This window comes from Anas platyrhynchos, chromosome 11, assembly GCF_047663525.1.
Source record: "Anas platyrhynchos isolate ZD024472 breed Pekin duck chromosome 11, IASCAAS_PekinDuck_T2T, whole genome shotgun sequence".
Classification (NCBI taxonomy): domain Eukaryota; kingdom Metazoa; phylum Chordata; class Aves; order Anseriformes; family Anatidae; genus Anas; species Anas platyrhynchos.
In genome coordinates, this window is record NC_092597.1 from 24109378 (window position 1) to 24178542 (window position 69165).

The 69165-nt window shown below is 58.0% G+C and overlaps 1 protein-coding gene across 7 annotated transcripts; it reads right to left on the minus strand.

Annotated features, from left to right (window-relative positions):
• Positions 1 to 11184: 11184 nt before the first annotated feature.
• On the minus strand, positions 11185 to 34297 carry TLE3 (TLE family member 3, transcriptional corepressor). Of its 7 annotated transcripts, none has more exons than XM_072043254.1 (21): positions 34018 to 34297; positions 33399 to 33517; positions 33193 to 33293; positions 32940 to 33003; positions 32240 to 32284; positions 25499 to 25561; positions 25024 to 25098; positions 20139 to 20340; positions 19074 to 19090; positions 16991 to 17110; positions 16743 to 16793; positions 16496 to 16651; positions 16225 to 16357; positions 15878 to 16059; positions 15101 to 15177; positions 14680 to 14929; positions 14326 to 14573; positions 13959 to 14106; positions 12876 to 13026; positions 12369 to 12445; positions 11185 to 12246 (listed from the first exon to the last, which is right to left on the minus strand). In XM_072043254.1, the coding sequence occupies exons 2-21, from the start codon at positions 33420 to 33422 to the stop codon at positions 12139 to 12141; spliced, it is 2292 nt and encodes a 763-aa protein (XP_071899355.1). In that variant the 5' UTR covers positions 33423 to 33517; positions 34018 to 34297; the 3' UTR covers positions 11185 to 12138. The 7 variants fall into 7 exon arrangements, with proteins under 7 accessions (XP_071899355.1, XP_071899354.1, XP_071899351.1 ...); XM_072043253.1 differs by having other exon boundaries at positions 20139 to 20343; XM_072043250.1 differs by having other exon boundaries at positions 15863 to 16059; positions 24994 to 25098.
• Positions 34298 to 69165: the final 34868 nt, after the last annotated feature.

The window sequence follows — 69165 nt, forward strand, 5'->3', positions numbered from 1 at the left end:
CTATTTATCAGCCCGGCAAAAGCTTACTCAGTGTAATGCTCCGCAGCAATTCATTTAAGGACTCTGTTTGTTTCTGCTGATGAGGACTGTTAATTTGCACAGCAGTCTCATTAGGCCTAAACCACCAATTAATTTCTTTTGTTCTCATTAAATGCCTGATTCCGAAACATTTCGGCGCCGACAAGGGGCGGCCGGGCACCGCCACGCAGCCACCCTGGCGGAGATGCTCGGGGTGCCTGGACCCACCTTGCCTGGCCCCTGATGGGCACCCCAAAACCTGCTGAGCACCCCAAAACCCTGCTGAGCACCCCAAAACCTGCTGAGCACACCCTGGCACTGAGGGCACCCCACTGCCTACCAGGCACCCCGGCACCGCGGGCAACCCACCACCTACCCAGCACCCTGGCACTTTGGGCACCCCAACACCCAGCACCTGCTGAGCACCCCAACACCTCCGGGCACCCCAACACCTCTGGACACCCCAACACCTCCGGGCACCCCACCTCAGCCCAGCAGCAAGCCGTGGAAGCCAGCCCATGGGCCAAGCCGGGCGTTTCGGCAGGCGTTTCACCACGCTGGAAAGGAGGGACTGGTGTCTGCGCACCATTATGGTTTCATCTGATTATGGGTGCGCACAGGCCAAGAATATCTTGTGGCTTGTGTTTTTCCAGCTTGGTCACACAATTTGCAGCCGCATTGAAGAGTCCTTGACTGTCTCTTAGCAATTTAATGCCAGAAAGTGTCGGCTTTTGTCTGACGGTGATGCTAGGGCAACTACTTAGCCTCGTTTGACATTCCTGCAGTTCAAGCTTTCTTTGGAGAATAAAACACCCAAGGTGAGTTTACAAAATGGCTCGCCTTTTACCACAAAAAATAAAAATAAAAATAAAAAAATAAATAAAACCCCACAGGGAGGAGATAACCTCTTTGCGGCAGCCTTGCATCAAGCCCTGCTGCAATCCAGCTGCTTTCAGGAATAATGGGCTCGGGCTCCAAGTATTGCTGGAATCCATTTTCACGTGGCCGTGGACGCGCATTCAGGGCCCTGCTGCTCCTTTCACGCCTCTGCTCTGGGAGGGAGCTCGGGGGATGCCAGCCCCATCCCAGCACCATTGGTGCGGTGCTGTAAGCACACGAGGCTGAGCCCTGCACGGCAGCACACTCACATTTTTCCTTCCCCTTCTTCCTCCCAGCAGCGGTGATGCTGCGCTTGGCTGCATAAATATTTTCTTTCCTTTGCTGTGCACACTTTTGTTCTTTTCCCAGCAGTTAGAAGAGCTGGTGCGCAGAGATAAAATGCGAGCGGGGAGAACACAGCCCTCGTCTGTCAGCTCGGGAGCCCAACAGATTGCCCTTTGTCTCGCCTTGGGCGCAAACATTGATTTGTCCCTCGGTTTCAGTGACACATCTGGTTGTTGAGATGCTGGTTACTCCGCGGTGGTGGACAGGGGCCGGCTATGCCAACACCTTCAGACCCCATCAGCCTGGGCATTGCCCATCAGAGACTTCTGTGCTGGGGACAAGGTGGTGCGAGAGCTGCAGTGTCCCTTTTAAAACTATGGTGGGTGAGGCTTGGGTTGGAGGCTCCTGGCACCATCCCTCCCTGGGGACTTCCCTCTCCAGGGAAGCTGGAAGAGGTCCCGTGTTGGTAACAGCTCCCCACGCCCTGGCTTTTGGTGCTTTCCTGGTGCCTTTTTGTTTGTTTGGTTGGTGCTTTTCCAAATATTCTCCCAAAAAAGCCATCCCTGCTCCATGCAAAGCCAGGAGCACCTGGCATGGCATCCTCTGCCCATGGCTCGGTGGCCAGGAGCTGCGGGTGAGCGCTGCGCCCCCGGGGTGCTGGTGCCATCCCTCAGCAGCAAGAAGAACACCCTGGGTGAATTCCCCCTTTACCAAACACATTTTCATCAGGCTCACATCAAAGGGCACAGATTTATTTTATTTTAATGAATTTGGGAAGGGTAAGTGGGGAAGCCTAGAGAAACAAGTCCCAGTGAGGTGTGGGCACACATGGGCCAGGTGAATCCCTCAGTGCTCTGCACCCCCCAAAGTGGGTGCCTGGCCCAACCCAATTAACCTTCTTAATACAACGCTGTCCTCAGGTGGCTAGCCATTAGCAGTCAATTAAGAAGAGGTATAATTACCACCAGACTGGGCTGTAGGAAGGTGATGTCCCTGGAAGGGGATGTGGCACAGCCCCAGCCTCCTGCTGGGGCAGGTTGGGTGATGGTTCAAACGCCGTCAGTGCTCTTAAATAACAATTGCTCATTGTGTTTGCTGGGTTGGCTGGAATTTATGGGGTCACCATGGCCTGGTGGCATGAGCAAACATCTGCTGAGGAGTGTACAGCGAGCCCAGCAGTGCCAGGGTGGAGCTCAGCACCCATCCTGTGCGCTGGGTGCCAATGAAACCCTGCGGGGCGCTGCCCATACTCACCCCTGGGTGCTCTCCTGGTGGAAAGGAGTTGGGAAGTGTGGCGGGGATGACTTACAGGCATTAAGGGCGATTTGCATTCATCTCCATTACCTGCAGGAAGGGCACAATGATCCTTGAAAAGGGCCCGTGTTGGGCCGCGCCGCTGCTCCTGCTCCTTCCCCGTGCTTCCTGCACCTAATGAAGACGGATGAGTGTTATCGGGTGGATGTTATCACAGCGTGGTGGAGAAATTCCCCCTCCCCAGGCTCTGGGTGTTTGGAGGATGGGCAGTAACCCTTCCCTTGCTGTGCTACCCTCACTGCTGTGCTGGGTGTCCCCGAGAGGGTGCTGGTGGCATCTGGACATAGCCAGGGCTGGCTGCTCTCCACGTTGTGCACAGGGCTCATCCTTTATTCCCTGTGAGCTGCTCTCTCATTCCCACTTCTGGCATTGCTGCAAGCTCTTGTGAATCACTGCTGCAAGTGTCTGCAGGTGTAGGAGAGCAACTTGGTCCTTGCCCAGAGGACAGCAGCCCAGGGCTGCTCTCAGACAGCACCGGGAGCTGGGGAAGGAGCCGGGGAACCCAAACTGGAGGAATAGTGGAGGCTGGCAGAGGTAAGGCTGAGGAGAGCTGTTTGGAGCAGGGCGTCGTGGTGATGTGTTCCTGCTCTGTGGTGATGGGGAAACGAGGGCTGGGAGCAGTGGTTGGTGATGAAAGAGCCCCTGCTCGCACGGGCGTTGGGCACTTGCTGCCCGCGGGTGTTTGGAAATCAGCGGGTCTGGTTAAGCTGCTCCGAGGAGCTTTAAAACATCTGGTCAAGGAGAACGGTCGGGCCGTTAATGTTGATTTTTCAATAAGTCTTTGAACACCGGGGTGGTTCCAGAGGGCTGGGAGAAAGCTAATGTTGTGCTGGTATTTTAAAAGGGCAAACAAGATGACCCAGGTAATTACAGGCCTGTCAGCCTGACATCGATCCCGGGAAAAATAATGGAGCAGCTGATACGGGACTCAATTAATAGAGAATCAGAAGAGGACAGTGCAATTAATGCCAATCAGCGTGGATTTATGGGAAGCAGCCCCTGTCAAGCTCTTGTGATATCTCTTTGATGAGATTACGAGTTTGGTGACTAATCATAACCGTGGAGGCTGCGTGGTCCTCAATGTCACCCAAGGCGAGGGCGCAGAGCAGCACAAAGCCCAGCGGCACGTGGAGGGGCTGCTGCAGGGCTGCTCCCCCCGGGGAACACCGGGGTTTCCAGCGGGACCCCCACGTGTGGGTGCTGGGGATTTGGGACACGGCCACCAAGGAGCTGGAGGAAGGATGGGAATCGCTCCTGGGGTCGGCGGGTGATGCGCAGGACGAAGGGGATGGCACATGGGGAGGAAGGGGTGGGCGAGTCCCGGTGCAGACCGTGTGTATTTCCACCAAAAAACTTAAAATAATAATTAAAAAAAAATCCTAACTGAAGGACCAGGGCAGGTCAAAACCCCTCTCCAGGAGGCTGGCCTGTTTGAACAGCACGGCTGGGCTGCGGAGCGCAGTGCCAGCTAGGAGGAAGCAAGCACAGTGCTTTATTTAGCCCTCCCATTAACCTTTGGAATCTCATACAGTTTTTAATTTTAAAAATTTGGGGGAAAAATGTAAATGCAAAGGCTAAATTTCGTTTTGAAACTGCCATGTCCAGAAATGAAACACGTGAGCATCTTCAAAAGAAAATCCCTGCTCGTGTTCTTATTTCCAGGTGGGCTTTGTACAAGATCCTTGGGGTTTCTGATACCCTTCCCATCCCGGGCACGGAGCTGGGCTGCTCCTGGCACAGGTGGGGGCTTGGAAATGTGGATTTGGGGTCTGTGGGGCTGGGCTCTGTGGCAGGACCATGGACGCAGGGCCCCCGGTGCTCGGCACGTTTGTCCCCGCAGATCGCCCTCACCAGCTCCAGCCACGCACTTCTGGGGAACCTTTTATTTAAGGTATTAGGCAGGTTATAAAAACGTCACCGATGATTTGCTCATGTTTTCTAAACTGTCGTTAAAAAATTTACAGTCAGGACAAAACGCGAAGGACGGAGGAGGGGGGGGGGGCGGAAATCCTCGCGTTTTGAAGCCGAGTCTCTCCATAAATTAAAGAGATTTGCTTTTGAGGGTGGTCCGCGGAGCTGCGTGCCAAAATTGTGTGTGCTCAAAGAGAGAGGATCACGAGGTTAAGTGCTGGGAAAGGGGAGGAGGAAAGTAACTTAGTTCAGAGAGCGGCAGGCGAAGCAGGGAGAGGTCCTCGCAACGACCTGGGGGTCCCTGGGGTCCCCGGGGCAGGGTTGGGATAACCCCGGTGCCAGTGTGCGGGGCCGTGCTCCTGCACTGGGGAATTTTTGTGGGATTACTGGGGCCTTGGGCTGCTCCTGCATTGGCTCCCCACCCTCGGAAAGCAGCAGGCAGGGTTTTTACGGCTCAGGAGAGCTCCGGAGCGGTTTATTAGCTGGGATGATTGCTTTTCGGTTCAGATGGCTCCTGCTCCCTGCGAGTTATTTATCACAGGAGGGAGAAATCTCCCCGCAGCTCGGTGCCGGGGTGCGGGCAGCGAGGGGCTCTGGGGAGGAGCAGGGACCCCCAGCCTGGGGTGGAGGTTCTCCAGATTTGGGAAAGGCAGCTCTGCCCCCACCTCCAGGCAAGGTCAGTGGGTTACTGACTGCACCTCCAAAACCCCAGATTTGCAGTTTTCTGCCTCTTTTATGCTCCACAGAGGGTGGCCACCCTCCTGCTGTGGCAGAAGCCGAGCTGGGAGCTGCCGGCGTGCTCTGTGCGCCTCTCCGGGGGGAGGTTTTGCATTTTGTGCTTTGCCCCTTCTGGCTCCCGCTGCCCCCCCCAGGGCCAGGCAGGGCTCACAGCCCTGGAGCTGCCTGTTCCATGATTGAAGAAGGTGCACTCAGGCTAGCCTTGAAGTTTTGCACCTTTACTTGGGTTTTTAATATCCAAACCATCAGGGAAATGTAACATGCGTAAATTTAGTGGCATCAATGGAAGGTGCCATCCCTTTCATGAGCTTGGGTGGCCAACACAAGACCAGCTTTCCATCCCTGAGCCATATCCACCCATCTCCTCACCCCCCTGATGGGAGGCTGAGCCCTCACAAGGACGAGCAGCCTCCCGTGGAGGCCAGACCCACTGCCAGCACCCACTGTGGGGCACCCCACAACCACCTCGGTCCTTGCTTGGCACCAGAGATGGAGGCACGAGCCCCTTCCAAGGACGCGTCCCTGCCAGGAGCAATGAGCATCCATAAATACCACATCTGTCAGCGGGCTGGAGCCCGCTGCCTCCCCCAGATAGGCTGCCCAGGGGGATAATATATTTATCTGCCAGTAAGGTATAAGGCCACGAGTCCAGAGCTACAAATCCTCACAAGTGAGTATTAATGGATTATGCCTCGGCAATCCGTTGCATGTTCTAGTTACACAACAAAAATTGGGATAATAAAACAGCTCTTAGTGTCAAAATGTAATTAAACCGCTTCAATATGCCTGGAGAACAGCACAGCTGCTCCGCGCTGCCATAAAGCACGGGGAAACGGCGGGGTCCTCTGCTTGGGTGCCTCGCCGAGAGCTCCTGGACCCGGTGGGGGCTGCCTGGGGAGTGACAGCGGGGGATGCCTGGGGATGCTCTGGGGCTGTGCCCACCCCACAAGGTGTGGACAGGGGGCTGAGCCCCTAAGGGATGCGATGGGGGGACCCCCACCAGCAGCAGGGGTCCTGGTCCCCGCTGTGAGCAATGCTGGGGGGTCCCAGGTTCTCCTGCTGGGAGGGGAAAGGTGAGCACCAAGTGAGCAAGGCCCTTCAGTGCCCTCCCGTTTAGTGCCTCTCATGGCTAAATGAACCATTAATTAACCTCTCAGCAGAAGCTATCAGACCTGCACACACGAAATACCAATTAGCAGCCGGGCGCAGCGGTTCTCCTCATCAACCTCGTTAGCATCCCAGGTGTGCCCGTGCCCCCCATCCCCGTGGTGCTGTGGTGTGGGGGCAGCGTGGCCGAGCTCAGCCCTTTGGGGTGACCACACCAGGTGCCACACGGTGTTTTTGGCACGGATTTTGGCACCGGTACACGGCTCCTTCAGGTGCGTGCGTGCGTGCACGTGCACCCTGCCCGCTGCCGGCGTTATCATCTCGCCCATCTTCTCCCCCCCCACAGGGTGCTGGGGGGGTCGGCTTTTATGTGTAACAATCCAAACTTTCATTGTAGCAAAACATCGGCTGGTCAAAATTAGCCTAGTTAATTCCAGAGAATTGTTTCATCTCGGCTCAACGGTAATAATGAATCTTTTTTTTTTTACAAGGCGAGTTGGTGAGCAGCCAGCTTCCTCCGGGGCAATTCCTGTGCAGTGTTGATCCTGCTGGAATTTACCTTGGGAAAAAAAAAAAAAGAAAAAAAAAAAAAAGAAATAAAAAAGGGTTTAAAACTCCCAAATGCTACTATTCATAACACCGTGCTGTTTAGCTCAGCCGTTTACTGACAGTGTGCAGATGGGGCCAAGTCTTTTACAAAAGCGCTCACACAACACTTTTTCTCCGAAGCCAGCCGCAGCCTGGGAGCACCCGAGGTGCACACGAGCCAGTTCTCATCCTCTGGGAGGCCAAAAAGCGCGATGGGCGCTCTCAGGACACAGCCCTGCCTTTAAAAATTGATATCAGCCTGGCCTCTGCCTCAAAGATTAAAAGGGTCCCTGCTCCAGTGCTTGGTGTTGAACCTGTGAGATTCTCCTGTGCCCACTGATTGTGGGTTCATCCCCAAAATCCATCGAGGTGGTGGTCATGGGCACGGGGCTGGGTGCCTGGGCACAGCCAGCACAGGGCAGCCGAGCCCTTGGCAAGCCCCCCAGGGGAGCCCCCACCCCTGGTGCCAACCCGTGCCAATGGCTTTTTCAGTGGGCCAAAGCCCTGCAGGGTTTTTGTTGTGGTGCTTTGCTTGCTTTTTTTTTTTTTTTCCCCCTTTATTTATTTATTTTTTTAAAGAGGGATTAAGCCAAATTAGTTTTTATCTGTTTCTGCAGTTTTCCACCGGGATTCAGTGAAGCACCAGTGCCTGAGAACAGAAAAACGATAAACATCTAAACGCAGCCACTCTGAGCAGTGTTTTATCTGTGCCATTTGAAGTGATGACACCCTTCAACCAGATAAACAAAGCAACGAGGAGGGGCATGTTGTTAGATGGAGTGTGTAACGAACAGAATACTCCCTGCCACATTACAGACAATGGTAATGCACAATCATTCATTATAACTCAATTACAGTAATTAAAACTGGTGGGATGCAGAGGCAGAACAGACGAAGGGAGTAGTGCCAACAGAATTTACACTCCGTGTCATCAGCTAGCGATAACAACAGCTGACGGTGTCCCAGAGCCTCCTCCTGCCATCTGTTCGGAGAGCCGCCGCCGAGGGATGGCACGAGGTGCCGCAGCAGCGCACGGGGGTGCAGGGGGGGGGGACGGGGCTCTCGGCCCTGCCCGGCACCGCATGCGCAACGCACGGCACCCGACGGCTGCAGGCGCAAAGTGTGCTCGCTACGGGCACCCCGCTTCGTCCCCAGAGCTTCAGATGTGGTTGTGGGGAGAACGGAGGGGGCACCCCATAACCTGGGGGGCGGAGAGGGTGGCTGCCCTCCTGGGGAGCCCAGCCTGAGGGTGGCTTCTTGGTGCCCAAGGTGGGCACGGTGTGGCACGGCGCAGTTTGGCACAGTTCGTCACCGCACGGCTTCCCTACACCGACAGCAACGCCTGGCGCTGCCCTGTAGGGACCAGAGGCACAGCATGGGAAAAGCCACGTGGCCAAAAAGCTCCTTGGGGACAGCGTTCCCATGGGGTGGCACAAGGGTCACCACCAGCGGGCTCTGCACCCTGGAGCCAGGGGGTGCGATAGGGCGGCGGCGTGAGCAGCCACCCACCCCGCTTATTTCCTTTATGATATTTTTCAAGGCAAGCTAACGACCTCTGCCCCAGCGCCTGGGCCCGAACGCTGTAATTTGCTAATTAGCGGTTACTCAAAGCGTAATTTCACCTGCTGGCCGCCCCAGAAAACCGGGCTGGGGAGGAGGAGCGGTGCGGGCGCGATGCGTGGGCTACCTCCAGAGGGTAGCGGCTGGGCTCAGCAGCTGAGGGACCAAACACCCCACGTGCCTCCGGTGTGGGAACCCATCCTTGGGTGAGAGAGCTGCTGCGGTGCTCACAGAAGGCAATGGAAATGCCTTAATGAAAAGCAGGTAACACAACCCAACGGGTGCTGCGGGCTGGGGATGGATGCAGCGCACCCACAGCACGGCGCAGGCAGCTCCGGGTGCCCCACTACGATGCCCATGGGATCCAGGAGCACGACAGCCGAGTTTTGCACCAGGGTCACAGCAGCCTCGGCCACTGAAAGCATTAAACGCCAAAAAAAAAAAGGTCTTAAGAATGTATAATAATGGGAAAAAAAAAAATAGTGCGCAGGGCTCAGAATACTTCAACTTCAAAGTCCACACAGCCGGCGCCTGGCTGATAACGTAAATGGAAATCGGAGAGACTGTGCCTGGCTTCAACACCTTCTCCGTCAGCACTTTTGGAAAGGTTGCAGTCAAACCAAATTAACTGCAAAGGGCAACAGTTTGCTGGGAACTGCTGAGAGCCGCCCGAAGGGGCAGCACCGGGTGCCCCCAGGCCGGGGCAAACCCTTCCAGTGCCGTGCGCCGGGCTCTCCAAAACCTTCCGACAAAGGAGTTCTTGCAATTTTTATCTTTTAATGGTCCCCTGTGCCAGCCCCTCATTCCATCCAGCTTAAAATCAGCTTTAAATGCACTCATCACCATTTAGCGGCGTACATTATCGGAAGCCCGGGCAGTTAGAGTGCTGCTCCTGCTTTTTATTTCTCCCTCGCAGCAGGCTCTGTCATGTTCAATACATCACGGGGCAGAGCCCTGCAGGACGCTGCGTGTGTCCTTGCTCAAGGAAAGCGCTTCGGCTGCCGGGGCGCCCGGGCTGGCAGCAGAGGAATGCGGGACGTTGGCATCGGGCAATTTCGGAGCACAGAGGAGCCCCCAGCCCCACGCAGCAGCGGTGGCATCGTCCCCAGGTGTCACCGACGGAGAATCCCCATCAGGCTGCAGGCTCATGAAGGCAAAAACAAAGCAGCAGGTGATGGCTTCAGGCTCATTTTGAGAAGAAAAAAGCGAGGATTGGATCAGGGGAGCCTCATGTCCCTCCAAGGAGGTGGGGATGCCCACGCAGGAGGCAGCAGAGCCCCGCGGGGCACGGCAACCCCACGCAGCATCCTTGGGGCACGGCGGCAACCAAAAGCATCCGCAGCAGGACGAGAGGAGTCGAGCAGCAGGGCCGGAGTCCAGCAGCTCCCACGCAGCACGGTTCGTGGTCCCAGCCCACTTCCACGGGTGGTCGCATCCCGCAGCACCCCGAGGATGCCGAGAGGGGTAGGACCCTCCTGGCAAGGGGGGGGGGTTCTGCACCCCAGCCCCCCCATGCAGGAACAGCCTCTCACTGTGCTTGCTCACATTTAACATCAACTCAGTGCAGGTTTCCAGAGGTCAAATCGTTTATGGACATTTTCCCTTCATTTGAGCCTCGTTACATTTATTTTTTTACTTTTTTTCTCCCCCCGTTTTTTCTTTTTTTACAAAAAAAAATGTAATAATTGTAGTTGTTCCCAGCTGTACACATCCTGCTACATCCTTTGGCGTGAAGTTGAGCAGTCTGACTCGGCCGCCCTCCACCACGTGCAGTTCCTCGCTGGCGGGGGGCTCGCGCGGGAAACGAAGCGCCGATGGCACGGGGCGAGCAGGCAGGGGGGGAGCCGGCGGTGCCCTCAGGGCAGGGGGCAGCTGCCAGCCAGGTTTTCCAGAGCCATCGACCCTTTTCCTGATGTTGCAGACATGGGGATGATCCCAGAGGCTGTACCAGGGCTGGGGGGACGCAGCTGCCCCCGCTGGGACCGTCCCCGCTGGTGCCCCACAGCATCACCGAGCCCAGGAGCGCAGGGGGCTGGTGGGAACGGGATTTTCCAGGCTTTTCCAGTCCTTTTTCTCAGCCAAACCACCCTCAGAGCCGCCTTCCTTAAATGCAGTTTTAAAGAGCTTTTTTTTCCTCCGTTCCTTGCCGGGTAATTAGCGCACAAGAGCAATCCAATCCCATCTCCTCCGGCCGCTAATGAGCCGCGCTCTGCCTGGGACATCTCCCTCGGTTTGGAAAAAGAAAAGGGCAAAAAATCTCAGAAACGCCATCCTGAAGGGGAAAAGACACGTTTTCCAGGAAATCTCCTTTCCACCCCAAATCCTCTCCCCCCGAAGCGGCCGCGATGGCCGGAGGGAGGCGATGCTGGAGGCACACATCCGAAGCTCACAGCCCGCCCGTCCCCAGCGGGCAGCTCTCACCTCGACCCTACGTGGGCTTTGCCCAGGTTAAAATCAAAAAAATTAGAAGATAATCCATTAAAAACGTAGTATAAAAATTCTCTTCCATATGCTACAATACAGGGTGAGCACTTCTGCTACACAAATACTTTTATTTCCCGTTATTTCTTTTTTTTTTTTCCTTTTTTTTTCTTTTTTTTTTTTTTTTTTCTTTTTTTTTTTTTTTACCCTTTAGTACAAAATGCTGAAATGCAGGCCTGTGCGGGGATGGGTTTTGCTTCATCGGAACCTATATACCAGAAGACACAAGACCATATAGCCACAGGACCCTACCAAAGCCAGCCCCTTCCCCCCACCACACACAAACCCTACTTGTTAGTAAACTTTGCTTTAAAAAACTGTATTTTAAAGGTTATCAATTCTAATTCTTTACTTTCATTTGAATACAAAACACATAAGTTGCTATTATCTTTCGTGGCTCCCTGAGCTGAATTTACTATGCTTTCTTTGAAATCACTCCTCATTGCTTATGTCCGAAGACCAAGAAGGGCTCGAGCAGATGATTCCCGGATTCGCGGGCTTCCCCTTTTCTTCAAACATACGAGCACAAAAATCCATATAAAAACGTGATTGTTTTTGCTGATGTCCCGTCAGTAGCTGAGGATCCGACCGACTTCACCGCAGTCCGTACAGCGTCCGAACACGACTAACACACCGAACAACGCACGTGTACGACAGTAGGAACAACTTTCACCAGTGGACATCTTTGCTCAGTCTGGTTACACGCTGCATGTCCAGGTCGCGTCCCAAACGGACGCTTTGGGGCGGGGAGGGGGGGGGGGGAAGGAAAAAAAAAAAAAAAAAAAAATTGCCACCACCAAAACCATCAGTGGAATACAATTACAGCAGACGAAAAATACACACCTAGTGTACCGGGAGGGGTCCCCCACCCTTCCAAATGCTATTTACTAGTCCGGTATTTACATTTTTCACAAGTCTTATGCAGGATGCACCAAAAAAAAAAAAAAAAAAAAAAAAAAAGTCACAATAAAAAATAAGTCCTGTATAGTGCCACCAAAGCGCAGACGGAAAGAACCAGGAAACCAAAAAAAAAAGGAAAAAAAAAAAAAGAAAAAAAAAAACCCTAAAACCAAAACCAAAAGTCGTTTAGGGCTTCAATGTGTGCCATATTTGCAGACCTCCAAATAAATCCGTGTGTAATCCCGGGCCGCCCGTCGGTGGCCGAGCCCCCGGCCGCTGCCTCCGTGCGCCGAGCCCTGCCACCGCCCGGCTGCAGCACGGCGCGCGCGGCGCCGCCAGCCCCGCTCCGCTCCGTGGTTAGTAGATGACCTCGTAGACCGTGGCCTTCTTGTCACCAGAGCCCGTTACGATGTACTTGTCATCCGCTGAAATGTCGCAACTTAAGACAGACGAGGATTCCTTGGACTGGAAGGAGGGGAAAAAAAAACAGGAATCGGGTCAGCGTGGTGGCATTGAACCTAAAAGCCCCTGGGATGGTCCAGGAGCTGCCCACCCCCCCGTGCCCTCCCCAAAAAGCAGCCACGCACCTGGAAGATGCTCGCTCCGTAGGGCGTCCTCCAGGCGTTGAGCAGGTTGTCCTTCCCCGTGCTCACGAACCATTTCCCTGCGGCCGGAGCAGACGGCGTCAGCAGGAGCCAAGCTGCCCCCCCCCCGGCACCAGAGCTGGGTGGACACCCCTCTCCCAGCCCCAACGGGTCACACTCGGGAAAGGGTTTGGGAAAAATTGGGAAGTGGGAAAAATTGGGAAATGGGGAGTTTTTGGACACCCACCCCAGCACCGCCACCGCCTGCGCACGCAGCCGGCCCGCGGCTCGCCCTCCCCACGTTGTGGGGGCTCAGATTTTGGGGGCTCAGAACCACGACCAGGTGGAGCAGCAGGATTGTTTCATGGCAAAAACCCCACCAGGACCCTCCCCGGGACAAATCCTGCCCGCAGCCTCCGTGCTCAGCCCTCCCAGCACCAAATCCTCGTGCGCAACCCCAGGGCTCCCCGGGGTACCCATGGGAGCGCAGCGCGCGCCGCCCCCACTCACCGCAGTAGGCGAACTTGAGGGAGAGGACGCAGCTCTCGTGGAGGTGCAGCTGGTACTTGTCGGGCTTGGTGTGGTGCAGCACTTCCACGTTGCTGCTCTCCATGCCCACCGCCAGCCACTCGCCCGTGGGGCAGTACCCCAGCGAGAAGATCTGCGGGGCAGAGGGGGGCTCTCAGCGGGGTTTGCGTCTCTCCAGATTTTGCAGGAGATGCCGGGGGGACAGCACCAGACAGCTCCTCCAGTTCCGCCCACCCCACTCTGTTCTTTCTTTTTCTCTGGTTGATTTTAACCTGGTTTTGCTCACAGAGCTGACTGCAAGGCCAGAGATTCAGAAGGGAAAGGACCTGGGAAGCTGGAAGGGACGGAGCCCTGTCCTAAATCATCACCCATCCCAGAGCTGGAACGGGGCTTGGCAGAGCCGGGAGCTGCAGGAGGGGCCCTGCTGGGGGTCTGCACGAGGCACCCAGCAGCATCCCGCAGGGACAGTGCTCCCAGTGCTGACATTTAGGACAAAAAGTGTCTGTCTGGCATGTCTAGAACAGAAAGGCTCAGCGTGGATGGCAGCACGGCTACATGAGCTGCGAGTCCTGGCTCCTAGGGTTTGGAGAAGCACAGACACATCAGGGGACTGCAGCCATGCAAAGCTCTGGGGGGGTGCCAGCCTCACGGGATGGACACATTTGCTAAGGGCATGTGAGGTCCCAGATGTTGGTTTTTTTTTTTTGGAAGAGGGCTCTGGGAGGTCTCCAGGGGCACACAGCTGCCCGTGCCCTGCTCCCACATCACGCACCGGGCTCCTCCAGCATCCTGGTGTGAGCACTGCTCTCCTTATGGCAGCCCGGTCTTGCACCAGGTGAAAAAGCAACAAAAGAGGGGCTAAAAATGAGAGCCAGGGGGGTCCCACAGCTCCCACTGCCTCAAATGCTCCTGCGTTACACCCAGGACACGCAGGCACCAGCAGGAAGAGCTTCCCTCCATCACCATGGAGGCACCAGCCACTTTTGGGGCCATCCTGAGCAGGCAGGCCCAGTTTTTATGGACAGAAAACCCCTGCACGAGGGCTCCACGAGCCCAAGGGCTCACCTGGGAGGTGAAGTCGTGCTGCTGGAGCTGCCGCCCTTCCCGCAGGTCCCAGGAGCGCACGGTGTTGTCCAGCCCCCCCGTCCACAGCTTCGTACCGTCATGCGAGATGTCTATGCAGCTGGCACCGTCCGTGTGGCCTTGGAATTGCCTGGGAGAAAACATAAAAAAAAAAAATAAATAATAATAATCTTGAAGGGGGAAGGCACGGCACAACCCACGGAGGGAGCTGGGGAAGCTGCGGGATGGGGGATTGCTCGGGGCAGGAGGGCATCACCATGCGCACCAGCGCTGCACCTCCAGGGCTGTCCCCGCACCGAGCAAGTGGGAAACCCACGCGGGGAGCCCAGGGAAGGTGCCGGCTGCTCACCTGACGAGCGTCTGGTTGTGCAGGTCCCACACGGCGATGTTGCCGTCGCTGCAGCAGGAGAAGCAGACTTTGGCGTCGGGGCTGATGGCCAGCGCGTAGCAGGCGGGGGCGGAGGAGGTGAGCTCGGCTTTGATGCGGGGCGTGGGGGAGGCCAGGTCCCAGATGGTGAGCGTGCTGGCCTCCCCCCCCACGATCAGCGTGCGGCCGTCGGGGAGCAGCTTGCAGGAGCGGATGTAATTATCCCTGTTCTGGGGAGGGGGAGGCAGGGGCACGGGGTCACCGTGAGCACCAGGCTGGGGGGGACCGCGCAGCGCGCCGGCGGCACGGGGACGGACCCCCCCCCAGACCCCTTACCAGGCAGTCGAGCTGGGAAATGGGGCTTTTGCTGCCCGGCTGGCTGATATCCCAAATTTTTACGCAGCCCTTGCCGCCGGTGTAGACGTGCCGGGTGGGGTTGCTGATGGTGACGGCGCACACCACCTCCCCGTGGCTCAGCGTGTTGATCTGCCGGGCGTGCCGCGGGATGCCGGGGCCGGCCAGGGCGTCGTGGGGAAAGGGGACCGGCTGCATCTGCCCGTCGGCGCTGACGTGGAACGAGTAGGCTCTGCAAAAAGGGGGGGGACACACGGGGGTCAGCCCCGGGAAATGGGAGTGCTGAAACGCAGCACGGCCTCGCCGGGGGCACCACAAAATTGGGGGTCACCCAGACTTGACCGCGGTCCCCCCCGTGGAGAAACCCCACACCCAACCCCGCAGAAAACCCTAAGGTGCTTACGGCTTCCCTCCGGGGATGGACGCCAGGCTGGTGGGCAGGCCGGGGGCTCGCATGGGTGGGTGAGGATCGAAGCCGACCTGCCGGGAGACAACGTGGTGAGGGGGGCACGAGCCGGGCACGGCGCACGTCAGCCCCCCAAGCCCCAGCCCCGCGGCTCCCCGTTTGCCCACAATTGCTCAATAGCTGATGGCGATTTTACCCCCCCACGCCACCAGAAAGGGGAAGGATTGGGGAGATAACCAAAGATTTCAGGCCCTCCAGGAGCAGCGTGGGACTTGCTCACCCTCCCCACACCGTTCCCAAGTCCCAAGTGGGAAGCTGCGCCCCAGTGCTGCAGAAACCCCAAACTCTGCAGCAATGGCAGTGCTTTAGTTCCCATTCTGACTGTGTTTGGGCTTTAAAACACACAATGAGGCATTTAGCAGTACTAAAAATGGAATCATAGAATATCCCCAGGTGGAAGGGACCCATAAGGATCATCGAGCCCAACTCCTGGTCTACCCACGAGGGTCTGAACGAAGGGGGAGCTGCCTGTGCAGTGCTTTTCCCATGAACCCAGGCCAGGATACCCCAACGCAGAGCGATACCCAAAGGTGCACACCCCAAACCCCATGCGCAGCCCCCCTCACCAGCAGCCAAATCAAACCACGGCCGGCCAGGAGCACCCCCACTCCCTGACCCAACACAGGGGAACCCCCCGACATCCCCAAACCCCTCCCGCCCCCACCGTGAGCGAAAAAAGGAGCTAAAAGTGCTACGTACAGCTCCAAAGCTCACCATTGGCGACCGGCCGTAGGCGGCGGCGGCGGCGGCAGCGGCGCTCATCTGCGGGGGGATGTTGTGCAGGCCGGCGTAGGCTCCGGGGCTGGTGAGCGAGCCGTTCATCTCGTGGTGCCCCATCATGGCAAAGGGGGCCGCGTACGAACCCGCGATGGAGATGGGCGTCCGCAGGGCTGAGGCTGGGGGGGGGTCAGGGATGCGCTCAGGGGGACCGTGGCGCGATGGTTGTGCCACCCCCTGATCGTCCCCGTCCCCATGCAAAGCGCTCGGGGCTCGTGCCGAGCTGGGGTGGGTCCCCAAAACCTGCCCCCCCCCAAGCCCTGGGGAGCCCCGGGGGTACCCACCCAGAGGGTCCATGCCGCTCGGCTTGCCAGGCATCGGTCGCAGCCCCGGGGTGCTGCTTGTGCCCGGGGTGGGGGCGTCGTTCCTCGGCGTCGGAGTGTTCGACTTGAGGCCGGGCGTTGACGATTTATCGTTCTGGATGGAGAAAGAACCCAAAAAAAGAAAAAAAACACATATAAAGGATGAGGTTCAACCACCAGCACCCATGGGAGGGCAGCCCCTGCTCGGGATGCTGCAGGGAGGGCAGGGCAGGGGACAGGGCACGGCACGTACGTGGCCCAGGTCCTTGGTTTTGGAGGAGGGAGTGCTGCTGGAGGAGGCGACCGAGGCCGGGCTGTTCGGTGCGTCCCCCTTCTTCAGCCCGCGGGCTTTGTCGATGCCGTTCTCCGGGGGGGAGTGGGCCGGGCTGACCCGGGGGGTGGCGGGGTCCTGTAGGATGGGAGAAAGCGCTCGCACCCCGGTATCATCCCCTGGACCCCCACCCCAGCACGCAGAGCTCCCGAAATGCTGCTCGGCTCACCTCGTTGGAGACGTCGACGACCAGGTCGTCGCTCTTGTCACCATCGCTGTCCTGGAACACAGCAGGAGTCAGCACCCCAAAACCCCACAGAAGCCCCCGCAGAGCCAAACCCCCCTGGCAGCACCAGGCAGGGCGCATCCACCCCGCGTTCGCCACGTTTTGCCCAAACCCAGCTTTCTTTTACCCAAAGCCCTGCCCGAACAAGCAGTGCCCGCCCCTGCTGGCGCTTCCCGTGCCGTGCCACTCACATATCGGCTCATGCTGTCCTTCTCCTCCGCTTTCCGCTTCTTGGAGTCGATGCTGTAATCTGTGGAGCTCCGGTGCTTCTCGCTGGCTCTCAGGCTTTCCGAGGGCGACACGGAGTTATTCTGCAAAAATAAAATAAAACAACAGGCACGGCTGAGTTACGAGCACAAAGACTCAGGGGCTTGGAGAGCAGCAGCCTGAAGGGCACAGCACCAAGCCCAGAACCCAGCCCCAGAGCCCAAAACCCCAGGGGCAGGCGAGCCCCCGGCATCGCCTCCAGCCCCACGCGGCTGCTTGTAGGCACCCGAGCCCGTTTGCCCCAAAAGCAGGGAGAAGGGAGGAGCTGCCTGGTGTTCCGAATGGAAAACCCTGCGAGGAAGCTGGGGAGGCTGCTGGTAAATAGGGACACCAAACCCCAGCCCCAAGCTCGGCACAAGGGCAGGCGTTCTCCTCGGTGGCAGCAGAGCCGGGACCTCGTCCCCGGGTTTTATTAGGGGAGCAAAGGGCACAGCGGGGCCCGGTGGCCAGGGAGCTGCTTTATCTCAGCCCTGGCTAAGCCGCAGCAGCAGCCGAGCTCCGCCAAGCCAAAGGGCGTTCAAAAAACATTTAGAAAAACACCCAGCAAAGGAGCCTGGCGGCACAGCCGAGCTCGCTGGGGTTTTGCGCAGGAGCCCCGGGCACATCCGAAGCCGTGGCCCCACCAGGGACCCCCCTCGCCCACCAGCTCTGGGCTGGGAGCGAAAAACGGGAACAGGGAAGCGGTGCCGGGGCTGGCAAAACCCCGCCAGCCCGGCCCCGGGGCGATGGGATTCAATTAGGTTCTGGGAGCCGCAGGAGCAATCGCCGTCACCGCGCGTCTGGTCGCGGAGCTCGCCGCCCCTGCTAAGCAGAGCTGTTTCTAAGCCCCTCTGCCTGCCTTTCTTTTCCTTCTGAAAGGGAGAACTAAAGCAGTTCATGTTTCTCCTCGGTACCCAATAAGCAGCTTTGGATAACACCGGGGTCTTTCTTCTCAGGCAGTCATGCTGAAAAACCTCGGAGCTACCAGAGAATCATGTCAAGCATTTAGAGGCATCGATCCATTCAGCCTTCTGCTGGCGCGCCGCCAAGAAACTAAATATTTTTTATTGCTCAGGCAAGGCTAGGAAAATATGAATGACTAACTCTGATTATCGTGCGCATTAAACCTCCCCGGGGAATGCCCCGTGTTTTATTTTATAGATCGGGAACATTCCCATCTTTCACGGCCCCCTCCCCGCCCCTGCGAGCAGGCAGGTTAATGATGCCCGATTCCCCTCTCCCCCCCCCCCCTTTAAATAGCACTTTTCTTCCCATCCGCCCTCGGCTCTCCAAGGGCCCCTCCGCAGCGAGGGGCCGGGGCCGTGCACGGATGGCAGGAAATCGCTGCAAAGCCGCGGCTCAGCCGGGCTTTGTGCCGGCAGCTCGGCTGCAGGACGCGGGCAGCAGGCACCCGGGGCGGGGGGCGAGGGTTGAACCCCCCCCCACAACCTATTCGAGCCCCCACCGTGCCACAAAGCAGCGCCTGGCCGTAGCGAGAGCCACGCCGCTGCCATTAAGGCAGGGCCAAAAAAAAAAAAAAATTAAAAATAAATGAAATCAGTGCTGGAGGTGGCAGTTGCCCTCGAGCACGGTTCTTGAGCTGGTTAGTTAACTGCTTGACCTTCCGAGTCCTACTTAACACGGCGTAATAGCCCCAACCGGCCCGGCAGATTAGATGACCCAAGATAATAGGAGAGTGATCGGGAATAAAATAGCTTTCCTAATCGCTGAAGGATTTTTTTTTTTTTATCCGCGCTCGCTCGCGGAGCTCCAGCAGCGGGGGGCGCGCCGCAGCCCCGGGGGGGTCCGAGCCCAGCACAGTGATCACATCCCATAACGGGGTGGGGATTTCGCCTGGTTTTTTTTCCATTTTCTCTTTCATAAGACCCATCGGAAAGGCATCCCCCCCCGAGGTGACACCCAGGAGGCTGCTTTTTAATGTGGTAACTGGAGCAAAACCGCGCAGCCATCGGCACCGAGATGGAGAGGGAAGGGGGCACGGGGAGGAAAAGGGGGCACGGGACTCACCGCGCTCGAGTCGCGCTCTTTTAGAGGCAGCCAGTGGCAGAGGCGAGGTCGCAGCCAAACAAAAAGAAGACACAAAAACAACAGCGGTTAGAATAAGGCTTAGAACAGAAACAACAAACCCAGGGGCTCCCCGCTGCAGTGCCCTACCCGAGCTCAGCCCATGCCGGGCTCCGCTCGGCTTCGCTCGCAAACCCATCTCCCTCCCTCGTGCCACCTCCTCCCCCTCTGCCCGTTCTCATTTAGATGGCAAAATGCACAAAGCATCGAGGAAAGGCATCGAAAGGCACAGGGAAGGGCATGGGGACGGGGTCCTGAGAGCCAAGGTGACAAGCCCAGAAGGGTCCGTGCGCGTTTACACGGCCCCGTTTCCCCTGGCACCTCCTGGTAACTGGGATCTCTGCAGGAAAATGAAGGGAACTGGGTGATTGCTGCCAGGATCTGTCTCCTGCTGGTGTTCACGGGGAGACAAACACGTGTGGGAACCTCACAGCTACGGGAGCGATGGGGGAAAGATCACAGGTCCTGCGTGCTAACACGGGGCTGCAGGGAAAACCTGCACCACTTTTGGTGCGCAGCTGAACCCGTGCCTTGTTTTTTCCTCCCCAAAAGAATGATTTATGGCTAATAAGAAAAAAACGTGCACAATAGTGAACGTCACTGGTTTCCAGGCCATCAAAGCCTCTGAGCAGAGCTGTGATGGTGATGGAGGAGGAAGAGGAGGAGGAGGAAGGGTGCTTTGCCATCACCGCACAGCTCCATGCCTGCAGGGCTCAGCCTCGAGGGCGAGCTCAGGGCCACAGGAGCGAATTAACCCAACAGGGCTCAACCCAATGGTGTCACCTCCTGGGTCATTTGCCTTCCCTGTCCTAAACGGGCACAGAAAGGAGCAATCTGGAGCCAACCCCCCCACCCCACAACACCCCTCAAACCCCAGCAGGCTCTGCCCCACCGGGTGCCCCTGGGTGACCTGGAGGCAGCGACGCCGCGCACCGGGGGGGCTCCGGCACCGCTTTGGGACCACCCCACAACCCCAAGCAGCAGAGGGACGAGGGGTAGGGCTCTCACCTCTGTGGTCCAGGTCGTGGTGGTTCTTCTCGTCCTTTACAGCCAGGTGTGCCTGGCTGCCCAGGGCGCCGAGCGCCAGCAGCCCCGAGCTGCTGCCGGTGACGGGCGGGATGCCGGGAGGCTGCAAGCCCGAGGGGTGCGGCGGCAGCTGGACCGGGGGCCCGTGGGCGGCGTGGGAGAGGTGCTGAGCCTGGAGCTGCTGCTGCTGCAATGAGACCACCAGTGAGCCGGGGAGGGAGGGGGCAGCGGGATGGGGGAGGCTTGGAGCCACCCCGGAGGAGCCCCGAGGCGTGCGGCGCCGGGAGGTGAGGCCGGCTGCAAGGAGAAGCCCCGTTAGCAGGAGGGACCCCAAAACAGGGGGGGGGAACCCAGGGGTGGTCCCAACCACAGCACGGGATGCGTCCTCGATGCGAGGTGAGCTGCATCGTCGCTGCAGGCCTGGTTTTGCTCTCCCCGACAGACAGAAGCAAAAGCATCAGCGCTACCTGTGCCGCAGGGAACGGCTCTGGCCGGAGCAGCGGCCGCTCAGCGAGACCACAGGGACAAAAGCAGAGCGCCCAGGGGGTGCCCGAGCTGCAGGTGACCCTTTTGCCACTCTGCAACCCTGCCGGCACCCCCTGGCTCAGCCATCCCGTGGTGTGCCCGCGGAGAGCTGAGCTGAGGCTCTGGGGAGAGGAAGGGACAGGAGGAGCCGCATCCCTCGCGCCCCTGGGTCAGATCCGAACTCTTTTTTTTTTGGAGAAAGCGGGCAGAGATTTGAGTTAGGGGGTTACTGCTCCAAGCCTGGCTCAGAGCGCTCATTCCCAAGCACCACGTTTCATCTCCACAGCTCCTGCTCCACCTCCCCACACCGTGGACAGCAGCAGGCTGCCCAGGAGGCTCCCCGGCACCAGCATCTCCACCCCTCCTGCTGCACCAACCCCAGGAACGAGGGGCTGGGGGGGACCAGCAGAGCCCCCTCGCCTCTCCCCTGCCAGCCTGTGCTGGCACCAGCCACATCTTCTCCCTCCCCAGTGCCACCAAACGTGGCACAAATGGTCGCTGAGGGGGCAAGCAGGGGGTGAGGGTCCTGTGGCACGGTGAGCAGACGCACCGCCAGCCTGCGCACTGCATGGGCACCCTGATGGGGGCACAGAGTGGGCAGGGGTCCTCTGAGAAAGCACGGGGCTGCTGCCAGCACCATCACGGCCCCGTTTGGTTTAATCCACGGGAACAAAGCACAAACACCACCCAGCAGCCCTCACAGCCCCATATTTTGGGGCACAGCCCCAAGAATTCCTGGGGGAAGCAGCGCAGGGGCCGGGCAGAGCTCGGGGTGGGCAGCCCACGCCTGCCCGCTGCTCGCAGCCGGGCTGGGTTTCTAAACCCCGAGCGAGGCGAGAGGGAAATCCCCACCCCGCAGCGACCCGGGGTCAGATTGGAAAGTAAGCAGTCGCAGTTTCGGGCCGAGGAGACGCATTATCTCCAAATGCAGCTTCTTCCGGGCAGTGCAAAGGTCTCGGCTGTGGCAGGAGCCAAATCCAGAAGGCAATTATTAGGCACCCGCAGCACCGGCAGGGAAAAGGCATGAATCGTTTTATCCTCAAAAGCAGGAGCTCCAGACTTCTGCTGGGCTGCTCCATCCATGGTGCGGGGAGGGGGCGGCATCTTCAGGCCCTCCAAAATCTCACAGACGTCCTCAGTCCAGCACGCACGAGGCAGCAGCACAAGGAGCCCACGCTGGCGGGACCAGGGGGCACCACGGCTCACAAGGGGGTCCCCAGCCCCACAGCTCTGCCAGCACCCCGTTATCGATCCTTCCCATCTCCAAGTGAGCGGCACAGCGCCTGACCTCGTAGGGAAATCAAGGAGCCCTTTCCAGTCCCAGCCCTGCATGATTTCCACCCGTTTCGGGCTGTGGGACCGCAGCGTTCCCCGGATGCTTTCCAGCCCCCAAATCCAACGCTTTCTCCTCGTCTCTCCACGGCGGGCAGAAGGGTGGTCTCGGGATGCTCCTCCAGCCACCTCCACGGGGCAGCAGCAGCCCTGGAGGCAGGGCAGGGAGCCCTGGGCACCCCGCTGCACGGGCAGACCCCGCACGGGGCTGAGGGCACAGCCCAGGGACACGGCACAGCCCCTCCGAGCACCCAGGTGGGGCAGAGCGAGGCAGGCAGGACGGCTCAGCCCCCTGAGCCTCTCCCTCCAGTGGAGCAGAAAAACGCTGTTTTCTTCCTTTTTTTCTCTTTTTCTTTTTTTTTTCTCAAGCTGCTGGCAAACACGTCCAGCCAACGCTTCGCTGAGCTGCGTGGGACCGGCCCCATGGGGTATGAACCACCCAGCAAAGGGGTAGAAATAAGCACCAAGCCACGACGTCCCACCTCAGCTTAAAATAATGTTTAAGAGTCATTTTTTTTTCCCTTTGGCAAGCAGGAACCGGTGAGCAGGAGGCACCTCGGGAGCTCCCTCGCCGAAGGGACCGAAGGTGCCAAAGGGACGACGAGCCCAGGGTGCCCACGCTGCGCTCCCAGCTCCGTCCTTCCCGGCTGCTTTGCTCTGCCACATCCACGCAGGCGAGCCCACGGAGCTGTGAGCACGCATCCCACCAGGAATCCCATATCCAGGAAGACCCCGCAGCAGGGGGGACCCTGCCCAGGTGTCCACGGAGCAGGGGGCTGAAGCAGAGCGAAGCGATGCCCCTCGCTTTGTGCCTGCTCTGCCAAAAAACACCATCCCTCCCCACCTTTGTTCCTTCCCCAAAAAAAGGCAGTTTCCAAACCCCACATCACCAAGGGGTTCATTGCCAAGCAGCCCCATGGGTGAAGCTTCAAGCTGGGGGCTGACGGGGTGCAGGAGCTCTTCGGCCACCTCCACCACCCCAAAACCATCCCCGTAACCTCAGCCCCGAACTGGGCACCCACTGCTGGCCGTGCTGGGAGCACCCAGGGATTCAAACTGGGCACCCAGCACCGGGAAGCACCCGGGGATTTGGGCAGCTTCCCCGTGGCACCCTGCAGCCCTCCTGGGGCAGGGGGCTGGGGGCAAGGGTGGGCACCGAGCACCGCTCAGCCCCGGGTCCCCCGGCCAAGCGAGAGGAGGCGGCGAGGGGCGCGCAGGCGCAGAGCCCTTTTCCTCCTGGGGTCTCCCGGCGTGTGCCAGACAAATATGGTTAAGATATGAAGAGGTTACGGTTTACGAGAAAGGCTGGCAAGGAATATCTTGTATGTAGAGTGTTTTTAATTGGATTATGTACATCATGCTTCATGCCTTTGTTAACCGATTTAATGGTTCACCACTTAAGTTCACCACTTGCGTTAAATTTAGTAAAGTAGTCTAATCATTTCCAGAGCTATAACCAAATCAAGGGCTCAATTTCACAGAAGCCTGAAGCAGAGGAACTGTGAGACAATGGCCTAGATGCATAAAATTAACAGTTCTTGACCTCAAAAGGGGCGAAAAAAGGTTTTAATGGTTTGGTGCATTTTTTGCGCCGGTCGGTTTTGTTTTGGGCACCTGCTGGCGCGGTTACAAACACAGCCACCTCCTCTGGCCGCGAGGCCCCGCGGGGACAGCGGAGCCACCCTGTCCCCGCTGTCCCCACCCTGTCCCCAGGGGACACGGGGTGCGGGGGCCGTGCACGCCCCACGGGCTGCTCTCTCCCACCCCAGAAGCACGGACACGCGCGAGCGAGCCGCCCCACGCCAAAACCCTCCAACAACAAAGCGGTGCGGGGAGAAATTCTCTCTGGTGAAGGGGAAAAAGCTCTGGTTTTGGGGACGGGGTGACCAAAACCCCACAGCACGAGGTGCCTGCTCCCCGGGGAGCAGCCCCGCGCCCTCCTCTGCCCGTAACTCCTGCCTCGTGCAGGTTCGTCAGGCAGAGCGATTAACTGGCTGGCTGCTTAATGGCGGGACGACACTCGCCTCAGCTCTGCTCCGAGGAAGCAATTACCTTGAAAATGGGGGTCACGGGCCCCGCTCGTTTACCTTAATTGAATTCCGATATCTGCCTCTAGCTGCCTGCCTCCTGGCTAGGGCTAGGAGCAGCCAAGCAGCGCCGAGCTCCCCCCCCCCAGCCCCTGCCCGGCCCCGCAGCCGCCTGGGGCTGCCCGTTAAAAGGGAAAAACCAGGGACAGGCTCCGCACATTTCCCAGGACGTGCAGGATGCAGCGAGAGCTGCTGCAAGAAGCTTTCTGCCCCTGCTTCCGTGCAGGAGAGCGGGTTAAATGCAGGCGGGGAGCTCCCTCGTACCATAAGGCAGAAGTGCAGACAGTTGCTTCAAAAAAAAATAAATAAATGTTCTATAGAAAACCAAAAGCAATGCTCCAAAAAATTAAATCTTCTCCAGAAAACCAAGAGCTAGCCCCAAAAGAGCTCTCGGGCCAGGACGCTGCTCGGGGACTGCGCTGCCCCGCGTAGGGGAGCTCCGACAGGAGCAGGTTTCCTGCAGGACCGAGACCTTTACACCAATTAAGAGACAATTAAAGTCGTTAAGTCTTAAAAACGCTCGACAGACCCCGGCCACACCGAAGCGGGTAAGTCAATGCATGGAACAACTCCGGCAAGCTTACAGCACATTTCACATCAACAGTACAGGCAGAGGCAAGCCTGGGCTGGGGGGGCTGGGGGGACCTGGGCCCTGCTCAGCTCCCTTCGGACGCCCCCCAGCCTTGGGGATGAGCAGCATTTGGCTGGAGGGGGGGCTCCTGGTGCTGCCTGGTGCTGGGGGGGAATTTGGCTGCGACCCCACCTCGCCCAGTGCCGGATCGGGGGGGGGCTGGGATGGTGGCAGTGCCATGAGCTGCCCTTCCCTAACGCCGCCCGAGCGCAGGATTGCCTCTGGTTATGGTAAATGATAGGAATAAAAGGGGTATACACACGGTGAGAGGCAGATTGGGAAGTCCACGTACCCCGATGATAGCATTCAACTCCGTCATTGTCACTTGCTTGGCACGTTCAACAGCCTGTGCAACTTGCTGTTGGTGCTGCGGGGACAGAGGCTGGGTCAGAGCAGGGCACGTGGCACCAAGACAGGTCCCCCCCATGCCCCGGGGCCACCCTGATCCCCCCCATGCCCCGGGGCCACCCTGATCCCCCCCTTTTCATTTTTTTATTATTGTTTTTAATTTTTTTTTTTACACTTTTCCTTTCCCCTGACAGGCAAGGGGCTGGTTTTGCATCACCAGCTCAGTCTGGGCACAGCAGAGCCCACGAAGCCTCTCCCGGGGTCCCCCCCTCTCTTCCCCACCAAAGGTTTTACAGCACCCACGGGGGACTGAGCCCCGCTTCCCTCAAACCAACCCCAGCCCCCCAAAAAGCTGCTCTGGGGGGGGAAGGTTCCCTGGGGAAGCACAGCCCCCACCCGGGGCACGGAAACGTCCTTACCTCTTGTGACAGAAAAGGCATGATCTGCGCTAAAATTGTATTCAGCCTTTTAGCAATTTCTGTCTGAAAAAAGGGAAGAAGAAAAGGCAGGGGTTAGCACGAAGCTGCCTCCTGCAGACTGCGCCGGGCTTGCCAGCAGCAGCAGCAGCAGAGATTTGCATCCCCTCCCCTCCCATCCCCTCCCCTCCCCACGGCGCAGGAGGAAGCGGCTCCCCGGCAAAAGCGCACGGGGCGCACCGTGCCCGCAGCACGGGGCAGGGGCTGCTCCCCCCTTCTGACATCTCAGCCCCACTCCTCTCATGGGACCGTGCAGCACAAAGCCAGCCCAGGCAGCTTCCCGACTCCTGAAGCTGGAATGAAGATGATGAAGGTCTGAGTGGATGCGGTGCCCGGGTGCTGGCACCGCTCCGGCCCCATACTGGGTGCGGCGCACCCGAGGGACGCACGGGTGGCAGCCCGGCCCCACCACCCATTTTCCAGGGCTGTGTTCTACCAGAAACCTCTGCAAACACAGAGGCCACCCCCTGCACCAAGCAGGTAGCCAACAGTGACCTTGGCCAGTGCCACGCGCGGCCGATGGTTTCCTCCGATCCCAGCTGCATCGGGCTCCTTCCCCACCCCAAGCGCAGCCGCTGGGGTTACGGCTGCCATCCTTACATCACACCCCAGATATTCAACCCGTAACCATCCACACCTGTCAGCCTGACCACATTATTTAGGAGTTTAATAATAACAGCCTCTGCTGTCAAACTGTGGTTTCTGCGACGTCTCCATTAGCCGGGAATAACGTTTTCCTTCAGCAAAAACCCCGCCGCGCCTTCCAGGCGAGTCAGCAGTTTGCATCTCAGCCCCCCAGTGCTGGGAGCCACCGCCGTGCCCGCACCGAGCGCCCCGGGGATGCTCCCACCCCGCAGCCAAGCCGTGGATAAAGGCTTGTAGGGGGGGCCTCATCCTCTCCAGGGCACCCCCCCGAGCTGTGCAGGAGCAGGGGATGGATGGGGAGCTGTGGCCGGTCCAGGGCAGAGCATGCCCCGGATCCCAAGAGTTAACGCCGGCCGCTTTGCTGGCCGCAGCAGCTGTTAAAACAGCTTCTGGTCCAACTCAAACAATTCCTGAGCAGCCGTGAGGCTTCAGCGCCGCAACAATGGTCAGAGCGGAGCCCTGGAGCACAATCAAACGCCGAGGAATTCCTCCCGACAGCCCCGAGCGGTTACCAGTAAGGCAGAAGCGATTACCTGGTCTCGCTCCCATCGGCCAGCATCAGCTCAGAGCCCCCCGTGTGCCCCCCAGAGCCCCCCGCTGCAGCCCCAGCCCCTGTGGGTGCCGCACGGAGAGGGGCTCACCCCCGCCTGCTCCCCAAAGGCTGCAGTAAAAGCGAGAAACCCAAACTGATCGTTTACAGGGGAGGAGGAAAAAAACACAGCAGAAACTCAACGCTGCTCTGAGGGATGGAGCAGAGGCAGGGGAAGAACCAACGGGAAAACCAAGGGGCAGCAAGGCGCGAGGAGGACCCCAAACCCTCCAAAGAAACCCTCCGAAACACCCCGCAGCGAGGCAGCACCTGCGGCGGGCACCGCGCGCTCCGACTTCAAAGCGCCGGCGGTATTTCTGGACGCCGGCTTTTCAGAAAGCATCGCGGCGATCAGATGACACCTGATGCTTTTATTAGCCCTTTCAGAGGTCATGGGAATCGGCTGGTGCCGCATTTCAAGCAGGAGGCATCTCCCAGCTCCTGCCTCGGCGACTCAGGTGCATTAAGCCGCAGCTGGGCGAGCGCCGCGGCCGCCAGGAGCGTAATGGACCTGAAAGCAAGGACGCGAGGCTCGCCTCCTGCTCGGTGCACTTAGGGTGCTCCTTCCTTCCAGCAGGAGCCTCTCAGTGCCTGCACCTCCCAGGCAGCAGCACGTCCGTCCTCACGCCAAATCCATGAGGAATTAAGCCACAAAAACCCCGCCGAGCCCCGCGCGGGGCTGCTCCGGAGCAGCAGTGCCACGGGAAAGCACCCCAGGGCTGCACCGCCCGCTGCTCGGCGATAGGGAAAGCTCTCCCAAGGCCTTTTTGGCATTGACAGATCGATTAGGCTCTATATAAACTGCAGCCCCATTAAATATTTATTCCTTCTGATGAAGCCGATTGGATTCTGGATGCCACGAGCACTCGGTGTACGGCTCCTCCAGCGCGACCGCTCTCCGTGAGCAGATGCGTGGGCTCCTTTCTGCTGGCTCCTGGCAGGTTCCAGAACAAATTCAGCCCTAATTTGAACGGAGAACCCCAGAGCCAGCAAGAGCAGCCCCTCGGGCTGAGTGTTGGGCAGGTCGTTTAGGTGCAGAGGGAAGAATCCTGCGCCCCAACAGGCTGCGGGGAGCCCAGGGAGGAGCAAGCCGCTGCTGGGTCTTCCCTGGCCGCTGCCAAGCACTAACACCACCCAGACACACAAAACGCACCAAGAACAGCCATTCAAGTCCAATTTCGCCCAAATTTCCAACAAAGACTTGAAGAAAAGCTTCATCCCCTACAAAAAAGACCTCCCACATTCAGCAAGCAAGAATACATTAATGTCCAAAACGCTACAACCGCCACGGTTCCTGTTAGCAGGAGCCTCGATAATCTTTAAATATTTGTTCACTTTAATTTTTCCCATTCCCCGGCACATTAAACTCCAGTTGGCCCCGTTAGAAGTTTAATTGGCAGCACAAAGGGATGCTCTGGGGCTGCGGGATCAGGGCAGGGCTCCACACCCGACACCTTCCCCGTTCGTCGCGCCCTGCGGAGCCCCCCCAGCCCCAGCGGGCAGCTCCAGCCATGAAAAATCCCGATTTGTGGCACGGGGTTGCCATGGCGATGGCTGGCCCCGCATCCCCGCGGCACGCACCGTGTGCTTTGTCCACAGCAGAGGATGGAGAGCCAGGAGCCATACGGGGTGGTGGCAGCACCGACACCCACCGGAGCCCCCCAAGGGATGCTCAGCCCCAGCAGGGATGCCCCCAGCAGGTAAAAAGGGCGAGGAGAACCCAAAATCCCCACTAATTCCGCTCTGCCCTCAGCCCCACCAGGGATCCGACCTGCTGCTGCACCAGAAATGCTTCTGGCTCAGCGTTTTGTGAGCATTTTTTGTGATTTTTCTGATTTTTTTTGATCAGACACCTGCGGTGCCTGCATCACCCCCAGCACCCGGCTGGACCCCAACCCTCCCCGGCGTGACGACTTCATCAGGTGGGACAACACCAGAGAGGAAGCACCAAGCACGAGGCAGCCCCAGCTCTCCATCCCCTCCACAAAACGCCCCACAACAGCCTTAAGAGCCCCTCGGTGAGCCCCCAGCACCCCGGCTCCCAGGGCGAGGAGCCCCCCGGAGCCCCCCGGCCATGCCCCAGCTCCGCACCCGGCTCTGCCCCAGCCCAGCCCGGCGCGGGAGGAGGACGAGGAGTAAATCACACCAGCCGTGAAGCACCAGAAGCGTTTGTTGAAGCCAGGATATTGTCTCTTTAAGCACATGAAAATCAGGCCCTTGAGCAGTGTGGTTCTCACTCCGGCACACAATTATGGGTACTTTCAGCTGTCTACCACTATTTCAAGTGCTCTCTCCAACCGGGCTGTCAATGGCATGTTGAAAGCTATTTGTGGCTGCTATCGTTATTAGCAAAGTGGAGAGCTTCGCTGATGAGAATTAAATTCGGGGAGGGGGCGCCGAGGGGCGGGCGCCCCCCCCCTCATTACTGGGGGGGGGGCAGAGCCCAGCCGGGGGCACCCGCAGCTCCAACGGGTTGGCACGGGCTCGCTCCTACCTTGGGAGCCCTGAAAGCATCACCCTAGCAAATTACTTGGCTTCCGAAGTATTTAGCAAATTATTACCTGGCACTCCTCGCTAACGAGCACGACAGAAAGTATATTGTGTTCTTGGAATATTCTAGAAAAGGGGGGGGGGGGGAAAAAAAAAAAAAAAATTAAGCCTCTCTTCCCAGGGAAGTGTCGGGAGGGTTTAGGTTTGTTCCAAAGCATTAAGTGTTTAAGCACGAAAACAAGAAGTGCTTATGTGGAGAGTTCTCAGCCATAAAAAAAAAAAAAAAGAAAAAAAACAACCACGAGGCACAAAGGTTCCCCCTCCGAGGTGTCCTGTTTCCCAACGCAAAATTAGTTTTTCTTTTGGAATCGTTGCTCCCTCGGATGGCGTCTGGCGATTATCTGCCCAGATCTGAACAAAAACAATGCCGAAACAAGACGGGAAAGAAGGGCTCTTTGTGAAAATCAATTAACCTTAAAAAGAGTTTCGCCGGGGTTTGGGAAGGGAAGCCTTGAGCAGCCCCGCGCCGGGGAAGCCGAGCGGGGTAACAGAGCGCTGCATTCACCGCCAGGCCGATGTAAGGAGCGATTGACTGCCTGACATGCAACAAAGTGGGTAGTCACTTCCTAAATATTTCCTTGCATATGGACTTGTTTATGAAACTGCATTTTTTTCTTAACGAGAAACAAAACGAGAAGAAAGGGAGGGGGGGGAAAAAAAACACAAAACAACCCAAAACGCGCACCCGGGCGCATATGCACGCGCTTAATATTCGGCGCAGAAGAGATAATCTGTTATATAAGCCCACAGCCAGACAATCTCCTTTTGCTTAAAGATGAAGTATCCATCAATGTTTGTCTCAAGCAGATGTAATCACAAGCAGTCAAGTCTGGAGGGCAGGACACCGCATGAATAATTCAGGCACTTCAGCCTCCTTGATTGTGCGCGGATAAACACGAGGCAACGCCGAACAGGTCAGCCCCTGACTTCCTTGCTCGGACCCAACACGGCCACACCGGGCTCTGGTGGGCGCTGGGCTACCCAAATTGGGCACGGGGCTACCCAGGAGGGGTTCAGCCCCCAGGGTCCTGGCTCAATCCCCAGCCCCGTGCCCGTTCCCACCTGATTTTGGCCTGGAAGCGCGCTGGGCTCGCCGCGGTGTTTTCTCCGGCACCACGCACGCTGCTGTCAATTGAAGCAGGAGGCAGCTTCGCCTCCCCAAATTTCCCACCCAGCAAGCACGAGGCACACGGTGTATGGCACCAGGAGCAACGCAGGCTGGGGGCACCCCAGGAATTCACCCCCAGAGGAGCCCCCGGCACGTCTCGGGGTCCCCAGCACCGGGGTGCTGCCCTCCTGCAGCATCCAGGTGGGAGATGGTGAGGGCACCCCCCTGCCTCCCTGCCAAAAAGCACCCATGGGCGCAGCGGGGCTCTTCTATAACTCCAAAAACGCCCCAGACCTGAGGCCAAAGGGAAGGCAATGATGTACAGGGACACACCACGGCACGGAAGGAGCCGAGCATCCCACCAACACCCCACAAAGCCAAGACCAGCGGCCGGTCCCCATCCAGCAGCACAGCCCCTCCTGGAGCAGGGCTCTGCAGGCACCATCCCCGGTGCAACACACCCCGCACATCTCAGAGCTGCTTTCCTAAGCTCCCATCAGCACAAACAGCGACATTTCAACCCCTGCACGGGGCCAAGCCATCACAGCACCAGCAACCAGGTGACAAAATGTGCTGCATCCCCAAACCAAGGCTGGCAGAGACCTGCCAGGGCAGCGGGCACCAGCCCTGCGCGCGGGGGCATCCCGGGCCACACCACAACCAAAGGCACCCGAGGCGAAGCAGCCTCACACAGACACCTCTGGCTGGGTGAAGCGACAGAGAACAGGGAGTTGGGATAATCTGCATGGAAGAAGACATTAAAAAAAAAAAACAAAAAAAAAAAAACCACCACCCAACAACAACAAGCAAAAACCCCAGCCAAACAAAAGCCCAACAAAAAACCCTGACGGCTAAGCAGTAATTATTTGTGCTACTCTGTGACTACACACACCAAAAAGCCGAAGGGAACCGTGTGTGAAGGAGAGGCAGACTCCCAGACACGCTGCTTTGAATTTAATCATCTGCTAACGACACTTCCATAGGCAGGACCGCGATGCTGCTATTAAGCAAAACCACTCTGGAGCTGAACGGGGCTGATCTGCGAGTTGCAAAGTTGATGTCAACTCGTATCTGCCTTCAGTTCTTAATTAGAACTACTTCTAAAACCAGTAAGCAGCAGCAGCACAAATAATCAGGTCTAATCTCAATAATAACTTTATTCCTTTAAGTTTTACCATCATGTGCCCAGCCTTTAGGCTCTTTAACCGTAATCTTATCAAGGTAGCACACCGCATTCTGCTCCGGCCTTTCTATATTTTTCCTTCGGGCAAGTTACATATTAGAGGAGACCCAAAGGAAAAAAAAAAAAAAAAAAAAAAGCACCAAACATTGCTTCATTTTTCCAGATGCAAAGACAAACCCGTGCCATTGAGCAACACACCAGCGGCTATCGGCATCCCAAAGATAATTCCCTAATTCCCTGCAAGTCTCACGCCACGGCGCCGCGAGGGTTGGGGTTTGACCCCAGAGCGGGGTTCTTTGCCCCACCAAGGAGGGGAAGGCTCCAGGGATCCCCATTTTCCGAGCACCGGGAACCCACCACGCCGGGCACGCACCTCCTGGCACCCCCCACAAACAGATTTCCCCAAATCCGAGTTTCTCCCGAGCGCACACACCAAATCTGCTCCGCCAAACGGGGCTGCGGGGCCCCGAGGCTCCCCCGGAGCCACCTCCCCGACCCTGCCCTCGCCCCCGCTCACTGCTCAGGGTTTATTTCCCCCCCCCCCAATACTGAGAAAAAGGGCAAAGAGGAGAGCCCCCCAGCCCCACCTCCCCCCTTCCCATTACTCACCTGTTTGTGCATTTCAATATTCAAACCGTACGACATCTCATAGTACTGGGGGAGGGAGAAACACACCAAAAAAAAAAAAAAAAGAAAGAAAAAAAAATAAAAAAAGAAAAAGGAGCCGAGGTGAATTTGAATTCATTTACCAGGCGGCGTTTGCATAAGGTCATTACCAGAAAGCATCCTGGTGGGGGCCGTGCTGGCAGCCGAGGAAATGACACCTTACAGCCAGCAGATGTTTCTGGCTCGCCCTGGGGACACCCCACAGCCCTCCCATGTCCCCCCCCCCGGGGACACGAAGCGGCTCAAACCCAGGGGTCGGGGGCTGGAGGGCTCCAGGGGGGGGTCACAGCCCCCAGCCAGCCCATGGGGGGCACGCAGAGGGCTGGGCTGGACCGGACCCGGGGGCAGCACCGGGGGGCCGGGGGGGTACCGGAGGGGGGGTCCCGGTGTTCCCACGCCCCCCCCATCCCCCCCCTGCGATTAGGAGCCTGCGGTTGGGAGCCGGGGGGGGGGGGGGCTCAGCGCTGCCACCCCGAGCCTGGGCTACCGCAGGGCGGGACGGGGGGGGGGGGGGTGGGAGGGGGCGGTGACGACCCCCCCCTACTTATTTCTCCCTTTTCTTTTCCACCCCTCCCTCGGCCGGGGGCTCGGCGGCGGGGCCGCCCCCCCTCCACCCCCCCACCCCCCCCCGCCCGCCGCTCACCATCACGTAATGGCGCTGCATCTCCGTCTTCTCGTTCGCCAGCTTGTCGTACTCCACTTTCAGGCTGGGGGGGGGCGGGGGGGGGGGGGGGGAAGCAAAGCACAACCGGGTGTGTGTATGTATGGGGGGGGCCGTCAGCCACCACGGGGCGCAGCTCGCCACGGCACCCCCCCCCCCTTTTTTTTTTTTTAATTTTTTTTTTTTTTAAGGTGTCCCCCCCCCACTACCCCCCTCCCTTTCTCCCAAGGCTCACCTGTGGTACTGGGCTTGCAGGAACTGGAACTCGTCCTTGATCCGGTCGCACGATTCGGCCACGGTGAATTTAAAGCCCGGCTGGCCCGGCTGGTGCGGAGCCTGCGGGGAGTGGGGGGGGGGACGCTCAGCGGCTTGGGGGGGGGGGGGGGGGAAAAAGGGAATTGGGGGAAGCTCAGCCAAGGGAAGGGGGGGTCCGGGACTCACCGGGTGCCGGCCCTGGGGGTACATGGCCGGGCTGGGGCGCGGTCACTGGAGCCAGCCGCGACGATCGCGACGTGCGCTGCTGCCCGCCGGCCACGGAGCGCTCCCGGAGAGGCCGAGAACTGGAACAAAGAGACGAGAGGAAAGTCCGTGCGGGGGGCGGAGGAGGCGAGGAAGGAGGGGGGGGAGAGAGAGAGCGAGAGAGAGAGAAAAAAGGAGGGGTGAGGAGGAGAAAAGGAGGCTGAGGGGGGGGGAGAAAAAAGCAGCGGGGCCCCGGCCAGCCCCGCTCGCCCCCCGGCGCAGGCTCCGCACCGCGCGGCTCGGCCGGGGAAGGCGCTGCGCACCCGCGGAGCCCGGCCAGCCCCTGCTGCTGCTGCCGCCGCCCGAGCCGCCGGGCTTTACCCCCCCTCCCTTCCTCCCTTTCCAAGAGCGAAACCAGGAAAAAAAAAATAAAAATCAGCCAAAAAAGGGTCATCGTAATAAAAAAAAAATGAAAACAAAGCGGCGAGGAAGGAGCCCCCGAGGTATTCCTGGGCGAGAAAGGGGGGGAAGCAAAGCCAGGAACTAACGGCGGAGCACGACGGCCATGGAGGAGAGGAGGAGGAGGGGGAGAAGGCCGTACACATCCGAGCGACGGCACCGGCCGCTCCGCTCCGCTCCTCCCGGCTCTCGGTTCAGCTCCGGAACGGCGGCAGCGGCGGCGCCGGGGCTCCTCGGGCCATGCTGGGCTTGGGGGGGCCGAGGGGAAGAAGAAGAGATCCGGGGGGTCGGGGTCGCGGCGGGGTCGCGGTGTCTGGGGGGCGCTCCCCGGGGCCGGCTCCCGCCGCTCGGTGCCGCCGCCGCGCGCGGACTGGGGCAGCCCCGGAGCACGCGGCCCGCGCCGCCGCCACCGGAGCGCGCCCGCCGCTGGGCGGGGCCAGCAGCCCGGGCGGCCTCGGAGCTCAGGCAGCCAATGGCAGCGCGGGGAACCCACGTGGGGGCGGAGGGGGAGGCCGCTGATTGGACGCCGCCGTAAGGGACGTCACAATGGGCAGCGCGGGAGGGGCGGCCCCGCCACCGGGCGGCACCGGGACGGCCCCGAGCGGGAGGCTGCGGGGCTGCCGGTTTGGGGTGTTTTTTTTTGTTTTTTTGCCCGATTTTAAAATTTTTTCACGCTGTTTGAGGTTGAACGCGGGGAAAATGGTTGGCACAAAGGGAAAAGGAGCCCCGGGAGCGGCTGCAAGCCCCGCTGAACCCCTTCTCAGGGAGCTACCGGGCTCCACCGCCGGTCCCAGCCCCGTAGTGCTCGGGGGAGCCCCGGTCCCGTCCCCATCCCGGCCCCATTCCCAGCCGAGCCCCGCAGCCCCATCCCGGCGGCACAAAATGGCTCCCGCGCCGCGCGTCACCCGGAGCCTCCCCGCCCCACGTGGGGCAGCTGTCACTCAAACCCCCCTCCGACCAATCAGAGCACGGTGCTGTCTCCTCCCGCCACCCCATTGGACGGCGGCGGCGCGGCTGCCACTCGGGCGGCGGAGCTGTCAATCAAAGCCACGTGGGGCGGAGCGCTGACAAATGCCTCTGCTTTGCAGCCTCCCGCTTGCAAATAGTGCCCGGAATGGCTGCTTAATTAGCTCTGAATGGCTTTTCCTCCCAGCTCAAACAATCTGTCACTACCGCGCGGCGAAGGGAGCCATGCATAAAAAAGTAAGCAGAGGCTAAATATCAATTTGATTTTGTGTATCAAAGGAATATTTTATATTATTTTTTTTTTTTTAATTTTTTTTTTGACTTTTTTTTTTGACTTTTTTTTTGACTTTTTTTTTTTACTTTTTTTTTTTTACTTTTTTTTTTTTTATTATTATTATTTGGCGCTCCCTCGTAATGAAACGCAGCGATTTAAATAAGAAAAAATAAAAAAATAGGGGTGAAAAAGAAGAAAAATCCCCCCCCAGCCCCCAGCCCAGCGCCTCCTCTGCTCCCCCCCCACCTCCCCGGATCGGTACCGGGGGGCCGGGGACCCCCTGGCGGTGCACCCCAGGGAGGGTCCCGGGGGGTCCCAGGGGGGGTCCCCGGGGGGGTCCCGATGGGGCCGGGGGCCGCCCCCCGCCCCCCCCCCGCCGGTTGCCGCGCGCCCCGTGGCGGGGCCGGGCGCTGCCCGCGCGCCCCCTTCCCATTGGCCGCCGCGCCCGGGGCCGCCGTGCCCCACGTGGGGCCAGGGGGCGCGCCGCAAAACCCGGACCGGATTTGCAAAGCGGAGCCGGAGCCGCCGCACTGCTCCCCCCCCCCCAACCCCCCCTGTGCGGATGGCAGCGGCTCCTCGCCTCCCCCCCCCGCCTTCCGCCTTCCTGCTGCTTTTATAATCCCCCCCTTTTTATTTTTTTTGTAATTTATTTATTTTTTTAAATTTTATTTTATTCTAATTTTAATGCTTTATTTTATTTTTGTTCCTTATTTTTATTTTTTTATTTTATTTTTTATTTTTTAAAATTTATTTTGTTCTCATTTTATTATTTATTTTAATTTCTTATTTTTAAATTTTTATTTTATTTTTATTTCTTTTTTAATTTTTATTTTATTCTAGTTATATTAGTTTTTTAAGTTCTTATTTTTTAATTTTTATCTTATTTTTATCTTATTTTTATTTCTTTTTTCAATTTTATTTTATCCTAATTGTATTTTTTCTCATTTTTTAAAGTTTTATTTTATTTTTTCTTTCTTTTTTTCTTTTTACCTTTTTATCTCATTTTTAATTCTCATTTTTATTTTTTCACGGCGGGGAGCTGGCGCTGGCTGCCAGGTACTCAGTGTGCCAGAGCTCGGCCCCCAGCACCCACCACCCACCCTGGGGCACCCCCTGCCCGCCGTGCTTGGAGCCCCCCAACCAGGGCTCCCGAGGCCGCCAGCCCCCCAGAAGCTCCCCCGATGGAGCCTGGCTCTTGCTGTCCTGCCTCCAGCCCCCAAAGATGAGCAAAGCCCCTGAGAAATGCCCCCCATAGGGGAAAAACATCCACAGCCGATCTCCCATGGGTGCTGGGCACCCACAGGGTCCCCATCCCGGCACCGTGACCCCCAACCACCCCACACCGCTGGGACGGGGCCGGCCCCACAGCCCCTGGTGCTTCCTGGGCCCCAATGGGGTGGGAAAAGGGGACAGGGAAGGGACGCTGGAAATTGGGTTCCGCTGCTGAAAATAGAAGGCATTAGAGGAGCTGCTTCCCTCCCCCAGCGGTATTTATGGACAAATTCTGATTTTTATTTAATGGTTTCCCCGAAAAGGTTGTAATTTTCTTCACATTTCCATCCAGCCAGCGCTGTTGTGGTGAACTCAGACGACCAAGAATGCCTCTCGTTAATTGATATTCCTCACGCTAGGGCTGCACTGAAATAGCAGATGTTTTATTTTAGGTTATTAAAGCTCACCTGGTTGAAAAAGAAAAAAAAAAAAGAAAAAAAAAAAAAAAGGAAAGAACAATTAGGGGTGAAAGGAAATGTTCTGGTTCATATTGATTTAAAATCTGCTTAAATTGATATTTGCACATCCCAATTAGAAACCATGATCTTTTCCCAGAAGTTTTTTTTTTTTTTTTTTCCCTGAGATTTTTTTCGTAACGATCTCAGAGGAAGGCTCGGCAGGAGGAGCGGCTGCCTCCCCCCCCAGCCCGATGGGCACCGTGCTCGGGGTGTGGGGTCACCGGGTGTGGGTGCAGCAGGGGAGCCCCAGCCCGCTCCTGCCCCTTGTCCTCCACATGCCCCAAGGGTTGTAGGGCCGAGCACTCCGGCCACAGGCGGTTTTGGGGTCTCTGGGGTGATGCAAGGTCCCCCCGAAGGTCCCACACGTGGCTTGGCCGAGCCGCGCTGCGTGCTTGAGGCCACGGCACCCCGCGAGGTCTCACAGCCACGGGAAGGGAAATGGGGAAGGGAAACGGGGACGCCCTCACCCACCCCGCTCAGGGAGAAAACCCCAGGCACGGCTCCCGAGCTGGGGGTGTTGTGACACCGAGCAGACCCACCGCAGAGCCGCCCTTTCGGGGAAACCGAGCCACGCTTCCCCTGCGCAATCGGCATCTGCGGGGAAGGAGCCACTGGGCCCCGTCCCCTTTGGGTCCCCGCTGTGCCCGCTGCTCGCCCTGCCCCAAAATCCGACCCCTGGCTGCTCACTGCGGGGTTCAGGGTGCCTCCCTGCGGCACACGGGCCCTGAACCAAGACGTGGAGCTTTCCTTCCATATCTTTTTAACCTTCCCCTCGTACCTCCCCGGGTACCCGTTAATCCTGGAAGGGGCTGGGACGGCTTCATCAGATTTGCCATTAGGATGCAGGGGAGGTGGTGTGGGGAGGGGGAAAAGAGGAGAAACCTGCACACACACACACACACACACCGGTAACCGAGTGGCTTCTGTTCCCATCTCATTTCCTGGCCGCCGTTTAATAGATTAACTCGCCAAACATGAAAGCGGCGCTCATTGTGTGAAGGCAGCCACCCCGCGAGGTGGCTTTATCGTTGACAAGCCGGTCCCGGCCCCAGTCAATAGCGCCTGTTTACATTTCAGGTGACACTATCTGCCCTCCGCGCAGGGCAGGACCCTGCCTGCCAAATTTCCTTCAGCTTTCAAGTTTATCTAAACAAGGATTTCAGAGCTGGAAAGGCAGCGAAACGCATACTAATGACGGAGCGCGGAGAGCACGGCGAGCTATCAGCAAGTTTATTTGGCTTCGTGGGGAAGCTCTGGGGGTTTTATCTGCTCTTGGCAGTGAGGTTTTGCAGCCCCCCCCCCCCCCCCCAGCACCAGCGGCTGCTCCTGGCACCGGCGGGGCCGTGCCTGGGGACTGGGAGCACTGGGAGCTGCTGGGGCTCTTTGGGGCCTTCCCCTTGGGGTGTTTTGGACCCTCGAACCCAGCACGGGCACCGCCAGCCTCCTGCGGGCCCCCAGCATTTCCCAGGCTGGGTCGTTTTCTCTTCTGCCCTTTTCAGAGGGGATATGGGGGCTCCTGGCAGGGAAATGCTCACGCAGCATCCTGCAAAACCACGCAAACCCATCAGTCCCAGCGGCTGGGATGCTGGGCTTGGGCTGCTGATGCGCTCAGACGCCTCGTTTCACCCCAGCCTGTAAACGTGGTGTTTTTTACCAAACCCTTCAGCAGAACTTTTGAGCTCCAGCTTTCCTGCAGGAAGTAAAACCGAAAAAGAACCAAAAATAAAGCCAAGGGAAGCGGTGGCAGGACACGGACACCGCAAGGAGTGCATATAAACGTGGGCAGGGCTGTGCCTGGCAGCCAGGGGCGTCCCCCTGAGCCCCCCTGCAGCCCCTGCCCCTAACCCTAAATTCGCTCAGCGCCCTGCCAGGGGCCGCAGCCTCGCCCGGCGGCCAGAGGAGCGCGTCGGGAGCTGGTGCTGTCACGACAGGCCCCGATTACCCGGTCCTTTCACAAGCAAAGCTCCCGTTGACCTCACCCTCATCCACGGGATCTGCTTGGGCAATACCCGTGCTGCCCAGCCCAGGCTCTGGGCTGCGCTGCCGCGGCCGGGGGCTGCCCAGGCAGAGGAGCCTGGCGGGTGGGAAGCTGCTGGGGATGTGCCACGACCTCGTGCTGGCACCGAGCGAGGGCCTGAGCCTCAAAAGCCGAACCTTTCTCCTCCATCCCCCTGCACCTGGGACAGGAGGGGTGAGAGGGTAACGGGTAGGGCCGGCAGCAGAGGCAAGGTCGGTTTGGTTTGGGAAGGGGCCGTGGACTTCCCTCGAGGTCCCAGGCAGGTTTCCCGTGGAAAATCCCATAACCTCTGAGCTCACAGGTGCCCATGGCAGGGCAACCCCCAGACAGCCCCGTGGCAGCAGGGGCAGCTCAGGGGAGCTGAGCTCAGGCTCGGAGCCGGGTCCCTGTGCCAGGACAGCCCCAGCCCATGCTCATCCCATCGACCTGGCCACGAGCTCGGGACCGACACGAGGAGGAGACGAAGGGATCAGGCCTGGGACTCCCTAACAGGGCTCAGCCACAGCTCAGACCCAAACCCAGCAGCTCCATCAGACGCTCACCTGCATCAAACCCTGGTGGGGAAATACAGGAGCAGGGATGTGTGTGCAGGCAGGGCAGTGGTGCCCCGTTCCCACCGGCCCCCCTGCGCCCACCACATCCAACCCCAATGCCCTTGGATGCACAGAGCCAGGGCTTGGGCAGGGGATGGCCGAGGTGCTGGGGGTGTCGGGGGGCTCTGCGGGGTACCGGGGGGTGCTGGAGGGTGCCGAGGGTGCTCACCACCTCCCGAGCCCCCCAGCGCCCACCTGCCCTCCCCTCCCAGGGCAGCAGCTCAGCCCCGGCTTCGCTGTGCGCTGTCTAATTATAGATATTATATTGCAAATGGCTTTTGGGCCTGCTAATGGTATTACTGGTGTTATTCTTCTACGTGTTAATTATAACCAATTTGTTTGGGATGCCTTCCCAGTTTTCAGCTGTAATTGCTCTCCCCGTTCCCCGGTGGCTGTGACTCAGCAGAAACCCGGCAGTTTCGCTCCGGGATGGGATGGGGATGGGGATGGGGATGGGGATGGGATGGGATGGGGATGGGGATGGGGATGGGGATGGGATGGGATGGGGATGGGGATGGGGATGGGGATGGGGATGGGATGGGATGGGGATGGGGATGGGATGGGGATGGGGATGGGATGGGATGGGGATGGGGATGGGGATGGGATGGGATGGGATGGGATGGGATGGGGATGGGATGGGGATGGGGATGGGATGGGATGGGATGGGATGGGGATGGGATGGGGATGGGGATGGGATGGGATGGGATGGGATGGGATGGGATGGGTTGGGATGGGGATGGGATGGGGATGGGGATGGGATGGGGATGGGATGGGATGGGATGGGATGGGATGGGATGGGATGGGATGGGATGGGATGGGATGGGATGGGATGGGATGGGATGGGATGACTGCTGCTCTCCTCCTGCCAGCAGCCACCGAGGGGCTGCGGGGGGGCTCCGGGAGCGGTCCCGCAAACCCCTCAGAGGGCTCCGGTGGCTGGAAGCCTCCGAGGCTCGGCGTGACTAAAGGCTGAGCCAAGCAAATAGGGAAATATTAAGCGGATTGTTTTCTTTTTATTATTGCTAAACTCTAAAGAAGTTTGTTCTCCCCTCTCCCCAGCGCTGACTGCAGATAAGTTATTTGGAAAGCGAGTATTTCACCAGAGCAGCCATTCAAGTAGCCTAATACACACATTAGAGTCTATTTGCACTTAAAAGAAGTGGGAGGTATTAAATCAGCCTCTGGCCAGATAGTCATTGTATAAACAAGAGCTGTTAACTCCTACTTGATAGCAGCGATAGCAAGAGAAAGGAAAACAGCCCTGCAGTGTCACGACCAACCTGACACAACATGCTTTAGGTCTGGGGAAAGGGAAAAAAAAAAAAAAAAAAGGAAGCAAAGTAAAGCAAAGCAAAGCAGAGCCCGCAGAGTTCAGCACGGCTGCGGGGGGGCTGCCGCTGCCGGGCTCCGGGCAGAGCCGCAGCCCCCGGAGCCCCCCGCACGGTGCCCGGTGCCTGGAGCCACTCGCCCGGTGCCACTCGCCCGGTGCCCGATGCCCTCGTCCCGGTGCCCAGAGCCCCCTTCCCGGTGCCCGGAGCCCCCCACCCGGTGCCCAGAGCCCCCCACCCGGTGCCCAGAGCCCCCCACCCGGCACTGGGGCGACACCGACCCCCAGAGCCGGGGGTGCCCGGACCCCTCTCCCGCAGCCCTGGGGGGCTCTGCGCGGGGCCAGGCGGGACAAAGAGGCCGGGGGAGAGCGGAGAGGGGCCGGGGGGTCCCTGATGTGCCCGACCCCGCAGCGCAGCCCTCCCTCCCGGCCCCATCCTCCCCCAGCGCTCAGCACCGCGGCTGCTCGGAGTTTGCCCAGTCCCCCGGCCGAGCACCCTCGAGCCGTTCTCTGTGGCTAATCAAATGTCACAAGAAGCTGCCCCCGTGATTTGGAGAGCTTTTCGGCAGGAAGCCCTTCACCACCGATACGCGAGAGCCTCGCGCTTTTGTCTGGGGCTCAGCCTGGGCCGGGTTTCAGCGACAGCTCAGCATCGGTTTCGGTCGCAGCGAGCATCTCCCGGCTAGGAGCCGTGTTGTGCTCTCCCTTTGGAGGAATAATGACTATTCAAGCCCGTGGCAGCGATCCCACCGCTCGCCCCAAGCCGCTGCTGCTGCCTCTCGTGGGGCTCTCCGCTCTCACGGGTGGGCCGGGGTCGCTGCCCCGTGGGTGGGCAGCACCCCTCCGCCCCAGCACACCCAAATCCTCGGCTCGATAATCCCTGCTTCACAGCCTGACCCCAAATCGGGTGATTTAGGACCAAAGCAGGGAGCTTTGGGGACTCACTCCGAGCTGCCCAGCACGCCTGGAGCCGCTGCGAGGGGCACGAGGCGGCTTCTGGTCACCCACGGGTGACTCAGGGAGCCCCACGGTGGGGCAGGATGGGCTGAGGGGGCTGCAGAAAAGCTGCAGAAAAGCTGCAGAAAAGCTGCAGAAAAGGACAGCTCTGACTTCACACCACCCGGCCCATCTCCATGCAGGGCCAGCCTCGTGCTGAGCAACGCCAAGGATTTTCCATTCTCTTCGTGTCCCCTTCAGCAGGGCAGAGGGAGCCCGTGCCCAGGTGTGTGGCAGGCTCAGGGCTGGCTCTGCCTGGGCTCTGCCCATCCCACATGAACCAAAGCCCTTCCAGCGCTTTCCAATAACCACAAAACCACATTTCCGTCACCAAAAACGGGAGGCAGTGCCCAGCACGGGGCACAACTTGACGGGTGGCTCTCCAAAGGGCCGCGCACAGCCGGGTACCCGCTGCCCCCCAGCCTGCAGCGTGCTGGGCTCCGTGCAGGGGGGGCAGAGCCAAGGCTTGGGGAGGGGGGGGGGAGCTGTCAGCAGGACCCCCAGCCCCCCCGGCACGCCCCTGCCCAGCCCCGTACCACACACAGGCCGTGCGAGGAGCCGCCGGGGGTTCAGGATGCCCCGGCACGCTGGCGGGGCTCCAGCATTGTTTGGGCTGAGTTGCGCTCGCCAGCCTCATGCGAACGCCAGCTGGAGCGCGGGGCTGAGACAAAAGCTTTGCTTTGCCCCAGCAACCCACGGCGCTGGGCTCCCAGCGAAGCGACAAACAATTCCGTGCTGCCTGCGGGAAAACGGGAGGGCTCGCATCAAAGCGAGGGGGAAATGGGAGACGGAGAGACCCCCATCGCCCCCCGTCCTCACCGCCGTCACCGCTCCCGGTGGGATCGGTGCTGGTTTGGAGGGTGATGCCAACCAGGTGGCCCCTCCTGCAGTGCTCAGCGGGGCAATGCCCAGCTCCAGCAGCCAGGATCCTGCTCCAAAGGGCTGCAGGAGCAGCAGCGCTCACGGCCCAGCCTTCAGAGCCATCTCTTGTCTCAGCTGAGCGCCAGGCTGCTCGCAGGAGCTGCGGGCCTGCACCGCGCTCCCCCTGCTTTCTGCTCTCCTCCCAGCACATCCCCAACGTCTTAACAAAAAAAAAAAAAAAAAAAAAAAAGAGAGAGAGAGAAAAAAAAAAAGAAAACAACCCACAGCTTCCTGAAGGCTCCACAACAGAGAGAGATGCTTCTGTTGCTCAATCTGTTGCTGGTCTGGAGCTGAAGCATCGCACTCAGAAGCACTTCACCGAACACGAGGCGCGCACGCACAGCGGGCGCTGATGCTGCTCTCAGCTGGGAGCACCCCAGGGCAGCACCCAGCACCCACCGGCTGCAGAGAGAAGCCCTGGGGTGCACCGGGACCGATGTGGGTCCTGGGAACGGGGACGTGGTGCTGGGCTGCCAAGGGGCTGCTCCACTGGGGTTGGAGGGGAGCAGCGAGGCGCAGTGACCCCACAGAGCCCATCGAGAGCACCTGCCTTGCCACCTCCCTGCCTCGAAATACACCAAATTGCAGGTTTCTGGTTTTGCCCAAAGGTCTCCCTTAAAGCTCCCCACTGAGCAGTGCTGGAGGGGCCGGGGCTGTGGCCGTGCTGCCCCACAGGGCTGGGGGGGCAGCGCCCGGTGCCCCAGCGCGCGGGAAGGGCGCTGGGAGCAGACAGGCACAGGCTTTGTTCCAGCCTGAGACAAGGAGAATGCTGTTGGTTTGCTTTTAGACAAATGAATGGATTTCACTGTTTGACCAACACTCATGAGAATGCCAGTCAGTGCAAATTTGGCAGGAGGGCTGACACTTGTCAGCTTTGGTTTATAACCAGAGAAAAGGAGCCAGCTCTCCGGAGGAGAATGACGTGCGCGCGTCGCTCTGCGTGTTTGTTCTCGGAAGAATGTGTGGCAACAGCAGATCAAGCAAATACTTGGGACCGCTACATCACGGAGGACTTTGTCAGCTCGCCGGAAAGTTTTAGAAAGGCTTCACACTCGTTAGAGACAGCCAGGGCACTGCCTGGAGCCCGGGCAGAAACGCAGCCGCGTGGGCTCTGTGAATAACAAGCGGCATTGCTGCGGCGTCCCGAGGGAGAGGCAGCCTGGCCAGGAAGGCCCCCGGGGAGCGATTTGAGCAAGCAGCGGGGTCACCCCCGTGGCCCCCCCGAGCTGTTGTGGGCACTGCCTGCATTTCAGCCCCCCCCAGGAGCCGGGCAGAGCCCCCGCAGCTGCTGCAGGATGGGGCCAGGGCCGGGCGCGTTGGCAAAGCAGCCTGAGGAGTGCAGGTGCTGCTCGTGGCCCCCGGGGGGGCACCGCCAGGATCACCGCTGGGACGCAGGCAGCCTGCACCGAGCAGGATCTGGCCCCAGATCCTTGCACCCCCCCTCCGGGCAGGGTCTCTTTCTGTTTAAAGAAATCTCCTTGGCCACATTTCCTGCGCTAAAGCCCAAGCTGGCAGACAAGACAAACACATGCAAGTGGCCTCGTTTGGGTTTTTAAAGGCTCTCCAGCCTGTAAAAGTGATTCGGGGTTTCTCTGCCAGCCGGGGCAGCTCTCTGCAGCATCTCTTCCAGGCGGTTTTGCTGCGCTGACAGAGCCTTGGGACAGGGTCAGTCGGTGCTGGGGGTCGTTCCCTCTCCCCCTGGCCTCTCTTCCTTGTCCAGGCAGGCCAGGAGACTGCTCAGCCCCATCCCTGATCCTGTTGGTGACACAGGGACACAGGGGCTGGGACATGGGAGCCGGGCAGGTCCCCTCTGCACGCGTATTGGGAGAACTCCCCTGGTGATGGTGCAGCAGGAGCCGAGCCCCAAGCCTGCAAAACGGCCCTGAGCAAACAGCCCAGGAGAGCTCCGGGTGACTCACTGCAGGCACTGCACGAACTCATTTTCCTGCACTTGCCTTCCCCTGGCTTGTTTGGAGCAGGCTTTAGGGACACGGACTCGCTGCTGAGCGCAGTGGGAGCTGCGTGCCCGGCCGGAGGGCAGCTCCTTTCTTTTCTCCCGGCGAGAGATTTTCTCCGAGGCACGGCCAAGCCCCGGCTGCGACCTGCGGTGGCGAAGCTCGTCCTGCTCGGTGCTGACAGCCCAGGCTGGTGCCGCAGCCCGGCTTTGCTGCGGTCGGGGTGGCCCTGGAGGAGTTGGGGCTTGGTTGGCTCCACCCAGCCCCTAATGAGTGTTTGCCTGCAATTTGGCACGCTGGGCAGCTTCTGCTCGGGAGCTGCCCCAGTCTGGGAGAGATAAGGGTGGTGCAGGGCAGCCGCGAGGCAGGATGACGGAGCTGTTTGCACGGAGCTCCTCTGATCTGCCCAGCTCTGCTGTGGCTCCCCGAGGAGCAGCCATTAACAGCGCGGGTCATTAGGGGTGCTTTTCCCTTCGGAGACGTAACCTCTCTCAAGTCAAAGGAGGCCGGGAGGTTTCGTGCCTTCCCCGCCCTGCACAACGAGGCCGTGGCCGAGCCAAACGCAGCCCTGAGCCTGGACACGGCCACTTCACGAGGCTGCACCGGCACCGTGCTCCCCGTCACGGGCTGGGCAAGCTCGTGGGGTGTTCCCGGCACCCCCCCAGGTCTCACCCACCTTTGGGTGCCTCTGATATGGGCGCAGGGAGCTGCCCAGCCTCGTGGAGCAGACCTGTGGAGGATGAGGAGGGGCAGGAGCTGGCCCTCTCCTGGGTCCGTCTGCCTGAGCGGCTGGGGAGGAAGGAGGAACGAGCAGCTCCAAGGCTCCCAGGGGGTCTTGATTTCCATGTGCAGGGCAAGAACCCATTGCAGGACCCAAAGGCAGCCCCAAACTGGCTTTTCCTCCAGCAAACAGGGTCTGAGGGGTGGCAGGGGTGGTCTGGTTGCTCCAGCAGCAGTCCCAGCAGCCTCCTGCTCAAAGGGATCACCAGGCCCTAAAATAGCTCGCTATCATTACTTACATCTAATTGAAGGTGTTTTGAATGCAACCTCCACAACACACAAACCGAACGGGAAATGACATACCATCAAATTAATGCCCCCAAACCATGATAAATGGCTGGTTAGATGATTAATGTTTCTATTTCTTGTATTAAGAGAGAACAATGCCGCTCGGCCCAGCATTTATCTGCGCTGCCTGCCAAAGGTCGCCGGGCATTCCCGGAATAAATGGGATTCTCAGCCCGCTCCTGTGCCCTCAGGTACCCCGTGCTCAGCCCTCCCAGGCTGTGCCTGTCCCCTTCCCACGTCCCCGCCAGCCCCCTCGCTGCTGACACCCCAAAACCCTTCCCTGCTGGTCCGTGCGAGGAGGCCGCTCGTCAGAGCCGTGGCGGATTGCACGAGGCTTCTGACATCTGAGAGGACTCGCTGCTGCGCCGGCGATTTTATTAAATCATTAAAAGGCACTGCTCTAATAGCTCCAGAAACATCAACTTTTCATGTGGCTGGGGCGGCTCGCTGCGCTGCGCCTGGAAACGGCCCCGGTTCTCCGCCGGGTTCAAAGCCGTCTGCCTTCTGATACACCGCGTGTAATTAGAGGTAATTGGAGCCAGCGCCTTCAAAGGAGCCCGAGGATCGGTGGAACAGAGGCGCTGGCTGCACCGACCCGCACCGCCGGCCCCTGGGCACCGGCACCAGCTGCGCCCTGGTGGTGCCATGGGACCCCCGGTGGTGCCATGGGACCCCCAGTGGTGCCATAGAGCCCCGGTGGTGCCATGGAGCCCTGGTGGTGCCATGGGACCCCCGGTGGTGCCATGGGACCCCGGTGGTGCCATGGGACCCTCAGTGGTGCCGTGGAGCCCTGGTGGTGCCGTGGGACCCCTGGTGGTGCCATGGAGCCCTGGTGGTGCCACAGGAACACGAGGGGAGCCCAGCAGAGGATGGAGCCTGGTGGCGAAGCCGGCACAGCTCCGCACGGTGCAGCCCGCGCATCCTGCAGCTTGTCCCGACAAGGCGCCGTTTGTGTGCGGAGATTAAAGTCTCTTGTTTAGTAGCAGGGAAATGCAAATGCTGTCGAAACAAGCTGTTAATTGTTAAACCGCATTATTTAGGGGTAATAATCACTGGAACACCTTGTACTGCTAAAATGAGGCCAAGAGTTCTCTGGTCATGGGCTCCAAAAGGGGAGGATGTGCCTTGTTTACGAGCTGGGTTTAATGAAAACTATTAGGCAAAGACATGGGGAATGGGGAAAAAAAAAGAAGAAGAAAAAAAAAAAAGCAGGAAATGAGCAAAGTGTGAAAGGAGAGGTCAGAGGGAACAGCTCTGGCGGTGGCACTTCCCTGTTTGCCTCCTGGGTGGGCGCAGGCACCCACTGACGCTGGGTGCACCCCCCCCCTGCAGCTGGGTTGGGGCAGAAAAAGGGAAAACAGGGATGGAGAAGGAGATGCCAGGGATGGAAAAGGTGATCCCGCTGCTGCAAAGGCTGATCCCGCTGGCTCAGCATCAAGGTGTTCGCAGGCGCAGGCACCTCTGCGTGAGGACAGGGATTTCCCAGCTGGCTGTCCCGGCGGGAGCAGGCGCCCTGTCCTTGCTTAACACCGAGCCCCCTGTGATCCTGCTGCGTTTTGCATTCGTTTGCGAGCGAGCCAGGCCTGCAGGCAGTTGTCACGGCGTGCTCGCCTGCGGGCTGGGTGCGTTCAGAGCCTGGGTGAGCTGGCCTCTCTCCGAGCCCCGGTGGCTTTGCCAAGGCTGGCATCATCCTCGGCAGCTCGAAGCCATGGGAAATCCCAGCGGGAAGGCTGGGGAGCAAAGCTGGCTCTGCCCGGCACTGGGCGATGGAGCAAAGCCCCAGGGCACTGTCCCCAAAACCCAGAGCCCACAGCCCACCCCGTTCCCTGCGGCGGAGGGGCGTGGGCACGCTCGTGCCGCTGTTGCTCCCAGACCCACCGCGCAGAGCCGAGAGCTGTGCCAGCCCCCAGCTCCCCAGCATCCCGCCGGGAGCAGGCGTTGGCAGCCGCTGCGCTCTCCCCATCCATGCCCTCGTGCCAGGGGCTGAGCTGCTGGAGCTGTTTCCTACCCAGCTGCAGCAGGAGCGAGGGGAGAGGTTGCCCAAGCCAGCCAAAAAGGGAGCCCCAGCCACGCCACGGCACCTCTGCGCTGGAGCAGAAATGGTGCAAAATGCCCCAAAGAGCCACCACGCAGGGAAAACACCGCGGTGTGGTGCAAATACAGGAGCACTGGTTTGGGGGAAGGTGGACAAGCCCTGGGCAGAACGCTGCTCGCTCCAGAGCCGGGGCTCCAGCAGCCGGGAAGCGATGTGCGGCTGGGACTGCCTTCAGCACGGCTGGGGCCATGTGCAGGATGTAATTTAAGCTCCAGCTCGGGGTCCGAATGTTCTCCAAGTGTGGAGGTTTTGGCACCGGAGTTTTGGTCCGGTCCCAGTGTTCATGGCAGGTTGGATAACCGTGTGAGGGCGAGGCGGGGGGAAAGAGAGAGAGAGAAAAAAAATAAAAAACACAACTCTCGACAGCTCTTCCAACAGTGGGAAGAACCAAAGCACATTTTGGCTCCACAAACTCTGCAAAAGTTATTTCCCTTTAGATCTGGAACAGGCTTTTGAACAACGCTCTTCAATTTAGCTCTTTATTAAAACAAAGCCATGCCCTGGCACATCCTCACCGGCAGCAGAGGTCCCTGGGTCCCGGCACCCCTGGATGTGGGGCACAAAGAGAGGTCCCTGGGTGCGTATTTAAATCACCTGCTGCTGTGCTGGTTTTCTGGCCCTGTATATCTCTAATTACTCCCATGTTTATGGTTTGCTGCAGCATAAAGGACTTTTTTTCCCCTGGAATACCTGTTTTCCCAAAAATTAGTCCTGCTGGCTGGAAGAGCACAGGGGAAGAGCTGGAGACAGAGACCAACCCAACCACCAAACCCAAACTGCAGCGCCCCATCCCCGGTGCTTTTGGGACCCCCCAGCCGAGCGAGGCAGGGTCCAGCCCAGTGTGTGGGGTTGGTTTCCCCCAGCCCCTCCAGGAGAACAGCGGGGGAATCCCGGGGCTCCCCCCGTGCTGCCCCAGCCCGGCCGTTTCTCGCTCTGACTCAGGCGCCTCCTGCACGGTGCCCGCTGGAAACTCCCGGGGCTCACGCGGGGCCGCCACGTGCACGGGCACTGCGGGGGGAAACGTCCACGCTGGGGAGGGCGAGGTGCAGGCAGACCCCGGTCCCAAAACCCTATCCCCAAAAAACCACTCGGGGCCAAGAGCCCAGCAAGATGCTGGGGCATTATAGGGGCAGGGTCGCATCGCTGGGGCAGGACGAGCACCGTGCCTGGCCCCAAAGGGCGACCAGGGCTCGAAGCACCCTCTGGGGGCTCCACCAAGCCCCCTGCCCACCAGCCAAAGCCCCCGAGCCCGTGTCTCACCCCCTGAGGAAGCATCTTCCCCCTCCAAGCCTCCCCTCGGTGCCCCCACGCTGCCACCCTGCACCTCCCCGAGGCGGGCTGGGGGGCTCCCGCTAATCACCTACAACCCATTAAGTCGTCGGCCCCGACCGCTCGCCTGCTCCTTTTGCAAGGAATTAGGCCTCCATAAAATCAAACAGCATGAATCTTAAAGATTTACACGGTGCTTTTTTCACAGTTTTCAGTATATTTCAATAGTTAATAAAACTAAATGCTGCTTTGTGTAAAAGGTAATAGATTACAATCGGGTGTATTTTACTAGCACTCAGTGTGTTCATCTAACACCTAATACGTTAAAGTTGGAATCTATGAAAAGCACTTTGTGGAGATTAAAAGCAGATTTATCACAGATGTGCCTCAACATTATGCTTGGCTTGAACCATTAGACTCCTGGAGTTTAAAGGTTAGACTTTAATGACTTCAAGGAAGTCGGTTACTTTTTAAAGCCCTAAATAAGCAGCTAAGATACTAATGCCATTTACAAAACAGGGAGGACTGGTTAAGAGCAGCTCAGAGGATGCCTGAGTTACCACTTCAATGTCTGCTCCCCAGCTCGCTTTGAAGCAGATACAGCCCAGCGCAGCAGCTCAACCCTCATGCAAATTAATAAGACGTTCTTTGCTAGATGAAAGTGGTTCCTTGAAAATTTTGGTGGCGGAGCTCGGCTTCCACGTCTGCGCTCCGCAGGCCTTGTGGTGAGGGAGCAGGGGACCGGGGGTCACCCTGCCCGGCTGCTGCTGCAGGACAGGGACACGCCGGGTGTCCTCACAGAGCAAACACCCCACGCAGGGGAGCGGCAGCTCCAGCTCCTTTGTGTCCCCCTTCACCAGGTCCCCAGAAGGGTTCACGGCACGGCCGTGGCTCCCCATGCCCAAACCCTGCTGCTGGAGCCTCCCTGCCAAGATCCAAGCGAGCGCATTCGGCACAGCTCCCCGGCAATGCCAACCACACGGAGATTTATTTACACGGCTTTGCTTTACGTGACAGCCCAGGGCTGGAGCTGGGCTTTGTTTTGCCCCTGGGAATGTCCCCGGGCCCCGCAGACGCAGGGCACACAGGGCACGCACACGAGACGCCCGCCCAGCCCTCTCGCTGTACCCGTAAGGTGACTGCACAAACTTATCTCAGCTGTGCCTTAAAACAACCCCTTTATTGATCTTAATAAATACTTTATCTTTATGCTCTAACAAGGTGTATATTGTCATTCCTCCTGGCCCGAGGGCATTGACTCTAATTAAGCACTTGTAGGGGTGCTTAAAATTTAACCCCGGTGACGCGAAGCCTTCAAGGACGCGCCGAACACGACACGTCTGGCAAAGGACTCGGTGATGGGTGCGTGGATGGCACTGCACAGCCAGCCTGCAGCCCTCCTGTGGCTGCCCTGAGCCCCCCCAGGTCTTGGAGGAGCCACAGGGCACACGTGTGCATGTGGGTGTTCGGGGGGTGTTTGGCAGGGGAGCGGCCGGGTTCAGCTCCAAGCAGGCTTCTACGATCCAAGACTTTAAGGGAGAAACCCCAAAGCGCCCCAGAAGCGAAGCCTGCTCTTCCAATAGCTGTCGACACGTTATATTTTAGCAATTGTGGTAATTTGTCCGGTATGTTCATCCTTTTTCATCTTCCTCATTTTCAAAGCGATGTTACACAAAGGCAGGGAGAGGAGTTACCGGTCCGGGGTGTTGTTTGCAGCCCGGCCCCGTGGTCAGTCCTGCTCGGCGGGGAGCTTGGTGGGTGCTCTGGGGCTGATGCAAGTGGAAACAGCCTGACCCGCAGTTGCAGCCCTTACGGAGCTTTGTGCTCTTTGATGGGATCTTTGAAGTCACCCCGAGATGCTGCAATTTGCAAGAAATGACTTGTAGGGCTCAGACTTCGCGCTTGAAACTCTTCCCAGGCAGAATTAACCAGTTGCTAAAGGTTTTCCATTTTGCAACGACTGCCCGGATTGCAATTGCAAAACGTTCACCTGCCGTAACGCCACGACTTCAGAAAATAAAGGAAACCATAGGACCTCTTCAGAAACTGTAAAAAAAGAGAAAAGCAGCACTCTGAAGAGCAAATATTCCAAATGTGAGTGAGTTATTCGATTGCCGCTTGCATACATGTCACCAAGTCAAGGTCTCCAGCTGCAAAAAGGAGGAGGTGACGCCGGCATCACCACCCTGCCCGCTGCGGTGCGCTGGGAACCGGCGCTTTCGCCCAGCTCTGCGGGTGGGAATTTGCATCGGTCCATCATTAGGCAGCAGCTCTTCTTTAAGGCAATAAAGGTGCTTAATTTCATAGGGAAAACTTAATGGAGCACTTAGTTCCCATGCACTGCTTCCCTGACATTTTATAGTCTCTGAAAGCACGGCTTACTAATGGCAGAAGCCGGCATCCCCACGTCCTCCTGACCCCCTCAGGAAACAAAATAAAGCCATTTGGACAAAAAAGAGCAGGTGTTGAGGAAAAGTCAGAAGATGCAAATTCTTTCTTCTCATTAATTATTGTATTTATTCCATGATTCCACCTGTTCGTGTGACGTCTCTCCCTCACAGAGACTTCTCACAGCAGATTAAAGTGCACTTTTATCATTATTCTGAAAGGCATTTCATGAGGGAACATTAGTTCTCCTACATTATTCTCGCGTGTTATAAAAAGTGTCTTTTTAAAATATTAGACAGCAATCGAGATTAATTTCTGCCACATCAAACACGCACGGCTGGCTTGCTGCAGCGCCCGTCCCCACCGCCACCCTCTCCTCCGGGTGCCGGCACTGAGCTCGGGGCTCTGAGCTCCGCTTTGGGCATGGCCCCGGCCCTGCTCCGCTCCTGGTGATGCTGAGCAAGGCTCTGTGAGCTCCGGGGGAGCAGCACGGAGAGGTCTTGAGCTTGAGGATGAGTGGGAGCCAGCCCACAGAGGGACCCCAGATGGACATCCCCCATCGAGTGCATGGATGCTGCGGGTGCCGGGATCCCAGCTGTGCCGTGGTTGGATCCAGGGAAGGTTCCTCCTCCGTGACCCACCCCAAAAGGAACAGGATCCCTTTGCTGGCAGGACTGCAGCCCATCCCCACTGCAGGAGATGCTCAGACCTCGCTGGTGGGACTGCTGGTGGCACAGCCCGGCGGGATAGCGCACGGCGACCCCCTGTGCGCACCACGGCGAGTGGAAAACCCCAAGTCACCACCATTTCCTCCCGGCAACAGAAACTTGTAACCCACATTCATTTTCGGCCGAAATTATTTCCATGGGAGCAGCAAGTTTACGGTGCTTTTAAATATAAATCGTGCTTTCTTTATCGACTTGGCAAACAAGGCGCTGGCACCCAGGCACCGTGGGCATTCGGGGCTGTGGCATTTTATCGCCGCACATCAGAGCGCAGCAATCTCCCCTCCTCGCTGCCCGAGGGGCCGGATTCAGAGCTGCCTCGCTTAGCATTCAAGCCACATCCTCCTCTTGGAGGACCTATCAGCCAGATACCTGAAAACACATTTTCAACTCCAGCGAGCAATTGACTTTCAAAGCTTGTGATGCTTGTCAGCGTGTCTCCTAGGGCAACAAACAAACTCCGGAGAGCAGAGCGAGCCGCGCTTCCTGCAGAAGAAAAAGAGCACGGAGGTAGAAGAAGATTCTGGTTGTATTTTAATGCTATTTATGGGCTGCGCAGGGCTCGGAGAAGAAAGAAATGCAAAAAGTTTGGTCTGTTGTGCTAGGTGATGCCTTGTCGTGTTACATCTTCCTGCCCGTGCGCCTGCGGGTAGCAGGGCGGTGCTGGTACCCACGCCTGGGCTGCGCAGGGTCAGTCCTTGCATGGGACCCCACACAAAAGCAACATGTGGAAGGAAAGCTGGCCCGAGCCGGAGGGACACGGGATGCTTTGGGGCCTGTGTCCTGCTTTGCCCAGCTTTGTGAGCACGCGGGCGAGGCGCACGGTGTAGAGGGGCACATGGGAGTGGGGCAGCGCTCAGGGATCTGTGTGTAGCAGCAATGCAGGGGGGCAAAACCCTCGCAAACCTCACCTGGAGATATTTATCTCAAGAGCAAAAGATTGCAATTTGGGTCTGTCTCTATGTGTTTCCTCCTGAAGCCAAAACCCACCCATGAATGGGCTGGCCCGAGAGCAGCGCCTCGACCCTTGGGTTTTGGGAGCTCCTGGTCCCACAGATATGGGACATGGGGCTCCCAGCTGGACGATGGCCTGGCCCACGAGGTGCCAAGGTTCTGGTGCCACGCACAGGCAAGGCATGAGGCGGGCAGGGGACGTGACACCGGTCCCAGCTGCCCATGGGATTCCCAAACCCCATGGGATTCCCCCTCACCCTCTCCGCTTCCATTTCTATGCAGCATCAGCGTGCCTTATTCCCAACATCAAGCACGGGCTGAGCGCTCCTGTTTGCCACGAGTTTTGTTAGCTCGTTAAGACATCAAACAGGCACCCAAAGGCGCTGCAGCTCGCACTGCATCCCTGATCCGGAGCGCACGGAGCTGCGAGGAGCAGGGGAGCGGCGGGGGCACCGGCTGGGCAGCCCCCTCCCGTGCCCAGCCGGGCGGGAGGAGCAGCTCCCACGTTCTCCACGCCACGGCTGCGATCTCCCGTGCCTAATGACGCCCATTTATATGTCAGCGTTATTACACGACTCATCGCCGGGTGACACGGAGTCTCGGCGAAGTTCCTGTTATTATGGAGATCTCTATTACCGGGCTACCCAGGCATGAATCAGCCAGCGGCTCGGGAGCACTGGGTGTAGAGCAGGAGCCGTGTCTCGGATGGGTTTTGCAAGATGAATGCGTCCTGCTGAGCCCTCGCTTGCCGTGGGATGGGGGTCCCAGCCCCAGGGGCTTGGGGAGCTGTGGGGTGAGGCAGTGGGGTCAGCTGGAGCTGGCTGAACGCGGTGCTGAAACGTTTAAATCACAGGTTATAAAAAAACAAGGAGGGGGGGGTGGGGGCGGACAATTGAAAAAAAAAAAAGCCGAGGTTTGCCTTGGCGATGCTGCCTGGAAGTGCTGACAAAGCTGCTCCTGACAAAGCCCCAGCAGGAGGGGGGGAACTGTCTCTTTGCTCTGCCTGTCTCCCGCTGAACAAGGATCACTTTTAATGGGCTGAATACATACAACATACAGCTGACAACAAAGATGTTAGACTAACCTAACAAGAGAGTGAAACAGAAACAGCACACAGTGAGTAATTAGAATCTAATTAATTTGCATTTCACAAGAGAGTCAGAGATGTCAGAGGGAGGGAAAAAAAATAAATAATAATTCCCAAAGATTAAAGGGCTCGTGGAGAAGGGAGAGGGGGCGAGTGGAAGCACTCGGAGCAGCCGGGACCGACCCGCAGCGACCCGTGGAGTCGGCTGGGATGAGCAAAATGAAACGGGAGCAGGTGTGATGGTGACAGGTCGGGGAGCAGCGGCGAGCAAAGGAGCCCATGGGTCAGCAAAATCATGATGGAAATCGCCAAGCAGTGACTTTGCCGAACGGCGTCCCTTAATTCGCAGTGCTCTCCCCCCTCCTCTGCTCGATGGCTTTGCCGGGGGATGAGAAGGGGGAAGGAGGAGACAGCTCCCTCCCCAAATTAGTGCTTGCAATACGGTAATCTTTATGTTCGACACCCTATTTCTTAACGCTGGCTGTTCCCGTGAGGCAAGCGATGCGGGATCTACATAACATCAAGGGAAGATTTACAGCTTGTTTCCATAATGATGACACCAGGCAGAGGATTATGCTGTCAGAGATGCCGGCGCATCCACACGAGCCCTAGGGAAGAAGAGCAGCCGTCACCCCGTGGTGCTCCGGGATTGCCAGCGCCGCTATCGACGGCCCCGGAGCCCCCTGGATGCTGGGGTGGGGATGGGGGGCTCGGGGTGGGCACCGGGGGGAGTGCACGTGGCCACACCAACCTAAAAAAGAGGTTTTGGGGTGAGCCCCAGTGGGGTGTCCCTATGGATTTGGGGCAGGAGGTGCCAACAGGCCGGTGATGGCACAAAGCGAGATGGCCGGGAACAAATCCCAAAATTTGCTGGGGTACAGGGGCTGGGGGCAGCCTGGGGACGGGGCTGTAAGAAACTGTAAGAAACAATTCTGCTTGAGAGGAGGTGGCTGAGTTGGGCGAATTTCTCTCTTCTCTTCTCTTCTCTTCTCTTCTCTTCTCTTCTCTTCTCTTCTCTTCTCTTCTCTTCTCTTCTCTTCTCTTCTCTTCTCTTCTCTTCTCTTCTCTTCTCTTCTCTTCTCTTCTCTTCTCTTCTCTTCTCTTCTCTTCTCTTCTCTTCTCTTCTCTTCTCTTCTCTTCTCTTCTCTTCTCTTCTCTTCTCTTCTCTTCTCTTCTCTTCTCTTCTCTTCTCTTCTCTTCTCTTCTCTTCTCTTCTCTCCCTGAACTGCCTTGTTCTCCCGTTTAGCCTTGTGTTTGCAATACCAAATCGACGCTATAAACATGCCGACGGGGTATTTATTTTTCTTGAAAGCAAAATAACCAAACAGAACATCAGAAGGGAGGCATTTAACTCAGCCGGCTCCTTTCTTTTGTTGAGAATCAAAGTGATGATTGTTTGAGCGGGTTTATTCCAGACAACCCACCGCAGTGGCAGCAAATGTGCTGCAAGCATTGCTCCGGTTGCATCAGCGAGCAGAGAGCAGGATTTGGGGCAGCGGTGTTTGGGGCACGCAGGGGAGCAGGGAAGCATCTCCTGCTCCCAAATCTGGACCCACAGCCTGCTGGGGCTGCCGAGAGCTGTGTGAGGACACCGTGGCAGAACAGGCAGCACAGGTTGAGATAAGGATGCACGTCCTCTGCCAGGGCTCCCGAGGGACCCCGAGCAGGGCATCTCCAAAATCCCGGCCCCTTCCATTTGGGAAGCTCCATCCTTTCTTTCCTCCATCGAATAAATAAATAAATAAATAAATAAATAAATAACAGCCCTCCCGGTGAAGTCAAAGCCCTTCAGGAAGCAAACAGGCACCCTGCTATATCTGAAGTCACCCGGGCAGCCAGCCACAGCCGGGGCGGCAGGATCTAGCCCATAATTTGTAGTGTGAGCGCTACAGCCGTGTTGCCACAATATGATGAGGTCATGAGTCATCTAACCACTGAAACCATCTAACCAGTCCCTGTATTAACTCACGGGCTGGGAAGGGAACACACAAGTACTTAGGTCTGGGGCAGCTCTTCCCCGTGCTGCCCGGGGAGCAGCGGCTCGGGAGGCGAGCGGGGGTGCCCGGTGCTGGGGAGGGGGCAGCTGAGAGAGGTCAAAACCCACGAGCCGCAAGGGCATCCCCTGCCCTGCAGCCACGTTTGGAGGTAATAAGGATGATGTCTTTTTGGGAAGCTGCCCCGCAGCATCACTTTTGGCAGGGAGCGTGGACCCGGTGGCGATGCTGTGCCAGCGTGCTGCTCCCGAGGGAGGGCTGACCCCAAAAAAGCCCCGGTGATGCCCAGGAGCTGTGGGGGAGCCGTGATGGAGCTGGGCACCTCGAGCAGCCGGGTGCTGCTTCCATCCTGCTCCCGCTCCCCAGAAAGCTGCCCAAGAGGCGGCTGGGGAAGGCGGCAGAGAAATCCCGCTGCCAATTCCGCCGGCCCAATTACAGCCCCGTCCTTCAGGGCCGTTTGCAAACAAAACAAAGAAGATGGAAGATTAATGCACCGCGGCCCTGACAGCCACGAGTTAGGCAGTGATACATCTCTACCTCTGGGACGTGTGGCAGATCCTATTCATTGTTCCTTTCTCACTTGTCACCGCGCAGATCTCGAGCAGTCGGGGCTGGAAACCAGGGGAAGTTCACAACTTTCCGCCGCGACTCGCCTGCAGATTTGTCAGTTGACTAAAGACCCAAATTACACACAGTCACCGAGCCCAATCCACTGCTAAAACCTGCATGTGCTGCTGCCGAGATTAGAGATTCACTGTGGTAATTATGTTAATGTTGATGTGTAGACGGATAACTGGCAGCAAGGAGTTGCTCTGAAACGTCTATTTATAGTGCGGGGGAAAAAAATAAACCTCGCCATCTCCAGGCAAACATATGGGCTAGCAGAGCAGACAAATTAAGTGGGAGATGAAAGGCGAGGAAGAAAAAGAGGCTGGAGGCACGCAAGGAGCTGCTTCCCATGGGGTGGTGGCACCTTGGTGGCACACCACGCGTCCTGTGCCACCCTCCTGTGCCTCCTGTCCCCTGCAGGCTGCTGGATCGAGCCCACGCCGCCAGCCAGCAGGGTTCTGCTCCAAAATTGGCCCCCAAATCTGCCCCAAAATCCCTGGGCTGCAGGAAGGCACCTGGGTGCCCGTGGGGCCCCATGGCTGCAGTGCCCCATGCCCAGCATCGCCAAACACAGTGAGGGCACCGCTGGCACCGGGCAGGGACCCCAATCTGGGGGGGGGCACGGGAGGGGAACCAGGCTTCTCCTTCACCCAGGGGGCTGGCTGTGGTGTAGGCACCTCCCAAAATCTAATCCTGGCACCTGCATCCCGCGGCGCGGCGCTGAGCGCGGCACAGATGATGCTGTATTCCTCAGCTCTCAGCAGGATGTACGATTTAAATTTTTAGCTGTGTGCTAAATTACATGGGCCGTCAGTCAACTCGTTGAGATGTTTTGAGTAGACAGATTTATACAAACACTCAAAGCTCAGTAGACCCAGCGCAGTATCTTTTACACCAGGCGAGGAGGAAATAAATCATGGCTTCCCTTCCCCCGCTCCCACCGCGCTGAAATTTCTCCCCGACATCTTTCAAGCAGGATCACAGAAATTTTTATTTACCGTGGAAACAACCCAAACCCCCAGAGCACCGGGGGATTGTGCGTGCCCGTGACTGACAGGCCACCCAGCCTCAGCCAAGGGGAGCGAGCCTGCTGCCACAGGCTGCCCTCACCCCGCACCACTGCGCCCTGCCCGGACCCTCCAAATCCCCATTTGGCACCGTGGGGGTACCCCCAGATCCCCCCATCCAACAAAACCCCTGGGACACGGCGGGGATGGGAGCAGGGCTCAGGGCATTGAGCGGTTTGGGAGCAAAAAAAAAATGTCCCTGCAGAGGCTCTGACACCTGAAAATGATGTGATTTTCTTTTTTTTTTTTTATCCGATGCTCTTTTAAATTCCTGGTTGCAGGCTGGCCCAGTGCGCTCTTCCAGGCACAGTGCTATAACATGCCATTAGAAAAACAAAGCGCTTTCTCCACTTGATAGCTGGCCTTTTATTTTTGGAACTGATACATGCAATCACAGTAGCATGGCCCCAGCAATTAGGAAGAAAAGTACTTTTCTTCTCCAGGCCCAATTACCCATCCTGTAATTGACATAATTATTATCTTTCAGTTTTCTAATAATATTTATTGAACACTACAAATTCTCATTCTCAGTGAAGCTGCTCCTGGAGCACAGCAATTTCCAAGCCCTCGTGGGGTTGGCGCTGGGAGGAGAGATCGATACGGCCTCGCAGAGCTCTCGGCAGGGGAGGGCAGGGGCTCGCCTCCCCCCCACCGGCTCCTAGGACCAGAGCCCAGCTCAGGACCCCCCCGAGCCCCTTTTCCAGCACAGAAGCCCCCAGGTCACCAGGGACATTGACACCCAGGGACATTGACACCCAGGCAGCAAAGCACATCCTCCTCCCGCTAACTGGTCCCTCACTGGCCAAACACAACCAAATTTATGTATTTTAGCTCGGTGCAGTCCTATACAGGGGACGTATATAATGGGCAGCAGTCCAGCTACAAGCCCTAAAGGTCTGGGCGAGAGGAGGGAGGCAGGGAGAAGAGCTGATCCTAGCTGCAGTGAAACCATGCATATTCATTTAAAACAGGAGCAAAAAAATTAAAAAAAATATATTAATTTAAATTTTGTCTGCCTCGGGGCGGCTGTACCATATGCACGGACAAGTTGTGCAGAATTCCTGCATGGAGACGCGTTTGCTGGCGCATCCGTGCCCATCACGGCCACCAGGGCTCTGCTGGGCGCTTCCCATCCCCACGAGCATGCAGATGGACGCCCCTCCACCCCGCTCTGTTCATAAATTCTGGTAAATCCACAAAAAAACAGCCCCACGGAGCCTCAGCCATGGGCACAGCGGGGACAAAACCAAACCCCCAGGGTGTGTGTCCTCGGCTGGTGCTTTATCCTCCGAACCACCCACCTCCCCAAAACACTGCTTCCAGCCACATCCCGAAGCCAAGGGCCTCTTCCAGCCACCCGAATCCTACAGACCAGAACACGTTACCCTAACCACAGATTTTCTTGCATAATCCGGATTATTTACGGCGAGGATCTCCTAATTGTCCCACTTATCTGATAAGTGGGTGCAGGGAAAGGGTGGGTCGGAGCAGCTCTTGGCAGAGCACAGCTGTGTTGGGCATCGGGTGCTGCTTTTTGAGCATCCTCCCAGCTGGAGACGATAACGCCCGATGCTCCAGCCCTGGAGGAGGCTTGGGAGGCCGAGGGGACCACAAACTGCCCCAAATTCACTGCAGCAAAAATGAAAATCTCTCACGGAGAGATTGCTAAAATCTATCCAATGCATGCAGCGAGTTCTTCCATCATCCCCTCAACAGGCTATGATCACGTAGAACTGAGCAAGCACGGAAAAAAATAAAGCCTTCATCTTCTCCCCACCTTCCTCTTCATCCCGATGCCTCTGTTCGTGCCCGTGCCACCCGGGATCACCCAGGCAGCTTCAGCAACTCCCTCAGCCAGCAAAGCCAGGGCTGTTTTGAGGAGTAACCTCACTTTTCCTGCTCCAGCCAGCATCTTTGCTGAAGTCACAGGGGATGGAGGCCAGGAAGAGCGCGGAGCATCCGCCGGGGAGGCATGGAGAGGTTTGGGGGGGTCAGCCCCGGGCTGGCACCGCGTGGTGGCCGTGCCTCGCCGAGCTGCCGGGCACGGCCGGCTGGAGGACCCTGCTCGCTCTGCCAGGGCAGACAATGCACTCATTGTATTTGTATCTGATTCATTTCATCTACAGGATAAAATTAGAAAATCAACCTAATTCCCAGGAGCCTTGTTAAATCAATACAACATACATCAAGCAGGAGAGGCACAATGCAAGGCTGAGATAAAATTAGAATGAGTCCCCCTGGGTGGGTTGATATCAGCTCTACATTTCAAAATTGGCAGGCACTTTTGCATAATTTATCAATTACAAACAATTTAATTCATCCAGAATAATGAGTTGCAGGGCAGCTTTTGACGAGTTAAGCAGCACGGAGACCGATGGACCGGAGGAAATGCCCGCAGTGATGCAGGGCAGGAAAACTGACCCGTGCCAGGGGGCTGCTCCCCTCGGGGACCCTGAATTCCCCTCGGGGTGCCGGGGGGACCCAGCCCCACCAGACACCATCCCAGGGGTGCCAAGAAGCAGGACGGGGCTGCACGGCAGAGCCAGGCCTCGGAAGATGGTGATGCCAAAGGGGAGATGCCTCCACTGCGGCTACGAGACAAATGGGACACGAAGGCAGGAACAAAACCTGACGCTTCCTCACCACCAGCCTGGAGCCAGGAGCCGCAGGCACTCGCGGCACTATCTCGCTGTCCCAGAAAGGGAAACGCAAAAGGTTAAGGGGAGGTTATTTGAAAGAACAGGAGTGATAAAAATCAAAAGCATTTCTTCTGCTGAGCCCGAGCCTTTAGAAGGTTATGAAGCATTTCCTTCCTGCAGCCCTCTTTTGTTCCTCTGCCGATTGCCCCGGCTGGGCTGAGGGCTGGGGCTCCGTCGCCGAGCCGCGCGCGGTTCTCACAGCGAACAAAAGCAATTTGTCTGGGAGAGGGAAGGTTTGAGTGCACGGGAGGCGTAGCAACCCCCCTCTTGGAAATGACTCCTTCCCTGGATGTTTCCCCCACCGCCGAGCACCAAAATCCTGCTCTCTTGTTTTAAGGCTGGCTCACGCAGCTATTAAAGCCAAGAAGTTAAGTGGTGCGTAATTATGGCATTGTGCTTGCTAATTATAATCCCACAATGAAATCAGTGCTTTGCAATGAAGGCCGCAGAGGCCTGATGGCTTGTAGCAGGCTTATTCCCAGCTCCTCCGAATTTCTCGCCGCGGCAAGGGGAACTTGCAGGGAGGATTTGGGGAAAGGGCGAGGCAAAAACCAGCACCCTTTGGCCCCGTCGGTGTGCCCAGGACCCAGCCTCATGGCACGGCACGTGTGGCTCCACGGCTGCTCTCAGCAGAGCAGACAGCCGGGGTCCTTTTCCCAGCCATCCCAGCCTGGATCCATACCTATCCGTTACTCTCCCTCTCTGCAGCAGCCTAATAACACTGTCCGCTTTATATCCTAGGTGCTTGATTTATTAGGTAATTTGTTTCCTCTCCGTGGTGCTGGCCTGCTTGTCATCCATGTAATGGGATGATGGAAGCGCAAGCTATAGACACCGGGCATTAAAAGCTAGGCAAATATGACCCATCTAAACTTGATGTCCAAAAATCGATTCGTAGCAATTTCTGTGCTTTTGGCTTGCCTGAGAGGGGGGAAAAATAATGTAAAAAAAAAATAAAAAAACACAAAAATTACAGTGACTCAGAGGGGTCTGGCTTCTGTAAGGAGCTGGGGGGGTGGAAGTCGCTGGGGTGGTGCTGAGCTGGGTGCTCCTGGGTGGGCACCGTGGGCAGGGGGCCCAGCCCAGCCCTCCCCAAACCCCTCTGTCTGCAGCCAGCCCCTTGGGTAGCCGGGGCCAGCTGCCTCCTGCGGGGCACAGCCCGGGGCTGATGGCTTTTCTCCCCGTGTCACTGATCTCCTGCGTCCTGGTGGAGCTGAGCACCCACATCCCTCAGCTGGGGGAGCGGGGAGCGATGCTCCCCCTCGCGCAGAGCAGAGCTGTGGAAATCCCAGCCATCTCCCCAAGCGTCTGCAGCGGGTTGCTCCGGAGTAAATGGGGCGCTCATTAAAGCCCGGGCTAGAAACCACAGCGTGCTCTAATTCACGCTGTAATTTATATTTATTAATGTAATTAACCCGCTTAGGTAGCTGTACTGGCGAGCAGCGTGAATCACTGGACCGGGGAGCAGACCCAGGGCCAGGTGTCTGCAGTGCGCCAGGGCTGGCCCCATGCAGGCGGTGAGCACAAATGGCCCCAAGCCCTGGCACTGGGGAACCAGAGGACCCCATGGGGGCTCCTGAATCCCCCGGGGTGGGATGGGGCCTGAATTGGCCCCGTGGGTGGCCCGGAGCATGGTGGAGCAGGCAGAGCCCCCGAGCTGGCAGCGCATCACCACGATGCGTGGGATCCAGCGGGCGGTGAGCTCCTGAGCCCCAGCACTGCTCTCCCAGCAGGAGAGGGCTCGCAGCCACCGCCTCACCTTAGCCAGAGCAATCGAGATGCGAGGCAGATTGGGAACCTCAGGCACGGCCAGGGCGTCGAGCTGCGCCCAGGATCTCCCACACTGATAACCATCGGCTGTCGAGGGCGTGGACGTCATTAGCAACTCAAAGGGCCGGGGAGGGATGCGCCGCTGGATACCGGGATAAGCGCGGCGCTCACCCAGCGCTGGCCCCGGCACTGGCAGGCCGGTTTGGTTTGGGGTAGGCTCGTCGATAAGGATCGTCCCGCAGCCCTCGGCGAGGCACCGGCACGCCTGCCGGGAACGGCCCCACGCCGCCGTTCTCAGCTCCTGTGGTCGAGGCACCGCCGGTGGCATCGCCGCGGCCTCGCCGCAGCACCCACAGCATCGCCAAAACCCAGGGGCTGCCCCGGCCACCACCCCCAGACCACAGCCAGAGACCCCCGGGTTGGATGCTCCAAGCACGAGGGCAGGAGCAGCTTGGCGTGCATGGAAATAAAATGAAAAAAAAAAAGGAAAAAAAAAAAAAAGAAACTAATGAAGCCAACTCAAAGTTAATGAGCACGCTGGAAGTCATCAGCCAAAACCTGTTTTGGCTCGGGGTTGCCGCCCCGACGTGCCAGACGGGGCCGGGAGCTCCGGGGGAGGAAGCTGCTGCCCCGAGGGCGCTTTGGAGATGAAACAGCATTTTGGAAACACGGCGTCGCTGCCCAGCCTGCGAGGGGCCGCGCTGCGACGGGGCACCCGGGAGGTCGCCGCCGCTCCCAGCGCCTCGCCCCTGCCACACTGCTCTGCCCGGCCTGGGAAACACAGGGCCAGCAAAAGGGAAAGTAACATCTGATTTCAGCACTTTCTACTGCCTTTTTTTTTTTTTTTTTTCTTCCCTTGTTATTATTTTTATTAGGCTCTCTGCCTTGGCTGCGGGGCCTCTCCGAGAGAATGGAGTGCCGTGTGGGTGTTACCGGCTGCTGGCGCTTACCCGGCTTCAGAAAGCAACGCCAATTACTAATTTCATGGAGATAAGCCCTTCTGAAGGAGGGGGAAGAAAAATTCTTCCAGCTTTGAAATGCGAAAGGCGCCTTTATTTATGTATTTCCATGAGAGCTGGCAGCCGCAGCGATGGCTCCCTGCCGTCCCTGCACAGAGGGACGGGGGCAGCACCAGAAGGGCACCACCGGCACACCCAGCCCAGGGAGCCCCTGTGCTCACTCCCTCGCCAAAATGTGTGACCCTGCTGGGGCCTGGAAGCCCCCAGGGAGCCCCCATGGGGCTGGAGCCCCCCTGGGGCTGGAGGAGCCGTGGCTGCAGCCCCCCCAGCTCCTGCCTGCCCCACGCGATGCCCGGGCAGGTTCCTGCCCCCAGCCGGCTCCCACAGCCCCGTGAGCACCCAGGGCATGGGCTGGGGAGGGAAAATCATGGTGCACGGAATTAATCTGGGTGTAGTTTGCATTTTTATTGCTCTAGCCTCAGATTCCAGCCTACAGAAAAGGTTTCAAAAAGGATTAGATGCCATAAAACCTTTAATAATCCTCCCACATCTTACGTTTAATTATTGTTTTTACACATGCGGAGCCAACATGCCTGTAGCGAGCAATCAAGTCTCGCACGCCACTCCTCCTGCATTTCTTCTCCCCTGCGTGGCTCCGGCGGTGCTCAGCCAGCACCCGGTTTTCCACGGCCCCACCGCCCAGCGGGGCTCACCCCTGCGGTGCCTCGCAGCCCTCCTCCCTGCCGGCCCTCTCCTCCCCAAAAACCGCAGCCCCATATAAGCGCATCCCGCGGGAGCGCGCGGGCGCGGGGATTTGGGGGAGACGCTCGCCATCCTCAGCAGAGAGGCTGAAATCACACTTGGCTGGGAATTAAAAAATAAAAATAAAAAAATCCTCGTCTCCAATTATAAGCCGCCTGTTTGGAAGGAACATTTTGTCGCTCGTTTGGTGCCATCAGAATTGTTACAGTTTCTTCAGGAAGGAAGAATCAGACCTTTTAATCATCTCTTTTTTTTTTTTTTTTTTTTTTTCACCTCAACAGCTTTTCCTTAAGCCAAACAGGCCTGGGAGGGTTTCATCTGTAAGGAAAGGTTAAGAGTAACATGCATCCTGATCACATTTTGGGTACCATTTCAGAGGTCCCATTATTCCTTAAAACATTTTAAAGCAGCCCTGGAGCACCCGCGGCCACACCAAGACTGAGCTCCCGCTGCTGCCACCCCCAGGGCCACCCAGCTTCGTGCCCTGAGCCGTGGGGACGTGGGGACCTGGGGCACGGGGAGGCACTGGTGGTGTGTGCCTGGCACTGCGTGGGGCTGTGGTGGCCCCGGCTCTGCCCCAGGCACTGGGTACAGGGACGGCAACATTGGAGGGGGCAGGCTCCCTGTGAACAGCTTTATTATTAATTTATTATTATTATTATTATTATTATTATTATTATTATTATTATTATTATTATTATTATTATTATTATTATTATTATCACTATTACCTTAAGTGTTTTTTCCCCAGTTGCCTGCAGCACAGCCTTACTGGGGGAGCGATTTTCTTGGCTGGGGGAACCGACCAGGGCCACAGCACCTCCTCTGCCCCCACGCCTGGCTCTGCCACTGCTCCCCTGGGGCATTTCGGGTTTTTGTAGCAAAACCCTGTTTCTTTAGCAAGTTTCCCCATTTTGAACACAGAGCAGAGGTGAGCTGGGATGGCTTCAGGGCCCGCTTCCAGAGGGGCTGGGTGAGGGCAGCAGCAGCTGATGAGTGAAAGCCCCAACCAGCGCTGCGTGGGCAGGCATTGAAGATCCCTCTGAGCCCGTGCTGTCTGCACCCTGGGACACATCACACATGGAGGGTACAGGGCAAACTTCCTCAGCATGCTGTGGGATGGATTAAATAAAAAAAAAAAAAAAAAAAAGGAAAGGAAAAGCAATGCCCAGGAGGAGGGGTAGGAAAGCCCACCCAGGAGCATGGGGCGATGCGCATGGGATGAGCGCTCAGCCTGGTTTTGGGGACCAGTCCCTCCTAGGGGTCACAGCGCCATGTGGCACCACGGCACTTCCACCACACGGCCAGAACACGAGCCCTGAGGTCGATCAGACACAGTCCAGGCCAGCCAGCCCAGCAGAGCCCCGCTCAGTTTTCGGCTTGGCCATCCCCAGGGCTCCGGGCACAGCAGGCAGGAGGCTGCATCCTGAGCCGCCCCGACCCCCTTATCCTCCGAGACATCAGAAACATCAGAAGTTTCAATTATTCTGCCTGTGACTCATTTCTGATGAAGACTTTTTTTTTTTTTTTTCAGCAGAAAATCAGTAGGTGTCGAGGCGGAGACGTGCAGCATCAGCAGGGGCAGCTCGCTGGGGAGCAAACACGAAGGCACCGGGTGCGCAAGGAGTTAAGGAGGAGTTAAGGGGCCCGGCCAGGCTGGTGCGGGAGGAAGCCACCCTCTGCGGGGAAGGAAGGGACAGAACAATTAGTCATTTATTTTGGTCGGAGGCAGCGTCCCATTAAAATATTGCTGCCCAAGCTGCGCGCACATGGCAAGAAGCAGAGCACCCGGCTAGCAGCGAGACAAAGGCAGCCTGTGCTCCCGAGATGTTTTATTCATGCGCAGCCTGGGAGCACCAAAAAGCCCAGCCGGGACAGGGACAGCAGCGAGGGGCTGTGCTGACCACCATAGGCTGGGGCAGCACCAGGATTTGCAGTTTTTTTCCCAGTTTTGCCACCTCGTTGTGCTCATTTGCCCGTGCTGTGCAGGAGCCGTGGTCCTGGCACCGCTGCTGGAGCTCCGTGCCCCTGGTGAGGGCACGGGGACGGTGCCCACTCCCTCTCCAGCTGCCCGTGGTGAGGAAAGGCCACCTGCAAACAAAGAAATAATGGAGGAGTCAGCCTCAGTCTCACCCTGATCATTTCTAATTGAATATTAATACCATCTCGATCTTGTTTTAATGCTCCATTTAATCTGAATGTTTGTCTTATTTTCGTTTCAGGCGGAGGATTAGCTGTCCTGCACACGCATGGTGTTGGGCCACTGCTTCTGCAAGCAGAGCTCGAGAGCCTTCCCACCTGGAAGCGACTGCAAATTCAGCTGTGGTAAGGGCTAGGAATGAAGTTAACACACGGACACCACCAGCTCGAGGTGCTCACAGCAGGCAGGGTCTGGGTGCCCACGGTGGCACCACCCCACCCCGGGCAGCGTGGCATGAAGCAGAGCCGCATTTTGGGGCTTGGGTAATTGCCTGTGCCCAAGCACATGCCCGAGGGAGGGAACCGTGTGGGTTCAGGGCAGAGGTTGCACAGCTCCCGGAGGAAAAGACGCCTCTTCCGTCACGCTGAGAGGCGGAGGTGGCAGCTTCCCACCCAGCCCAGCCCTGCCACTGCGCTGGGTGGGCTGTCGAAGCTGTGAGTGTCCCTTCCCGGGGGTGGATTTCCCCCTGAATTGCTGCTGAGAGCACCACTAAATAAAGCACTCTTCATGGTGGCCATCCCTGGAAGCAGCAGGGGCTCAGCCAGGCTCCACAAAGCAAAACAGGCAAGGTTTGGAGTCACCACCCATCTCCGTCCCCATCTCTGTCCCTGTCCCCTCCTGGCACCCGGTCAGGATCGCTTGGGGAGAGGCTGCAGCGGTGGGGAAGACCCCACTGGCCACAACAGAAATTAAACCCAGGATCCAAGGGCAGGCCAAAACCGACGCTCCTGTCCACGTGCAGCTCCATCTCCCTGCCCTAGCCCTCATGTTTCAGAGCTCACAACACATTTGGTAAGACTTAGGTAATGGGCCAGCTCAATCCTTTCCAAAATCAAGATAACCCCGCTGAAGGATGTGCCCATCCAGGAACACGTTAGCGTGGAAGGAGTGCAGCAAGCAGTGCTGCTGCCAGAAATACCAGAGGAATTAGCAAATTGGGTTGCAGCTCTCAAGTGAAACCATTTATTTAGGATGGACTGTTCCTTCTTGTAATCCTCTGTCATCAGCACTCGCTGCGAAAATTTAACTGTGTCAGACTAAGCCGGTGTGGTAAGCCTCAGGGCTAGCTCTGTGGGCAGAGAGACTCACTGGTTGCCCAACGCTATTTGCAAGTCAAGTGCATTTCTTTCTCCGTGTTGTAATAGCTGCAGACTGCAAATGCCTTACTAAGCAGAGAGGTGGCGGGGCCGTCTGGTGCCGGGGGGGCCGAGCACGGCCAGGCTCTGGCCGACCCCATCCTCTGGTTGCCCTTCTCCAGCAGGTCCTGGGGACGAGGGAGATGCAAGCCTGCTGCCCACCCTGCCTGGGACCAGGAGGGATGCTTGTTTGTGGGGTTTTAACACGGACTGTGCAGTGCTTGGAGCGTGTGAGGTGTCTGGTGGCACTGCAAGCAGAGATGGAAATTCCTGATGGCCCTTCCAGTGCTCACCGAGGTGACATTTTGAAAGGAAAGGGATAACCAAAAAAAAGCATGCTGCAACTCATTCCCCCCTCCTGCCCCCCTGCTATTTAGTACGGAACAAAACCGGCGAGGGAAGCTTGAAAAGGAGATGCAGCAACTCCCAGGTGCGTGGTGCTTTGGCCTCCAAACCCAAGAGCTTCACGGGTTCACCCGGGGTTATGGCAGACCTGGTGACACAGAAAGCTTTTCCCTTCAGCGCTCCAGCTTGCGTGCCAAACTATTGCTTTGGCTGCTGAACGGCATCGCATCCCTGCCTTGTCTTCAGGAGATCGCACATCTCTTCCTCCAACCGCTGCTAGATGTGCAGCTCTTTGGAAATTAGTTGCCCTTCTCTTCGGGCTTTTGATGTACCCCAGGAGGAGGGTGCGTGGTAAGCGTTGCTTCACTGCTGTTTGTGCAACCTCGCTGCAGATCCCTCATTATTCACGATGGTATCTTGCCACTTGATATGCATAATAGCTCAAAGGTACCGTTGACTACATTTTTCCAGTGCTTTGATGTGCTAGCGATAACTTGTTTCTGTTTCGCAGCCATTAAGTTAGGTGGAAATCATTACACTACATTAAATGTGGGGTTTGTTCTTTAATCAGTGTTGTTCTGGTTCCAGGCTCGGTGTTGCAATCTGTCATACACGGAAAATATCCTCTTAACCCAGGTAGCAATTCTGGAGGAAGTGAGCACAGCTCAGCAGGGTTTTGGCGAGGTCAGGAGCCGAGGGCCTCGTCCTGGGGGAGCTGAGGGCATCCCAAGGGCTGTGGCAGCTCCGTGCTGCTGCGCCCTGCAGAGCCCCCACTGCGCACACCCCGCTGCAGGCACACGGATGCATGCTCAGGGCTCCCAGACAGACCCTACACATCCCCACAGACAGCATCTGGTAATTTTCCCTGGGATAATTTTTCTGATAATATTTTTTTTTTCTGATATTTTTCCTCTGGGAAGACAGATCAGAAGCAGAGTGACAGTGGCAGGGTCTGAGGAGCTCACCAAACCCCTCCCAGGGTCCCACCGGGGGTGCAGGGGCTGGTGCCACTGGCACCACTGGATTTTAGGAAGAGGCTCCCTGTGATGCTGAGCCTCCCAGGTGGGTGAAGCAGCTCCTTCAGTCCAAACCCTGCTCTGTGTCCTCGGCAGCACTGGCTGGGCACCAACCACAGATTGTTGGAGAGATGTGGCGCTTGCCTGCGGGACTGCTGCTGGGTCTGCAGGGTCCACATGAACGCTCCTGGTGTGCATCTTCTAGGCTAGGAGGCCTTTCTGCTCATCACCCAGCAGTGAAATGAGCCTGAAAAGGGGTGGGAAGGGCCCCAGCCACTGTGGGAGCCATGGAAATATGATGGGGAGAAGCGGCAGGGCAAAGAGGCAAGGTGGGAACCTGCGCCCTGGGTGCGCAACCCCGGTGAGGG

Excerpts from the sequence above, each read along its gene's own strand:
- TLE3 (XM_072043249.1), bottom strand. The coding sequence starts at position 33,422 with ATGTACCCCCAGGGCCGGCACCCG. Across the intron at positions 33,004-33,192 it reads CTGCAAGCCCAGTACCACAG|CCTGAAAGTGGAGTACGACA; the intron begins GTGAGCCTTGGG and ends GCCCCCCCCCAG. Across the intron at positions 16,794-16,990 it reads AGGACAGCATGAGCCGATAT|GACAGCGATGGTGACAAGAG; the intron begins GTGAGTGGCACG and ends GCTGTGTTCCAG.